This window comes from Aegilops tauschii, chromosome 4, assembly GCF_002575655.3.
Source record: "Aegilops tauschii subsp. strangulata cultivar AL8/78 chromosome 4, Aet v6.0, whole genome shotgun sequence".
Taxonomy (NCBI): Eukaryota; Viridiplantae; Streptophyta; class Magnoliopsida; order Poales; family Poaceae; genus Aegilops; species Aegilops tauschii.
In genome coordinates this window covers 508,351,565-508,423,653 of record NC_053038.3, presented here as the reverse complement: position 1 = coordinate 508,423,653, position 72,089 = coordinate 508,351,565, and the positions used below count along the sequence as shown (strand labels likewise).

General features: G+C 44.3%; 2 protein-coding genes across 2 annotated transcripts; both read left to right on the top strand.

Annotated features, from left to right (window-relative positions):
- Positions 1–24,856: 24,856 nt before the first annotated feature.
- On the top strand, positions 24,857–41,968 carry LOC141022023 (uncharacterized). The gene is made up of 4 exons (XM_073497900.1): positions 24,857–25,222; positions 25,329–25,403; positions 25,524–26,002; positions 41,716–41,968. Exons 1-4 carry the CDS (start codon positions 24,857–24,859, stop codon positions 41,966–41,968), a joined length of 1,173 nt encoding a protein of 390 aa, XP_073354001.1.
- A 4,126-nt stretch (positions 41,969–46,094) lies between these two features.
- On the top strand, positions 46,095–49,019 carry LOC109736591 (transcription factor bHLH57). Its single transcript, XM_020295802.3, has 4 exons — positions 46,095–46,362; positions 46,751–47,152; positions 47,244–47,621; positions 48,497–49,019. The coding sequence occupies exons 1-4, from the start codon at positions 46,321–46,323 to the stop codon at positions 48,584–48,586; spliced, it is 912 nt and encodes a 303-aa protein (XP_020151391.1). The 5' UTR covers positions 46,095–46,320; the 3' UTR covers positions 48,587–49,019.
- The last annotated feature ends 23,070 nt before the right edge of the window (positions 49,020–72,089 follow it).

The window sequence follows — 72,089 nt, the reverse complement described above, 5'->3', positions numbered from 1 at the left end:
TCTTCATAGTCTGAATCTGACGATTCAATGAACCCTTTGTATATGAATTCGTCAAGGTCCATGTTTCCATAGCCATCATTCCAGGATGAATCCATCGATGACCTACAAATGAAAAATAAATAAATAAATAAAACTGCTCAAACATCTCATCGAACACATAGAGCATGGGGTATATATCTGGAGGAGTTGGACGTACCGGGGCGGCGTCTGGTAGTGGCGAGGCCGGCAGCGTTGTGGGGATGACGGCGTAGCAACGATGGCGGGGGAGCTACTACGGTGGCGGCTGAGCGAACCAGGTAGAAAAGAGGAGAGGAACAGGGCAGGTCAAGCAAGGAGGGAACGTCTTCAAGTGATCTTACAGGAGCCCTTGTGGTCAGTCCTACGTGACAAACGCGTCCGGACGTTCCCATATCCGTTCCACATATGTGCTGGGTATGGGGTTGTCGGTAAGCCCAGGCGTTTGGGTTGGATTTGCCCGATCCGGTTTGGTGGCGTTTCTGGTCGGGCCGTCCGGACGTTTGGGCGGCCATTGCAGATGCTCTTACGACTTTCCACCTCCAATTTACAGTTTACCCAGACATCCTTTTGTACGGTGGTTTTACCATATGTCAGATAAGCCAAGCGAGACCTCTGTTACGGTGTCCAGAGTTTTGGAAAATGTTTGTGGTCCGTACATGCCCGACACGGAGCGCGCATCGTTTTGGATGGTTAGCCAACCCGCCAAAAAAACTGGTGTACACGTACTGCTGGGGCTGGGGGTATTCGGTAAAGCCAAATCGCAGAATTGACCACGCTCCAGATTTTTTATTACCACATGGCAAAACAACTTTGGAGGCTACTTGCTGGTAATAAAACGTAAGCTATCCTGCTGCGCATCGCACACGCCTCGGGCAGCACGCGCCTGGCCGGCCGGCCGGCCAATGGTCAAAACCGCACGCCGTGGCGAAACAAATGTACGGCGCCGCAGTGAAAGGACGTTGCTGCTGGAGTATTACGACGACGAGGCACGTGCTGAAAGAGTGAAGTGAAGGGTTGGGCTGTCAACCTCTGGATGGAAGAAGATCCATGCCAGGCAGGCTCATCTCGTAATCACCACAGCAGCGGCAGTACAGTACGTAGTAACGCACTCTCTTGTCCGGAGCCCGGGCGCCGACGAGATTGCCCAGCTGCATCGGGTCACGTCGCCGCGCCCGCCGTATCGCCGCCTGCATGACCTCGGGGCCCCTGGGATCTTGGCCATTACTGCGTCTCGTGTCACGCTGAACGTACGTGCTACGTGACAACATCGTATCTACGTGCGTGTCCGTGCAATGTGGACGATCAGAGAGGATCGAAGAGGCTAGGAGCGGAGAGGAAGAGTGCGGTGCAATGTGGACGGCGCCGGAATCCTGTTTAATAGGGGCGGCTAGTCAAAGGGACGGGAGGCCGGCTTCTATGCGGTGGAGCGGCTAGAGGCCTCGTCCGCTCATCCGGTCGCGTCGGTCTGACGGCATCAATGTCGTGGAATCATGTCCACTCTGAAGGAGCGCTGACCGGCATGAATACGCGGCAACCGCTTCCCGCGGAGAGGAATTTTTGACCGGAGAGGTTTTTGGGTGGGACCGTAGTGTCGGACGCGTACGTGGCTGTTGTCGTCCGAACGCCCACAAAGCCCCAAGTTTGGGGGGAATACGGACAACTAGACCCGTCCGCGGACCGATGGGGTACCGTTTTGGATGACAAACTTAGTCCTGACCGCTTGGTCTGTGCGGCTGCGGGTCGTTTGAGGGTCCGTGTTAGAGATGCCCCAAGGGCCTCTTTGATTTATACGAAAAGTAGAGAAAATTCATAGGCATAGAAAATTTTCCTCCATTTGATTTAAAGGAATGGGCGTTAGGAAAAATGGAGGAATGAATCGCATAATGTTGTTGTTTCTTTCTTCTCGCGGAAGAAATGAAAGGCGGTCGAGCCTTCCAGTGCCGCCCTTCGGCGGGACCCCTCCACTGAAGACTTGGTCGTCGGTGGGGGGGTGGGGGGGGGGTCACTGGATCTAGAGCGTGTGGATCCGTATAGCTGTAGGGTCGGGGCCTTAGTATCCTAGGTTTTTGGCCGAGCGGCATCTTGGCTCCGTCGAGGGCGGCAACAGCGGTGAATAAAACTTATATGGATATTCCTACAACGTGGTGTTCTGCTCTGGGTAGTGATGAGTCCTTATGGTAGTCTGTTCATGCAGGGATGGTGACATCTTTGTGGTGAACTTGTGTCCCGGGGCTCTGTTGTCACTCTGGCGTTTGCTCCGGTGTCAAGGTGTAGGTCGAGAGGTAGTTTAGGTGTGGACGCGAACGGTGGTCTGCGTGACGGCAGCTGGAAGACAGGTGGATCACATGCTGAGTTCGTGGTTTTGCAGTTGCCAGATTGGGTTTCCATCGATTGCATTGTCGCGTGGGGATGACAGGTCTGGAGTCCGATGGCGTGTTCGGGGTGCTGACCCAACCATATTCTTTCAAAGGGAATGGCTTCGCCTTTGATGGGCTATTTTGAAGGTCTGAAAAGCTGTAGATCAGAGATGGAGTCGCGTCGAGCTCGGGTGTAGAGGTGATCCGTATCATTTTCCTCCAATGGCTGGTGTAGTGGTGCCGGAGGTGATTGGCGGGCATTGGCTTCAAGCTCAGAGGATTCTTTGGCCTTGATTATAATTTTTCTTCTTTGCTAGGGGTGCTTGTGCAAAATATATGGTTTTGCTATCTTTCCAGTTATGTTAAGTCAGCGTGTACCTGGTTTGTACATGGATCATTCATATAATTATAATTATATGGATGAGACGTGTATTGCCATGCAAAAAGGAAAAACAGAGGATGCTTTCCTCTCAATTGAGTTTCACAGGAAAACAAAGGAATCTTACAATCGACTCCAGGCTCCTGTTTTATATTCTTATGCACAAAGAACGAGACAAACCATAAGAAAAATAACATCCACCTTATCTGTGCATATTGTTTTTTCAAAACCAGGCGCTTCCTCGTCGATTTTCATTAAAGAAACCACCTCAGCATTACAAACACCCAAAACACAAACAAAAACATGAGATGCCCTCTCACAGCTAAGAGGGTACAACCATGTCCATGCAAGGACATCCACGCAGGGTAGTGTCAGAATACAAGCATACTTAAAACAATGTAGAGCAACATCAAACGGAAGCGGTGTTTGGCTCTTTGGTGGTGAACAGTAAAATCGTTAAGAATGGTAAAAAACATAATTCTTTTTGTGATGCGAGATGCTCATGTGCGTGAAGCCCGTGCCAAATTTGACGTTTGGACATTTCAGTAGCTACCAGTAAAAAAAATACAAATTTCGGGCCTCTCAGAAACTTTTGAAAACAACACTCACTAGTAGAAAACAGGGCTTTGGTTCGGGCCTGGCCAGCCCATTAGTCCCGGTTTTGCATGAACCGGGACCCATGGGGGGCATTCGTCCTGGTTCGTGAGCCCAGGGGGGCGGCGGGGGCATCGTGGGCATTGGTCCCGGTTCGTCTGGACCCATTTGTCCCGGTTCTAGGCACGAACCGGGACCAATAGGCCTCGCTCCTGGCCCACAGCCATTAGTCCCGGTTCGTGGCTCGGGGACAGAAGGGTGGCCTTTAGTCCCGGTTCCAGCCACGAACTAGGACCAATGAGTTGCCTATATATACCCCATGGCCGCGGCAGAGCACTCCACAATGTTCTGTTTTTTGCTGGCCGGCGAGGGGAGGGCATTTGGGTGCTCTAGCTCACCTCCTATGCACATGAGGTGTTCGATGAAATGCCCGAGCCACACTAGTTAAGCTTTCTCCTCTCAAAGCTCGACCTCCGAGCTCCATTTTTCCCGAGATTTGTCTAGGTTTAGCGGTCCGTCACGCCCCGTCCCCGTCTTCACCGCCGTCGATCGCCCGCGCCGATCTCGTCACCGGCAGCACCATGGTGAGCCTCTTGTTCTTATCTTCTTTCTGAAACAAAAAAATTGTTACTTTAGATAGATACTTGTCTAATTTTCTTACTTTTGACACACATAATTATATATAATGCACGCAGATGAACCGGCAATGGATGTACGGTGACAGACACACCTCTGAGTATATTAAGGACGTGCATAATTTTCTCGAAGTGGCTGAGGCAAACAAGTAGAATGGTTTTATGTGTTGTCCATGCCCTAATTGTGGGAATACGAAGTCTTACTCTAACCAGAAAATCCTTCACATCCACCTGCTTTATAAAGGTTTCATGCCACACTATAATGTTTGGACGAAGCACGGAAAAATAGGGGTTATGATGGAAGACAACGAAGAAGAAGAGGACGATGACAACTATGTGCCCCCTGAATACGGTGATGCTGCAACGGGGGAAGCTGCTGAAGATCAAGAGGAACCAGACGATGTGCCCGATGATGATGATCTCCGCCGGGTCATTGTCGATGCAAGGACACAATGCGAAAGTCAAAAGGAGAAGCTGAAGTTCGATCGCATGTTAGAGGATCACAAAAAAGGGTTGTACCCCAATTGCGAAGATGGCAACACAAAGCTCGGTACCGTACTGGAATTGCTGCAGTGGAAGGCAGAGAATGCTATGCCCGACAAAAGATTTGAGAAGCTACTGAAAATATTGAAGAAGAAGCTTCCAAAGGATAACGAATTGCCTGACAGTACGTACGCAGCAAAGAATGTCGTATGCCCTCTAGGATTGGAGGTGCAGAAGATACATGCATGCCCTAATGACTGCATCCTCTACCGCGGTGCGTACGATGATTTAAACGCATGCCCGGTATGCGGTGCATTGCGGTATAAGATCAGACGAGATGACCCTGGTGATGTTGATGGCGAGCCCCGCAGGAAGAGGCTTCCTGCGAAGGTGATGTGGTATGCTCCTATAATACCACAGTTGAAACGACTGTTCAGAAATAAAGAGCATGCCAAGTTGATGTGATGGCACAGTGAGGACCGTAAGAAAGACGGAAAGTTGAGAGCACCCGCTGACGGGTCGCACTGGAGAAGAATCGAGAGAAAGTACTGGGCTGAGTTTGCAGGTGACCCATGGAACGTATGGTTTGGTTTAAGCGCGGATGGCATTAATCCTTTCGGGGAGCAAAGCAGCAATCACAGCACCTGGCCCGTGACTCTATGTATGTATAACCTTCCTCCTTGGATGTGCATGAAGCGGAAGTTCATTATGATGCCAGTTCTCATCCAAGGCCCTAAGCAACCCGGCAACGACATTGATGTGTACCTAAGGCCATTAGTTGAAGAACTTTTACAGCTGTGGAATGGAAACGGTGTACGTGTGTGGGATGAGCACAAACATGAGGAATTTAACCTGCACGCGTTGCTGTTTGTAACCATCAACCATTGACCCGCTCTCAGTAACCTTTCAGGACAGACAAACAAGGGATACCACGCATGCACGCACTGTTTAGCTGACACCGAAAGTATATACTTGGACAAATCCAGGAAGAATATGTACCTGGGCCATCGTCGATTTCTTTCAACCAACCATCAATGTCGAAAGAAAGGCAAGCATTTCAGAGGCGAGGCAGATCACCGGAAGAAGCCCGCCATGCGTACCGGTGATCACGTACTTGATATGGTCAATGATTTACACGTAATCTTCGGAAAGGGTCCTGGCGGACTAGTTGTTTCGAATGACGCTGAGGGACGCGCACCCATGTGGAATAAGAAATCTATATTTTGGGACCTACCCTACTGGAAAGACCTAGAGATCCGCTCTTCAATCCACGTGATGCACGTGACGAAGAACCTTTGCGTGAACCTGCTAGGCTTCTTGGGCGTGTATGGGAAGACAAAAGATACACCTGAGGCATGGGAGGATCTGCAACGTTTCCACGAAAAAGACGGCATGCCTCCAAAGCAGTATGAAGGTCCTGCCAGCTACGCTCTTACCAAAGAAGAAAAGGAAATCTTCTTTGAATGCCTACTCAGTATGAAGGTCCCGACTGGCTTCTCGTCCAATATAAAGGGAATAATAAATATGCCAGAGAAAAAGTTACAGAACCTAAAGTCCCATGATTGCCACGTGAATATGACGCAACTGCTTCCGGTTGCATTGAGAGGGCTTCTACCGGAAAACGTCCGATTAGCCATTGTGAAGCTATGTGCATTCCTCAATGCAATCTCTCCGAAGGTGATCGATCCAGAAATCATACCAAGGCTAATGAGTGATGTGGCGCAATGTCTTGTCAGTTTCGAGCTGGTGTTCCCACCATCCTTCTTCAGTATCATGACGCACGTCCTAGTTCATCTAGTCGACGAGATTGTCGTTCTGGGCCCCGTATTTCTACACAATATGTACCCCTTTGAGAGGTTCATGGGAGTCCTAAAGAAATATGTCTGTAACCGTGCTAGGCCAGAAGGAAGCATCTCCATGGGCCATCAAACAGAGGATGTCATTGGGTTTTGTGTTGACTTCATTCCTGGCCTTAAGAAGATAGGTCTTCCTAAATCGCGGTATGAGGGGAGACTGACTGGAAAAGGCACGCTTGGAGGGGACTCAATAATATGCAGGGATGGGCATTCTTGGTCTGAAGCACACTACACAGTTCTACAGAACTCTACCTCGGTGACCCCGTATGTCGATGAACACAAGAACAGTCTGCGCTCCAAACACCCGGAGCAGTGTGACGACTGGATTACATGTGAACACATGAGGACTTTCAGCAGTTGGTTGGAAACACGTCTCAGAGGTAACAACACTGTTTGTGATGAGCTGTACTCGTTGTCCAGGGGACCATCTTCGACTGTATTGACTTACAAAGGATACGAGATAAATGGGAATACATTTTACACGATCGCCCAAGATCAAAAGAGCACCAACCAAAACAGCGGTGTCCGCTTTGATGCAGCAACCAAGAGGGGAAAGGACACATATTATGATTACATAGTGGACATATGGGAACTTGACTACGGACATGATTTTAAGGTCCCTTTGTTTAAGTGCAAATGGGTCAATCTGTCAGGAGGCGGGGTACAGGTAGACCCACAGTACGGAATGACAACAGTGGATCTGAACAATCTTGGGTACACTGACGAACCGTTCATCCTAGCCAATGATGTGGCACATGTTATCTATGTGAAGGACATGTCTACCAAACCGAGAAAAAGAAAAGATAAGGAAGCGAATACATCATACGATGAGCCAAAGCGCCACATAGTTCTTTCAGGAAAAAGGGACATCGTGGGAGTGGAGGGCAAGACAGACATGTCTGAAGATTATGAAAAGTTTCATGAAATTCCTCGCTTCAAAGTCAAGGCTGACCCAAGCATCCTGATAAATGATGAAGATTATACATGGTTACGACGCAATAAGCAAAGGACACAAGCGAAGAGAAAGTGAAGACTTTCTCTCCACAACTATTATGATGATACCATGCCAACTTTCAACCTTTTCGTAGTTCATTTGAAATGCCTGTTGTAACGGACGAGTTTCCATATGAAACCCTGATATCTCGAAACAGATTGTCCGTTTTGTACACGAAGTGCATCCAGTTTTTGCCGTAACCCTCTCAACTTTTCAGCACATGCTATGTGGGTGAAATGATGATACCATGCCAACTTTCAACCTTTTCATAGTTCATTTGAAATGCTTTTCAATTTCAGGGTCTTTTAGCTAAAAAAATGAGTAAATGCATGAAAAATAACAAATGAAGACAGAAAGGGTTGAAAACTGATGATGTGGCTTTGAATGTTGCATTTTGAACACACAAGAAGTCCGGAGTTGTAATAAGTTATTAAAAATAAAAGAGAGGCGCAATGCTCACCTGCACGTTGCTTAGCTTCAGGCCTTGAGGAAATAGTGTAGACTGCACGGAGCTATGTGTAGTTTTCATCCGAAACCCTGATAGCTCCGTGCAGTCTACACCACTTCCTCAAGGCATGAGGCTAAGCAACGTGCAGGTGAGCATTGCGCCTCTCCTTCATCGTCTATGCACTTAGGGCTTATAAACCGCTATGAGTGCCTCTCGCTTGGCGAGGTGGGACTAAAAAACAGCTGCAGAAAGAATGAACTAAAAAAACTCTTTTACCGGTTCATGTCACGAACCGGTACTAAAGGTGCTCGTGAGGCCCCAGCCTTAGAACCGGTACCAAATGAAATGCCTTTGTAACAGCCTTAGAACTGGTACTAAAGGAATCAACTAAAAAGCTTTTATAAACCTCTAGTATTATTGAAACTAAAATTATATATAATTTATGCAACTAAAATTATCAAAGTATTTTCTGTTCAAAACATTAAAGCAAAAAATAATTTTCATAAAATAAATACAAAAAGCAAAACATAAAATAAATAAGTATAAACAAAATACAATTTTATAAATAAGTAGAACAAAACAAAATAAAATAAATAAGTAGAAACAAAATAAAATAAAATAAAATAAACTTTTATAAAATAAATAAGTAGAAACGAAATAAAACAAAAGAAAATAAACTATAATAAAATAAAATAAATAAACCTTAATAAAATAAATAAAAATAGCAACAGTAAGTATTTTGTTGTAAGTAGAAACAAAAAAAAGCAACAAAGAAAACAAAAAAAGGAAAAAAAATATATGCCACCTACTGGGCCACCACGGCCTGAATACGACGAGAAACCCACCCATGGGCCAGGATTCAGGCCCGTAGAAGGCCCAGTAGGCCCACATGCAGATACAATGTGTTTAGGCCCGTAAGCCTGCATTTGAGAGGAGCTCGAGAGAGTAGCGGGAGTGGGGCTTATAAACCACTCTCGAGTTCCCTCAACTAGCAAGGTAGGACTAAACTTTCGTGCCGCGACGCGGGCAGGACAAGGCCTTTAGTCCCGGTTGGTGCCACCAACCGGGACTAAAGGTGTGCATTAGTACCGGTTCATGGTACCAACCGGAACCAATGCCCACCCTTTAGTCCCTGTTGGCGCCACCAACCGGGACCAAAGGTCTTTGCTTCCCGTCCTTTGGGCTGCTGAAAAGATACCTTTGGTCCTGGTTGGTGGCACCAACCGGAACTAAAGGTGTGCATTGGTCCCGGTTTTTGGCACGAACCGGAACCAATGCTCTGTCTATATAATCAACACTTGTGAAAATTTTCGTTTAGTTCTTCGATCCCGCCACGACGACGCCGCCAGGCTGCCCCTCTACCTCGCCGTCGCCGTTGTCGCCCCTGCCTCTGACGCCGTCCCGCGCCGCCCCGACGCCGTAGCCCCGACGCCGTTGCCGCCCCGCGCCACCCCTGCCCCGACGTGGCCGCCCTCTGCGCCGACCTCGCCGTCGCCGCCCTCTGCCACGCCTCTTCGTACGTCGCCGCCCAGTGAGCCCTCCCTTCCCCCGCGCCGCCGCCCCTGCCTGCTCTGCTTGCCGCGTGCCGCCGCCACCACCCAGGCCTGCTCTGCTTTGCCGCGCGCCGCCGCCGCCCCGGCCTGCTCTCTGGTGCTTTTTTTCATACACTTTTTTGTTCATCATTGATGTATGTATATATGGATGTTGTATGTATATGTATATACATGCGGATGTATGTATGATCCATGGATATGTATGCATTGATGTATGATTTTTTTTGTTCATAGATTTTTTTTGTCAATTTATGTATATGTTCATATATATATATATGTGCATATTTAGAAAAAAAATAGTGTTGCAAAAGTTACATTTAAGGTTAGTTGATTTAGTGCATTTTAGGTTATTAGTTGTACTGTTAGTGCATTTTAGGATAGTAGATTCAAGGTTAGTGGATCGGAGAGGAAAAAGTAAAATAATGAAAAGGAAGAAAAGAGGAAGAAGGGAGAAGGAAGAAGAAGAAAAAGAAGGAGAGGAAAAAGGAAAATAAGAAGATGAAGAAGGAGAAGAAGAAGGAGAAGAAGAGGAGAGGAAGAAGTGGAGAAATAAATAAGAAGAGGAAAAAAGAAGAAGAAAAAACTGAGGAGAACAACAAAGGAATAGAGGAGAAGAAGAAAAAAAAGAGAAGAAGAAAGGAATAGTCCTTTCTTCTTCTCCTCTTTTTTTTCTTCTTTTTTTTTCTTCGATCTTCTCCTCTATTCCTTTCTTCTTCTCCTCTTTTTTTTCTTCTTCTTCCTCTTCTTATTTTTTATCGGATATGTCGTCGTCGATATACCCCCTCCCCGATAACTTTGACATGAGGGGGGGGGGGGGTCGATAAATAATAGAACTAGTTAAACTACTTTATTTTACTATAGAAGTAGTGTATTTTTTGTAAGTACTACTTTATTTTATTTATAGTAAGTGCTTAGTAGTTGAACTAGTTGATTTAATAAAACTACTTTATTTTACTGTAGAAGTAGTGTATTTTTAGTAGCCACTACTTTATTTTATATATAGTAAGTGCTTAGTAGTTGAACTAGTTGATTTAATAAAACTACTTTATTTTACTATAGAAGTACTGTATTTTTAGTAAGTACTACTTTATTTTATTTATACTAAGTGCTTAGTAGTTGAACTAGTTGATTTAATAAAACTACTTTATTTTATTATAGAAGTAGTTTATTTTTAGTATGTACTACTTTATTTTATTTATAGTAAGTGCTTAGTAGTTGAACTAGTTGATTTAATAAAACTACTTTATTTTACTATAGAAGTAGTTTATTTTTAGTAAGTACTACTTTATTTTATTTATAGTAAGTGCTTAGTAGTTGAACTAGTTGATTTAATAAAACTACTTTATTTTACTATAGAAGTAGTTTATTTTTAGTAAGTACTACTTTATTTTATTTATAGTAAGTGCTTAGTAGTTGAACTAGTTGATTTAATAAAATTTACTTTATTTTACTATAGAAGTAGTTTATTTTTAGTAAGTACTACTTTATTTTATTTATAGTAAGTGCTTAGTAGTTGAACTAGTTGATTTAATAAAACTACTTTATTTTACTATAAAAGTAGTTTATTTTTAGTAAGTATGATAACCCACAAGTATAGGGGATCGCAACAGTTTTCGAGGGTAGAGTATTCAACCCAAATTTATTGATTCGACACAAGGGGAGCCAAAGAATATTCTCAAGTATCAGCAGTTGAGTTGTCAATTCAACCACACCTCGATAACTTAATATCTGCAACAAAGTATTTAGTAGCAAAGTAATATGGAATTAATGTTAACGGTAGCAAAAGTAATATTTTTAGGTTTTGTAGTGATTGTAACAGTAGCAACGGAAAAGTAAATAAGCGAAGAACAATATGTGAAAAGCTCGTAGGCATTGGATTCATCATGTAACAGTCATAACATAGGGTGACACAAAACTACCTCTAATTCATCAATGTAATGTAGGCATGTATTCCGAATATAGTCATACGTGCTTATGGAAAAGAACTTGCATGACATCTTTTGTCCTACCCTCCCGTGGCAGCGGGGTCCTAATGGAAACTAAGGGATATTAAGGCCTCCTTTTAATAGAGTACCGGACCAAAGCATTAACACATAGTGGATACATGAACTCCTCAAACTATGGTCATCACCGGGAGTGGTCCCGATTATTGTCACTTCGGGGTTGCCGGACCATAACACATAGTAGGTGACTATAGACTTGCAAGATAGTATCAAGAACTCACATATATTCATGAAAACATAATAGGTTCATCTGAAATCACTGCACTCGGGCCCTAGTGACAAGCATTAAGCATAGCAAAGTCATAGCAACATCAATCTTAGAACATAGTGGATACTAGGGATCAAACCGTAACAAAACTAACTCGATTACATGATAGATCTCATCCAACCCATCACCGTCCAACAAGCCTATGATGGAATTACTCACACACGGCGGTGAGCATCATGAAATTGGTGATGGAGGATGGTTGATGATGATGACGGCGACGGATTCCCCTCTCCGGAGCCCCGAACGGACTCCGGATCAGCCCTCCCGAGAGGTTTTAGGGCTTGGCGGCGGCTCCGTATCGTAAAACGCGATGAATCCTTCTCTTTCATTTTTTTCTCCCCAAAAGTGAATATATGGAGTTGGAGTTGAGGTCGGTGGAGCGTCAGGGGGCCCACGAGGAAGGGGGGCGCGCCCAGGGGGGCAGGCGCGCCCCCCACCCTCGTGGACAGGTGTGGGTCCAGTATTTTTAGTATTTTCCAAAAATATGTTCCGTGGAGTTTCAGGTCATTCCGAGAACCTTTGTTTCTGCACATAAATAACACCATGGCAATTCTGCTGAAAACAGCGTCAGTCCGGGTTAGTTCCATTCAAATCATGCAAGTTAGAGTCCAAAACAAGGGCAAAAGTGTTTGGAAAAGTAGATACGACGGAGACGTATCAACTCCCCCAAGCTTAAACATTTGCTTGTCCTCAAGCAATTTAGTTGATAAACTGAAAGTGATAAAGAAAAACTTTTACAAACTCTGGTTGCTCTTGTTGTTGTAAATATGTAAAGCCAGCATTCAAGTTTTCAGCAAAGATTATGAGTAACCACATTCACAATAACTCTTAGGTCTCATGTTTACTCATATCAATGGCATAATCAACTAGCGAGCAATAGTAATAAATCTTGGATGACAACACTTTCTCAAAACAATCATGATATGATATAACAAGATGGTATCTCGCTAGCCCTTTCTGAGACCGCAAAACATAAATGCCGAGCACCTTTAAAGATCAAGGACTGACTAGACATTGTAATTCATGGTAAAAGAGATCCAGTCATAGTCATACCCAATATAAATTAATAGTAATGAATGCAAATGATAGCAGCGCTCTCCAGCTAGTGCTTTCTAATAAGAGGGTGATGACTCAACATTAAAGTAAATAGATAGGCCCTTCGCAGAGGGAAGCAGGGATTTGTAGAGGTGCCAGAGCTCGATTTTAAAGCAGAGATAAATAATATTTTGAGCGGCATACTTTCATTGTCAACATAACAACCAAGATATGGCAGTATCTTCCATGCTACACACATTATAGGCGGTTCCCAAACAGAATGGTAAAGTTTATACTCCCCCTCCACCAACAAGCATCAATCCATGGCTTGCTCGAAACAACGAGTGCCTCCAACTAGCAACAGCCCCGGGGGAGTTTTGTTTGCAATTATTTTGATTTAGTTTGCATAAAGCATGGGACTGGGCATCCCGGTGACCAGCCATTTTCTCGTGAGTGAGGAGCGGAGTCCACTCCTCTTGAGAATAACCCGCCTAACATGGAAGATAAGGACATCCCGAGTTGATACATGAGCTATTCGAGCATACAAAACAGAATTTCATTTGAAGGTTTAGAGTTTGGCACATACAAATTTACTTGGAACGGCAGGTAGATACCGCATATAGGAAGGTATGGTGGACTCATATGGAATAACTTTGGGGTTTAAGGGATTGGATGCACAAGCAGTATTCCCGCTTAGTACAAGTGAAGGCTAGCAAAAGACTGGGAAGCGACCAACTAGAGAGCGACAACAGTCATGAACATACATTAAAATTAATAGACACTGAGTACGAGCATGAGTAGGATATAATCCACCATGAACATAAATATCGTGAAGGCTATGTTGATTTGTTTCAACTACATGTGTGAACATGTGCCAAGTCGAGTCACTTAAATCATTCAAAGGAGGATACCACCCCACTATACCACATCACAACCATTTTAATAGCATGTTGGCACGCAAGGTAAACCATTATAACTCATAGCTAATCAAGCATGGCATAAGCAACTATGATCTCTAATTGTCATTGCAAACATGTTTATTCATAATAGGCTGAATCAGGAACGATGAACTAATCATATTTACAAAAACAAGAGAGGTCGACTTCATACCAGCTTTTCTCATCTCAATCAGTCCATCATATATCATCATTATTGCCTTTCACTTGCATGACTGAACGATGTGAAAATAATAAGAGTGCACGTGCATTGGACTAAGCTGGAATCTGCAAGCATTCAATAAACAATAATGCATATAAGAGCCACTTCAACAATTTAATTATGGTCTTCTCCTATCGACCCCAAAGAAAAGAAAAGAAATAAAACTATTTACACGGGAAAGCTCCCAACAAGCAAAAGAAGAACAAGAAATCTTTTTGGGTTTTCTTTTTAATTATTACTACTACAGCAAGAAAGTAAACTAGCTAAAAGCTATAACTATTTTTTTTGGTTTTCTTAAGGTTTTTTAACACACAAGAAGAAAGCAAGAAAAAGAAAATAAACTAGCATGGATATTACAGTGAAAGAGTATGAGCACCAACATCTAGCAATGTGTGTGTGTGTGTGAACATAAATGTAATGTCGGTGGGAAATACGTACTCCCCCAAGCTTAGGCTTTTGGCCTAAGTTGGTTTATTGCCACGGATGGCCTGGCGGATATCCATAGTTGTAGCCGGGGCCGTACTGCGATGCAGCAGTTATTGCCTCCTGAGCTGCAGCGTGGCGGCGGGCTGCCTCCGCCCTCCTCTCGTACTCGTCTGCCTCCTCTCTGGTAATAAAATGTCTTCCTTTTGCCTGATAATCAAAGAAGGCAGGAGCAGGGAGAGTAATACGGACAGCACGACGTCTGTCAAAGATTAAGCGATAACGGAGAGGTGATTCATTCCTCTCGACAAACTGGTGGTGAACCATAGCATTAAAGTCTAAATAAGTAGGAGGCAATTCAATATCATCATTACGTATGGTTACACCAAGAAAATCAGCTAAGCGGGTTGCATAAATTCCGCAGAAATCTCCATTAAATCTATTATGATGCAACCTACGTGCAACAATGGCTCCCAAATTATAAGATTTGTCTCCTAACACAGCACTCCTAAGAATACTGAGGTCAGGGACACACATATGACATGCTTCATCTTTACCATTTATGCACCTAACTATGAAGAGAGCAAAATAATGTATAGCAGGAAAATGAATGCTCCCTATTGTAGCTTGTGTTATGTCTCTAGATTCCACCACAGTTATACTAGCAAGAAAATTTCTAAATTCAGATTTGCGAGGTTCACTAGCACTACCCCATTGTGGAAGTTTGCAAGCAGTGGTAAAATCCTCTAAGTCCATCGTATAAGATTTTTCATAAAGATCAAACAGGACAGTGAGAGAATTGCGTGAAGATGAAAATTCAAACCTCCTCACAAAGGAACTAGTGAGATAGTGGTACTGGCGGCACTTTTCCTCCTCGAAGCTCACCAGATCAGCGTTACGCAAATATGCGTTAAATTCTTCCTTGATTCCCGCTCGATCCATAAAGTTTTCTGAAGGCCATTCACAAGGCCGCACTGGAGCGTCCCTTGTTGGCTCATCGTCAGCATCACACATTGCAAGCCTGGGTCCTTGCTTCCTTGAAGAACCACCTTGGTACATTTTCCTAAGCATATTTCTTCCTCTGAAAAATTTCTGAAATTCTTAGTAACTTCAAATAAAAGTGAACCAAGCTCAACAAAATTGATAGCAACTACTCCTACAAGTGCCTAGAGACTATATCAAGCATTAGAACTACTTGGAACCATATAAATTTGACATGCAAGCTCAAGAACATGGTCACCTAGGAAGCAAAAATTTGCAATGAATAAAGCACAAGAACAAAAATTAATTGGACCAATGGAGGAGTCACATACCAAGGAACAATCTCCCCAAGCAGTTTTGTGAGAGGTGCTTTGAGCAAGGAGATCGAAAATCACAGCAAAATGAGCTAGAACTTGTGCTTGAGCTGGATAGTGATTTTTTTTGGGAGGAAGAAGAAGTGTGTGGGTGCAGGAATAAGTGGAGGGGGGCCACCATGGGCCCACGAGGCAGGGGGCACGCCCTGTAGGTGTGGGCCCGCCCTGGACCCTCGTGGCCAGGTGCTTGCTCCCCCTGCTGTGTTCTCAGTGCCAGATATTCTCAAATATTCCAGAAAAAATCATATTCCATTTGCAGGGCATTTGGAGAACTTTTATTTTTGGGGTATTTTTATATTGCACGGATTATTCAGAAAACTGACAGAAAAATACTATTTTTACTTTATTTCAACTAAATAACAGAAAGTAAAAGGAGGGTACAGAAGGTTGTGCTTTCTAACTTCATCCATCTCATGCTCATCAAAAGGAATCCATTAACAAGGTTGATCAAGTCTTCTTAACAAACTCATTCCGAATAACATGGAACCGGAGAAATTTCGAATAACACTATGTTACCTCAACGGGGATATGCACATCCCCAATAATAAGAATATCATATTTCTTCTTGACCGTAGGAAGAGGAAATTCAAAACCTCCAAAAATAATTGATGGAACTTTTCCAATAGAATTTATACTATGAACTTGAGGTTGTTTCCTCGGAAAGTGTACCGTATGCTCATTGCCATTAACATGAAAAGTGGCATTGCCCTTGTTGCAATCAATAACAGCCCCTGCAGTATTAAAAAAGGGTCTTCCAAGAATAATAGACATACTATCGTCCTCGGGAATATCAAGAATAACAAAGTCCGTCAAAATAGTGACGTTTGCAACCATAACAGGCACATCCTCACAAATACCAACAGGTATAGCAGTTGATTTATCAGCCATTTGCAAAGATATTTCAGTAGGTGTCAACTTATTCAAGTCAAATCTATGATATAAAGAAAGAGGCATAACACTAACACCGGCTCCAAGATCACATAAAGCAGTTTTAACATAGTTTCTTTTAATGGAGCATGGTATAGTTAGTACTCCAGGATCTCCAAGTTTCTAAGGTATTCCACCCTTGAAAGTGTAATTAGCAAGCATGGTAGAAATTTCAGCTTCCGGTATCTTTCTTTTATTAGTAACAATTTATTTCATATACTTAGCATAAGGATTCATTTTGAGCATATCAGTTAATCGCATACGCAAAAAGGTAGGTCTAATCATTTGATCAAAGCGCTCAAAATCCTCATCATCCTTTTTCTTGGATGGTTTGGGAGGAAAATGCATGGGTTTCTGAACCCATGGTTCTCTTTCTTTACCATGTTTCCTAGCAACAAAGTCTCTCTTATCATAACGTTGATTCTTTGATTGTGGGTTATGAAGATCAACAACAAGTTCAATTTCTACATCATTATCATTACTAGGTTGAGCATCATCATGAACATCTTCATTAATATTTTCATTAGGTTCATGTTCATTACCAGATTGTGTTTCAGCATCAGAAATAGAAATATCATTTGGATTCTCAGGTGGTTCAGCAATAGGTTCACTAGAAGCATGCAAAGTCCTATCATTTTCTTTTTCTTCTTTTTAGAAGAACTAGGTGCATCTATATTATTTCTCTGAGAATCTTGCTCAATTCTCTTAGGGTGGCCTTCAATATACAAAGGTTGCTGAGTCATTTTACCAGTTCTAGTAGCTACTCTAACAGCATAGTCATTATTCTTACTATTTAATTCATTGAGCAAATCATTTTGAGCTTTAAGTACTTGTTCTACTTGAGTGGTAACCATAGAAGCATGTTTAGTAATGAGTTTAAGTTCACCTTTAACTCTAGACATATAATCACCCAAGTGTTCAATCATATAAGCATTTTCTTTTAACTGTCTACCAAAATAAGCATTGAAATCTTCTTGCTTAACCATAAAGTTATCGAACTCATCTAAACATTGGCTAGCAAACTTAGTAGGAGGGATTTCAGCTTTATCATATCTATAGAGAGAATTACCTTTACTACCTGTGTCGGGTTATCAAGACCATGATTTTCTTCAATAGGTGATGAATTAAGATCGTATGTTTCTTCAACAGGCGATAAATTAAGACCATGTATTTCTTCAATAGGAGGTAAATTCTTAACATCTTCAGCTTTAATACCCTTTTATTTCATAGATTTCTTTGCCTCTTGCATATCTTCAGGACTGAGAAATAGAACACCCCTCTTCTTCGGAGTTGGTTTAGGAATAGACTCAGGAGTTGGCTCAGGAAGTGTCCAATTATTTTCATTTGTCAACATATTATTCAATAGAATTTCAGCTTCATCCGGTGTTCTTTCCCTGAAAACAGAACCAACACAACTATCCAGGTAATCTCTGGAAGCATCGGTTAGTCCATTATAAAAGATATCAAGTATTTCATTTTTCTTAAGAGGATGATCAGGCAAAGCATTAAGTAATTGGAGAAGCCTCCCCCAAGCTTGTGGGAGACTCTCTCCTTCAATTTGCACAAAATTATATATATCCCTTAAAGCAGCTTGTTTCTTATGAGCAGGGAAATATTTAGCAGAGAAGTAATAAATCATATCCTGGGGACTACGCACACAACCAGGATCAAGAGAATTAAACCATATCTTAGCATCACCCTTTAATGAGAACGGAAATATTTGAAGGATATAAAGGTAGCGAGTTCTCTCATCATTAGTGAACAGGGTGGCTATATCATTTAATTTAGTAAGATGTGCCACAACAGTTTCAGATTCATAGCCATAAAAAGGATCAGAGTCAACCAAAGTAATTATACCAGGATCAATAGAGAATTCATAATCCTTATCAGTAACACAGATAGGTGAAGTAGCAAAAGCAGGGTCAGGTTTCATTCTAGCATTAAGAGATCGCTACTTCCATTTAGCTAATAACTTCTTAAGATCACTTCTATCATTGCAAGCAAGAATGGCTCTAGCAGATTCTTCATCCAGAACATAACCCTCAGGCACAACAGGCAATTCATATTTATTAGGGGGAGAGTCTTCATCATCACTATCTTCAATATTATCAGTTTCAATAATTTCATTCTCTCTAACACTAGCAAGTTATTCATCAAGAAATTCACCAACTGGCACAGTAGTATCAAGCATAGAAGTAGTTTCATCATAAGTATCATGCATAGCAGAAGTGGCATCATCAATAACATGCGACATATCAGAATTAATAGCAGAAGCAGGTTTAGGTGTCGCAAGCTTACTCAAAACAGAAGGTGAATCAAGTGCAGAGCTAGATGCAGTTCCTTACCTCTCCTCGTAGTTGAGGGATAAATTTTTGTTTTTGCGTCTTTCAAGTTCTTCATAGTGACCAGAAGATATAAATCCCAAGTGACTCAAAGAATAGAGCTATGCTCCCCGGCAACGGCGCCAGAAAATAGTCTTGATAACCCACAAGTATAGGGGATCGCAACATTTTTCGAGGGTAGAGTATTCAACCCAAATTTATTGATTCGACACAAGGGGAGCCAAAGAATATTCTCAAGCGTTAGCAGTTGAGTTGTCAATTCAACCACACCTGGATAACTTAATATCTGCAGCAAAGTATTTAGTAGCAAAGTAATATGGAAGTAACGGTAACGGTAGCAAAAGTAATATTTTTGGGTTTTGTAGTGATTGTAACAGTAGCAACGGAAAAGTAAATAAGCGAAGAACAATATGTGAAAAGCTCGTAGGCATTGGATTGGTGATGGAGAATTATGCCGGATGTGGTTCATCATGTAACAGTCATAACATAGGGTGACACAGAACTAGCTCCAATTCATCAATGTAATGTAGGCATGTATTCCGAATATAGTCATACGTGCTTATGGAAAAGAACTTGCATGACATCTTTTGTCCTACCCTCCCGTGGCAACGGTTTCCTAATGGAAACTACGGGATATTAAGGCCTCCTTTTAATAGAGTACCGGAACAAAGCATTAACACATAGTGAATACATGAACTCCTCAAACTATGGTCATCACCGGGAGTGGTCCCGATTATTGTCACTTCGGGGTTGCCGGATCATAACACATAGTAGGTGACTACAGACTTGCAAGATAGGATCAAGAACTCACATATATTCATGAAAACATAATAGGTTCAGATCTGAAATCATGGCACTCGGGCCCTAGTGACAAGCATTAAGCATAGCAAAGTCATAGCAACATCAATCTCAGAACATAGTGGATACTAGGGATCAAACCCTAACAAAACTAACTCGATTACATGATAGATCTCGTCCAACCCATCACCGTCCAGCAAGCCTACAATGGAATTACTGACGCACGGCGGTGAGCATCATGAAATTGGTGATGGAGGATGGTTGATGATGACGACGGCGACGGATTCCCCTCTCCGGAGCCCCGAACGGACTCCAGATCAGCCCTCTCGAGAGGTTTTAGGGCTTGGCGGCGGCTCCGTATCGTAAAACGCGATGAATCCTTCTCTCTGATTTTTTTCTCCCTGAAAGTGAATATATGGAGTTGGAGTTGAGGTCGGTGGAGCGTCAGGGGGCCCACGAGGCGGGGGGCGCGCCCAGGGGGGCAGGCGCGCCCCCACCCTCGTGGACAGGGTGTGGGCCCCCTGACGTGGATTCTTCTTCCAGTATTTTTAATATTTTCCAAAAATATCTTCCGTGGAGTTTCAGGTCATTCCGAGAACTTTTGTTTCTGCACATAAATAACACCATGGCAATTCTGCTGAAAACAGCGTCAGTCCGGGTTAGTTCCATTCAAATCATGCAAGTTAGAGTCCAAAACAAGGGCAAAAGTGTTTGGAAAAGTAGATACGACGGAGACGTATCAAAGTACTACTTTATTATATTTATAGTAAGTGCTTAGTAGTTGAACTAGTTGATTTAATAAAAGTACTATATTTTATTATAGAAGTAGTTTATTTTTACTAAGTACTACTTTATTTTATTTATAGTAAGTGCTTAGTAGTTGAACTAGTTGATTTAATAAAACTACTTTATTTTACTATAGAAGTAGTTTATTTTTAGTAAGTACTACTTTATTTTATTTATAGTAAGTGCTTAGTAGTTGAACTAGTTGATTTAATAAAACTACTTTATTTTACTATAGAAGTAGTTTAGTTTTAGCAAGAAAATTAGTAGAACTAGTTTATTTTTTTAGTTCAAGCAATTATTCCCGCATCGACGTCGACTAGCCTATCCCGCATCCTCGTCGTCGACTCGGCGGAGGAGGCCTGCTTGATCAGCGGGGCCATGTCCGGGATTGGGCTCCGCCGGGCTGGTATTGGGAGGTGCTACCTTCCGGGGAGCGTAGGTTGGTGAGGAGCCAGCCCGTCGTTGACCCAATCCTTGTTTGGTGGCGGTCGCGTGGGCCAGTGACGGTGCTGAGGCTTCCGGACACCGCGGAGGTGGTACGTCACCGTGTCAGCGAGGAGGACGAGCATGTCCATCACTACATGGTTGCGTTGGAGGGCAGGTTCGACAATACCTGGCAGGTTCTTCAGGGATCTCACTGGAGCTATGATCCTGTGATGGTTCCTTCTCTTTGGGTATCCACCGCCCGCGCCGATACCCGTCGGGCGCTACGGCTCTAGCTGTATTAGCGATGCTATATGTATGATAGTATTCGAGGTGTATTAGTGATAATATACGACGATGTACGGACGCAAGAGATGATGTAGTTTTGCTTATAATTGAATGCATGCTAATTTGAATGCTACTTTATTTTACGATTTGGTTTTGCTTATTGAATGCTCAAATTGGAAAACTACTCCTACTTTGAATGCTAAAATTGGAGAGCACTATGCAAGGCGTATGCGTTTGATTAGTTGATAGCTTATAGGGTTTTTGTTTTTGCAGAAATCTAGGATCCCCCTCCATCATCCCCGCCGTCGTCCCCGTCACCGAACCCCCTCCGACCTCGAGGTGAGACCAGCCAAATCTCCATGTCAATATGAGTCCTATAAGATATTTTGAAATGTTTTTGCTGATATTTTCAACCATTGAAATGTAATGGCCATCAAGTTTGAATGCTCATATGATGTAGGCAAAAACATGTATATTTCCGTTCTGGCAAATTTCAGGCGCTCGATATGTCCTTTTTTAGAAAGATAATTAAAGGATATTTCGGGTTGACTTTAAGTCTGTCGAGTCTCCACCATATATGAGAGGACGAAGAATCCCGACTGTTGTCGTGGGGTAGCTTCTCCTTCGTTCCCGTGTGCTAGACAATTTGGTGTAATGCACTCGGGAACGAAAGGAGGAGCTACCATCACCGACGGTCGCAAATGTCAGAGAGGAATCAGTGAGGGAGAGTCTCCACCATATATATATGAGAGGACGAAGAATCCCGACTGTTGTCGACTCGACAGACTGATAGTCAACCCGTGATGAATAATAATGATCTAATTTAGGTTTTTTAGTACATATATTTAATTGTACAAATTTAATATTTGAATTATGAACATAGGAAATGTCGTACTCGGACAACGAAAGTCTCCCAGGGGAGTGCGACTGGTGCCACGACGACCGAGGTCTGTGCGACAGGCCTCACCTAGACGAAAATCGGCGCTTCAGCATTAAGCTCGAGGAGACCTTCGATGTTGAAACGGTACTCAACGACGACAAGTGTTTTTTTTTCATAATTAAGCACGACTTCAACTATTTCAACGTGTAATTTTCATCTTTTACAATTCGACTAGCTTATCCCATGCCATGCAAGATGCTATGTCTTGGAGAGGATGGGTTTTGAAGACCACGAAAGTTTCGAAACAAAGAAAATTCACCTAAGGACCCATCATGGTATGGATTTTGAAGTAAATCTGTACAATTCTGAGAGCGTAACCCATTTTGGTTGCAAAAAAATGGGAAGCACTTTGCAAGATGTATGGTTTTCATGAGGATATGCTTGTCACCATGGATCTTGGTGATCCTGAAATCGAGCAAGACAATATGGAAATTTGGGTCCTTGTTGATACGGCTCCAATTCTACCGCTATGTGAGTTTCTCAAACATAGTTATTAACTAATTTATATTGTTTATTTCAAAATAGTCGACAGCTTATTTCCATTGACAGCTTATTTTCATTCTTCAAAGAATGTGCGGAAGATGGTAGACAAAACCCACTACACCGATGGCTCCGAATTAACTTATCAGGAGAAAAATTATCTGATCGCATTTTGTACTGATCTTGAGAATTACAATATCTACAATCAAACTCCTCAACATTATGGTCAATACGTGCCACTAGTGCACGTGTTGAACTACGGTAACTACCATGGAGATATCCTGGTAAGATTTTTTACTATTACGACATCTGTGCATCTTTTGCATACTTCTAAAACTAGTACATCATTGCTAACTATAAAGTTATTACTATGTTTTTCAACAGAGAATCCCAGAGGATTGTGTGCCTCATTTGATGTATCAGAATGGTAGCCTTGATGTTTTGAACATACAGCCAGGTCATCCTACGAATCTCAACTGTCCATACCGGATTTCTAAAAGAAGTGGAGACATGCTAATCAAAGAATGGAAAAAATGTATGGACAATTGTAAGGAGGTTCTTGGAAGCAAAAGGAAGCGAAGCGCAAGAATTGGAGACAGGATGATCTCCATTCTCCATAATGGAGAGTCAGGGTCTATATTGTTTTATGCTATTTTACCTTAAAGAGGGTATTTAGGTCCTACCTAATACTGATGATCATGTGCTAAGAACAATTAAGTAGGGTTGGTTCGATGACTATGAGGATGATGATCGTATCACTTGTTATTAATAACGAGTATAATTTGTATGATGATGATTAGTAGGACTTGTTATTATGATGATGCATGATGCGAGCATGAAGATTTATTATATATCAGTGGGTGAAATGACCATGGATTGGATTGAAGTGAAGGCAACATGCATGTGGTGCATGTCGAAAGTAGTACAATCCAAACTTGATCAAGTTAGGATTAGTATTACTTTCGACATGCACCACATGTTGCCTTCACTTCATACTAAGCCATGTTTAGGCATAGCAGTAGCGTTGGTAAACCAAGCACGGAGATAAGAGAGGACACTTCTCTCTATTAGCTAGCTAACAACCTAAATTAACCCCCAAAACCCCTGAACCACCCCCTTTCAAAAAAAACTCAGCTCCTGCCAGCTGCTGACGCGTGGACGCCTTTTGGTCCCAGTTGGTGCCACCAACCGGGACCAAAGGCCCTCCTGCCTGGGCTCGCCGCAGCGGCCACGTGGAGGCCCATCTGTCCCGGTTTGTGTAAGAACTGGGACTAAAGGCCTAGGGCTTTAGTAACGACCCTTTAGTCCCGGATCCACAACCGGGACAGATGGGCCTTACGAACCGGGACAAATGGCCCTTTTTCTACTAGTGACTGTTCGGAGCTCATTTTGTCTCCTTTACCATGAGCTCCTCAAATCTCATTTAGCCACGAAATTCTGCACGCACCTGACGCACTGAATCATCTTGCATAAAAGAATCCGATTTTTTTTATTTTTTTATTTTACTGTTCACCGGATTTAGATGAGTCCGGACACTGAATTGAATATCTGAGCATCAAACAAGCTATATTATGTAAAAAGAGCCGCACAATCAAACTGAACAAGGAGGCCACCAGTGAATATAAACCAGAACTCCTCAGGGAAAGGCAAGAAAAGATATCAATCTTATCCCATGACAATTCTCCTGTTCAAAAGATTTCACCCGGGACTTCTACCAAATAATTCCTCCATCACCCTCTTGTTGTTCTCCACGCCAAGCTCAGCTCTTCTGTGATCTTGATTTCCTTGTAAAATGCTTCAACTCTTCAGGTAATAGCACAGGTTATATACCATTGTAGCAGGATCGTCAGAAAGCAAGCCTTATTTTTAGTTTTCCATATTGCCCAGCAAATGATGACCCCTCCACACGACAGCATATTTCTTTGATTTGTAGGGAATATGGTCATTGATTACTTCTAGAGGTCTAGGAAAGTGCAAAAGCACAAATCACCACTTGCCAGACCAATTTGGCCAAGCTACAAAAAGGAAAGATGATTAATACTCTATTTATCACCACAAAAAGGAAAGAATGTTTTCTCTTTTGAAACTGCGTGGTTCGAGAGAGAGGATTTCCTTGAGTTGATCTCAAGGGAATGGGCGGCGGAACAAAGGGGAGAGTCAAATATTGATCGGTGGCAGTATAAGATTAGACATCTTAGACAGTTCTTGAGAGGATGGGCTAAGAACAATAGTGGAGTTTACAGAAAAGAGAAAGAAAGATTGTTAAAGGTTATCAATGACCTTGACATAAAAGCTGAAAGCACTGCGCTGGATATGGATGAGCGAGTATCTAAAAGAGAAGTTGAGGTTAGTCTGGCAAAGCTTCTTAGAGAAGAGGAATTGAAGTGGGCACTTAGAGCGAAAGTGCGCCAGGTTGTTCAAGGTGATAACAACACTCAATTTTTTCATATGATTGCCAACGGGAAACATAGGAAAAAGAGAATCATTCAACTTGAACAAGATGAGGGTACGATTGTTGGTCATGAAAATCTTAAAATGTATATTACCAACTATTATAAAAATCTGTTTGGGGCCCCAGCTGAGAATTATGTCGCCCTCGATGAGAGCATGGTGGACGACATTCCTCAACTGAGGGATGAAGAGAACGAAGTGATCACTGCACCTTTTTCTGAGAAGGAGGTGTTTGACACGAAATAATAAGGCACCTGGTCCGGATGGATTCCCAGCTGAGTTCTATAGGAAATGTTGGGGTATTATTAAAGGCGACTTGATGCCCATGTTCCAGGATCTGTTTAATGGCCACCTTCAGCTTTTTAAGCTTAACTTTGGTACTATCACGTTGTTACCAAAGAAGGCGGAAGTGATTCGCATTGAGCAATTCTGGCCGATATGTTTGCTCAATGTGAGCTTCAAGATTTTCACAAAGGTTGGCACAAAACGTCTGACTCAGATTGCCCATTCTGTGGTACAACCAACCCAGACTGCCTTCATGCCAGGTCGACACATTCTCGAGGGAGTGGTCGTTCTTCATGAGACCTTGCACGAAATTCACTCGAAGAAGCTCGATGGAGTGGTCTTCAAAGTGGATTTTGAAAAGGCATACGATAAAGTGAAATGGTCATTCTTACAGCAGGCCTTGCGTATGAAAGGATTCGATGAAGCTTGGAGGAAGCAGGTCGAATCATTTGTACAAGGAGGCAGCGTCGGCATCAAAGTAAATGACGATATTGGTCAGTACTTTCAGACGCTAAAAGGATTGAGACAGGGAGACCCGATGTCTCCGATCCTCTTTAATGTGGTGGTTGACATGTTGGCTGTTCTTGTTAATAGAGCAAAGCAGGACGGTCAAGTAGGTGGTCTTATCCCACATCTGGTTGAGGGTGGGGTGCCCATTCTTCAATATGCCGATGATACTATCATTTTCATGGAACATGATCTTGTTAAGGCCAGAAACATGAAGTTAGTGCTTTGCCTTTTCGAACAGCTATCAGGGTTGAAGATTAATTTTAATAAGAGTGAGCTGTTTTGCTTTCGACGCGCCATAGAAGAACAAGAAACTTACAAGCAGTTGTTTGGGTGTGAAATAGGCACGTTACCCTTCACGTATTTAGGGATTCCGATTCATCACCACAAGCTCACTAATAAAGAATGGAAATGTATCGAGGATCGGTTTGAAAAGAGGCTGAGTTGCTGGAAGGGCAAACTTTTGTCTTATGGAGGAAGATTGGTGCTTATTAATTCTGTACTTACAAGTATGCCCATGTTCCTCCTCTCTTTCTTTGAAGTCCCGGTTGGGGTACGGAAAAGATTGGATTTTTATCGATCTAGATTCTTTTGGCAAATTGATGAGAACAAAAATAAGTATCGATTGGAAAAATGGGATGTAATTTGTAGGCCAAAGGACCAGGGAGGCTTGGGAATTGAAAATTTGGAGGTGAAAAATAGGTGTTTACTCAGCAAATGGTTGTACCGTTTATCGATAGAAAGAGATGGAGTTTAGGCTCAGCTATTGCGTAACAAATATCTCTATGCCAAAACACTAGCCCAGGTTATGGCAAAACCGTCTGACTCACCGTTCTGGAAAGGGGTTATGAGGACGAAAGTAGCCTTCTTCAGCAGGACTAAATTTATCGTCGGGAATGGACGGGATACTAGATTTTGGGAGGATACTTGGTTAGGAGATTCACCGCTGGCCTTGCAGTATCCATCCCTATACAACATTGCACAACGGAAAGAGGTTTCCGTTGCTACAGTGTTGGGTTCCATTCCACTTAATATTCAGTTTAGGCGGTCTGTTATAGGTGAGCGTTGGGATAGATGGTTACATCTTGTGCGTCGGTTAATGGAGGTTAACCTTTCGGATGTACCAGACACTTTGCAATGGAAGCTTTCCAGGTCAGGAGTCTTCTCGGTTAAATCCATGTACACGGATTTGATTAATACCGGGACTATCCCGAGGACGGTACATATTTGGAAAGTTAAGGTGCCCTTGAAGATAAAAGTATTTATGTGGTTTGTGCATAAGGGTGTCATTCTTACTAAAGATAACTTAGCTAAGCGTAAGTGGGAAGGAAGTAAAAGATGTTGCTTTTGTGATCAGGATGAAACAATAGAACATTTATTTATCAAATGTCCGCTTGCTAAACTGCTTTGGAGAACTATTCACGTTACTTTCAACATAACTCCACCTCTCACGATATCACATTTGTTTGATAACTGGTTGGCTGGAGTGGAGCCAAAGTCCACGGCACATATCCGAGTGGGAGCATGTGCATTACTTTGGTCTTTATGGAATTGTCGCAATGGCGTTGCCTTTAACATACAAACCATTACCAACTTTTTGCAGGTCATCTTCAGAGCGTCTACTTGGATCCGTACGTGGTCATTACTCAGCCGTGCAGACCACAAGGAGCATATGGATATTGGGTGCAGCCGATGGGAGATGGTTGCACGGGATACGTACAACCGGTTTGGATGGCGGTCCAATAATAGAATAGGCGTTTAGTCTCCTAGTCTTTATGGCGCCGGTTGTGATTTTTATTTTTGGCCGCTTGTGGCTTTTCTTTGTTTAGTAAGACCTTTTGTTTCATTTTGAGACTTCTTGTTGGAACCTTGGGGAACTTATTTTTAATAAATGGCTGTGTGCATCAAGAGATGCAGAGGCCGGGGTACGCCTCCTTTTCGAGAAAAAAAAAATCATAGATAGCAATGTCTGCCATCTTTTCGTCGCTTCGTCTAGCTCTAGCTCTACGTGGATTCAGGCCTTGCCACGCACTCACAGGATATATAGGTCAAGAAAAACTCGACCACGGCCGTGTTGTTTCTTCTTCCATACGTAGTACCTGCTAGCTGCTTTATTGGGAATGCTGCTGTACCCGTGTATGTATACGTAGTATGTATGCACATGCACGGGTGGTCATCGTCGTCTGTATTTATTTTTGTTTCGTACCCTGACTCCCGAAAGATTGCAGTAGAGGTGGTGGTAGGCCTGCTGGTGGCACGCCATTGACTGGACCTTGGTAAATTTGGACCCGTTGGGGGCGTCGCCGTTGACTGGCGACGAAACATGCGATTTACTTGGTCTGTTTTTAATCCTTCTGGATATGGACATACTACGTATACATGCATGACAGAACTGGACCGAGCACCTACTCTCTCACGGCCTTACGGCTCTCCTCCTGTAACTAATTTACAGCTTCACCAGGCATCATTTTGTGCAGTGGTTTTACTTACCAGATGCCAGTTAAGCCAGGCGAGAGATCTGCTACGGCGTCCAGAGTTTTGGAACATGTTTGTGGTCCGTACATGCCCGACACGGAGCGCCCATCGTTTTGGACGCTTAGCCAGCCCGCCAAAAAAAACTGGTGCGCACGTACTGCTGGGGCTGGGGGCATGCGGTAAAGCCAAATCGCAGAGTTGACCACACCCACAGTTTTTTACACAGGAAAAACTTTGGAAGCTACTCGCTGGTAATAAAACGCAGGTGGTCGTAGGAATGGAAGCACATTGCAACATCGCAGTGCACACGCCTCGGGCAGCACGCGCCCTGGTCAAAACCCCACGCCGTGTGGCGAAACATAAACATATGTACGACGCCGCAGTGAAAAGACGTCGCTGCTGGAGCAGGAGGCAGGTGCTGAACGAGTGAAGGAAAGGGTTGGGCTGTCAACCTCTGGATTGATGAAGATCCATGCATGGGCGGACGACTGGCCCAAAAGTACGTACGCGTTGCCAGCAGGCTCGTCTCGTAATCACCGCGGCAGCGACGCAAGCTCATGCTCCGCTCCGACGCCCCGTCCGGAGCCCGGGTGGCGACGAGATTGCCCAGCTGCACCCGTCATGTCCCCGCGCCCGCCGTATCGCCGCCTGCGTCGGCTCGGGCCCCGGGGATCTTTGCCATTACTGCGCCTCGTGTCACGCTGCGCGTACGTGCCACAGTGCCAACGTCGACGGTACGTGCGTGCGTGTCACGTCCCGCGCGCCCTCTGACCGGCACGCTAGTCCAGCCCCAACTTTCAAGCTCGATCGCACGTTTGAAATGCACGGGAGAGGGTAAGGCCTTTCTACTACCGTCGCAGTCCGGGTCTGGATTTGCTGCCAAATTTTCACTCATCTCATGTCACACAGGATAGCATACAGATAAGCCATGCACGGGCTGATAGGTAGCAGGCCGGAGTAATCGCCTTTGCTCGAACCGGCGTTCATGACAAAGCGGCCACTGGCGAAGAGGATTGACCTGCACCGGAGAGCGCGGCGCGCCACACCCGTCGATCGCTGGTTGCCATTCCGGCGGCGGACACCCGCGTCTTCCGGCCGGGTGCTACTACGTGGACTGCACGCGCACCAGCTGGGTTGCTTGACTTGCGGCTCCATCCGCCGTAGTACTACAGTACGTGCGCCACAAAGTCTTCGCCTTTCCGTTCCCGTGCACCCGCGCTCTCCGGGCCCCGATCAACGCGTACCGCCGCATCCGTGCACAGCCAGGGCTTTGATCATGACCATTCTTAATTGTTTTCCTCCGTCCGGTCAATGTCGATGTCAGATTGATTTCGGCATTTCTGCCCTGCGTCTAGGTTCGCTCGTTCGGACCGCAAGTCCGGCCAACTCTTGTTTTTTTTTTCATGGTAACATGTACCGTACATGGTATAAATACAAGCCCCTTTGTCATATGCAAACTCTGATATACGTATAGAGTATCTGTCGTGTGTGGAGTGTGTGTTGGTAGTCACTAGTCAGGCTGGTCCGTGGTGCCATGTTCTGATGTGCACGCTCATGTGCCTGATGGCAGTTTAGGTGTATTACAAACGTTTTTCACATTGTTTTCCGCTATTTAACCCAGAAATTTCCTTCTGCTTAATTAATAGATTGGGTTTTGTGGACTCTATTTCAATTTGCTCAGTGTGGAATGGATATGTTACTCGCAAAAAAGAAGAATAATGGACTTGTTTCTTTCTTCTTTTTTTGCGAAAAAACAATGGACTTGTTATTTGAGAAAAACTAGATCACATGTGTTACCACCGGAATTGTTGATTTGATTTATAAATATTGTAAATATATAGATTTTGCATCATACTCAAAACAATGTGGGAACTTTACAAGAAACAGAAACAATCTTATCAAGATGTTGAACATATCACAGTTAAATGCGTCATAACAAGAAACAAAAATTATAAAATGTAATAAATGATAATAAATCTCTAGAAAATTTCAAAATAAAAATATGTGTCAATTAAAGATATCAAAAGAACAACAAAGAAATGAAATAACGATGGTAGCTGACGCTATTTGAAATATGGTAAAATAAAGAGAAATGCATACCAGTGAATTCCTTCATGTTTTTTATTTGTTGATGAATATTGAAAATCGGCAGCCCAACCAACCGATGTGACCAAAGTGCAAGATTCCTTAAAAAAATTCTTATCTGAAGATGGCACTCGAAACTTAATCAAACAATCTAGGCACATAAGATATTTTGAACTTACCCTGTAAGCCAATTATTACCCTCTACATACCTACTATTGCTTGCTTTATCTTATTTTCGCTCACAGCTCCATCACAATGGCTTCAATCCATGGCTATCATTAAGTCATCAAGTTCCAAATCTATGCCACAACTCATCGGCATATACGTAGACAGAAGTTTAGTTTCTATGTTATCAGTGCACCCAATACCGTGATAAATTAAATCATCCATGACTTGTTTATTATAATTCCAAATGATTAGACATAAAGACGCCATATTTGTGGAGTATTTGAATGAAGCATTTGTCTATCCCTTAAAAAGTGGTTTACCATCTAGCGCTAGTTTCCAACCATGATTATACATCATACTCATTAGAGACTCCACATTCACAAGCGACAGATCTGATATCTAAATTATGATTGTATTTGTATCTGCAAGATAATGTATCAAATAGTTATGTTTCAAGTATTTTAGTGCGACCAATATCCTCACGACGTCAAAACTCGTCAGGTAAAGTGCGCAACTTTGCTGAGAGACTTCTTCAACCAAGCTGAAGTATATGTACTATTTATACTAAAAATATATACTTACTTAAATTCATTTTATCATAATATATTCCTAATGAGTATAACTTTGGGTTAAGTGGATAACATAGTTAACCACACAATAATATTTCCATATATCAATTACAATGTTCTTTGTTATGCAATTATAGTCTACATAACAAAAAATGCTTTTAGATTTAAATTGTATTTTGTAAAAAATATTTTTATTTTCTATGATTCACAAATTATATGATGTATACATATATAATTCTGTGTATGCGCATGTGTTCATATATATTTAATATTGTCGGATGAGATATCTAAATCTTACTATCCAACAAATATCTTAAGCATATTTATAGAAATTTCTGTAGTATTAATTAAACTATTGGCAAATGTGTGTCAAGTTGCAGCCAATAATAAGTTGGCAACATGTGCATGATTTGTACTTGGTCTTGAAAAAGTATCGCTCATAGTAATCATCGACAATCATAAAAATAATGTCAATTCTACTTTTAGGCACATAAGATTTGATTATTTTATATGCCATCTCAAATGCACTTGGGATCTAGACTATATAACAGATTATGCCATTTTATCAAATAAAAAAGTATCTATGAATATATGCATTGCAAAACACAAATTGTGTCAAGTTAGCAACTTATAGCTTCGCGGAATTTAGGCAATAAGTTAGCACCCGGCCAACAGTTCTATGCATGTCATGCCTTTTCCACTTTTTAATCCAAATACCAACAATCAATGAGCAGGGCTATCTATATAGCTAATATTTTATATATAGACAAACCCCACTACAAGTCAAAAAATATATTTTCCTATGCATGCATTCTTCCACATCATCCAAGTTGTTATAGCCATTGGATTTGCTAGCGTAATCAAGTAAAATCCGTATGATCTTATTATGAGAATTTCTCTACCTTGCAAAATGCATAGTGGATAGCCAGTTAGCCACCACATTTAACTTAGAGAAGTTCAATTTTTTTGTTGCTTTGTTGTGTCTACAGAAATCCTCGCATAATTTAGATCTTAAAGTTGAATTTATATTTTGTGCAATATTTAGAAATTAAATATCTAATTCCACGGCAACGGGTGGGGTATTGTCTAGTTTGAGGAAAAATCTGCTAGATTGACCTTGCCAACTAAAAGAGGGATTCCCAGAGCCTTCCACTGAAGAAGAATACAACTTTAGACTCTCATCCCAGCCAGGGATAGACTACCTCTCACCCATTCCCACCTTCGAATGTAAACAAAGAGTCATGTCTTGGGGAGATCACATGTGTTGCCACCGGAATTGTTGATTTGATTTAAATATTGCAAATATATTGATTTTGCATCATACTCAAAACATGTGAGAACTTTACAGGAAACAAAAATACTCTTATCAAGATGTCAAACATATCACAGTTAAATGCGGTGTGACTTACCCCCTCCCCCCCCCCCCCCCTCAATGTGTTGTGACTTAAAACCCTCGTAGAGCTGCATATTGTAGGGTGACGAGGCTCTCCTCTATGCAAAAAAAGATGTTGTCCTTGTTCATATCAGAAGACTAGTGGTGGACTTAGCTAGCAAATCCAACAGTTACATTACAACAATTCAAATGATACGGCTAATTGTGAAAGCAAAGAAATAGCTATTAACACCTGCTAGAGGGATTTGTAGACATAAAATAGGTAGCTCAGTAGGAAATGCAAAAAGGGCATGTTATCTGATAAACCCTCAAAATATTAAGGAATATTTTTCTTTAGAATGTGGATTACATAAAAATAGATTCTTGAATAATGTAGAAACAAAATACTACAATGAAAATACTGGATGTGCAAACTTAGGAAGAAGATGGAATATTCGAACCGTAGTCACCTACATCGGGTTAGCTACCGCATCACTATATGGTTTCACCACTTGTTATTAGACAAAATGTGATTATTTTTATGAAAGAGACACAAAAAGATTTGCCCCATTCCACTAATAAAAAAGGAATGTCGCGTGAATTAAACGAGAATACCTTGACACAAGGTCGAGGCAAAAAGACATAAGCCTACTCTCCCAACAAAATAAACTTTGAGGACTTGACTTGCTGAGGCCAACTTCATGTGTCTCATTTGATCTTACTAACAAGTATTGATGGCATTGGTGATGTATTGTTCAATAGCTTCACATCCTGCTAAGTCCAAATCTTGGAAGCCACTAGCATAGCAATGGAAAGGGTAGCCTTGTGACGACCATCCTTCTCCGAGGAAATTGATTGCCACCAATCCTTAAACATGTGAAGTTGGTCCCAGGTTGCGATATATGAATCCACCAAACTAGGAAAAAACTAGATTGAACTCCAAATCTGGATGGAATAGCGACACTTGAAGAGCAGGCGCAAGGCCGACTCTCTCTTCCACTTGCAAAGCGGGCAAAGGCCGCAATTTCAGTCAATTTTATAGAGCTCACCAAACTTTGTTTTGAAAGACTAAGAGCATCTACAATACCACCCCCCCCCCCCCCCCCCTCAAATCCTCCTCAAACATCCGCGGACGCTCACGGTTAGTGACCCGAAAGTAGAGAGAGATGGCAAAAATCTGATTCAACTGGACCCCTCATATCCCTATATGTCTGCGTTGTCTGCATACCCTCATATTGTGACCAAATATGAGGAGGATACGAGGGCATGCGGATGCACCCGGACAAGCCCGGTCAGTCCGCCACGTAGGACACGGCCCACCCCGGACCACATTTTCTCTTTCTTTATTCTTTCTTTTCTTTCTCTCTCTTCATCTCCACCAATCACAGGCAAGTAACCGGACATATAAGGGGAAAATGAGGAGCATGGCTACACGGGCGGACAAATAGAGTCTCAAAACGGAAACCCCCGGACACTGACCGGACGCGTCCATGATTGTTTAAGGGTGACAGATTTGCTAAGTCCAAATGCAGATGCTCTAGCCACACAAAGAACCTGCACCTCGGGGTGCCCAGTTTTTCCATATGATTTAACACATGGGGAGGCGGCCAATCCGTCGAATCCATTGCAAATTGGATCCAATAAATAAGCATATTTTTTCAGTAATCATGGATCTTCATGTGTCTTTTCACATCCTATGTGGTGCGGGCTTAATTGGCAGTCATTTGCGACGAAGTTAGCGTCGCTTGCTTAGAGAGAAACGATGACAGTGACGTTAATGTGCAACAATGGAGAGGTTTCCTTCGGAGTGATGTGTGTGATGTATCTGGTGCATGATAAGTGCCACACGTATGGCATGAATACACGACAACTTCAGACGTTTTTTATGGTAAGTTTAGTGACGCGAGAAGGCAACTTTAGTTGTCAAGTATGGCAACTCCTTTTTCGGATGGCGAGTTTTAGTTTATTTTTTGGTTTATTTTTCTTTTCGAATGACAACTTTAATTGTAAAAAACGTCGGGAACACGTGGCACTTATCATTTGGGTTAGTTAATTGATCGAGCTCAAACTTTAGAAGAAGAAAATCAGAAAAAAAAAATCACATTCCATTGCCATTCCGCACGGCCCAAAAAATCAAGAAGCACACGGCACGCAAAGAGGAAGAACGACGTGCGCGGCGCGTCACGTCCATTGCCATTCCGCCCCGGCGATGGAACCAGGACCCATCTCTTCCGTGCATGTGCATGTACCAAAAAGTCTTGGCCTTTCCGTTCCCGTGCACCCGCGCTCTCTCCGGCCCTCCATCCACGCGCTGGTCAGCCCATGCATGCACAACGGCGGAACCTGTGCTTATATTTTTTGGCCGTTCGCCCGGTTGGTACGCGCGTATGCATGCATGTGCTCCTAGCTAAGCTCAGGTTAACGTCGCACATCGCGCTCCACGGGGCCTACGTACTGCTGGTACGGCTCACTTCATGTACGACGACCATGGATGGAGTCGTTCGATGTTGATGCTCCGGCGCCAGATCAGATGTGTTGACTCCTGGACACGGCGATGGAGGTTGTGTCGGTCCACAGTGCTAAATCGGGGAGCAGAGACAAGAGGGATTTAATTCGTGTGTGGCAAATTTCGTGATTCTTCCGTACATATATATGTACGTACGTACATTACATACATACATACATACACTCGATCGCACCGAGCGTATGGCCAGGGCAATAAACCTCTTCTTTTTCCGCGTTGATGATCAACTGAAACCTGGACGAAACGTAATGATGAATGCAAAAATACGACGAGTAAAATGGATCCATCTTGATGTACATGTACCGTGACATTACGCATCTGCCTAGCTATATAGAGGGGTACTAGCTAAGCAAGTACGTACTGATATGATGATACTGTAAGTTACATCATGCGTCTGGAGTTTACCGGCTGGCATGCATATACTAGTTAGAAGCTAAAACAAACCTATATGTAGTACGTACAGGTAGGGGTAGCCACATGAGGGCAGTGCATGCAGCCATCGACCGATCGGATCGGGCTTCCTCAGAGAATACAAGACGCAAGTGGTCCGATTCATCCGTCGATGTCCATCCATCATGCGTTCGCTGTATGTATGTGCGATCGCCCACATGCCTCTGCCGTGTATATGGACCGTGCAGATGCTACGTACTTTGGCAGCACTCCAAACTAGTACAGTACATTATATACGTACGTACAAGAGCGTGGAGACCGATAATCAATCTCACTCCTTTAATTAAAGCGTACGTGTATACACTAGAGGGAGGGAGGAAGAGGAGGGCATCCTTCCGGTCTTTAGCACTGTAGCGCAGTGCTATCCCGAGGCCTAAGAACATTTACAATTGGACTCCTCGAACCCTCGTACGGTCGGGCCACTAGTATGTTAAGAAAACTCGACTCAGACGGACGTCTCATGCCGGCCCCAAACGCACCTCATATCCAGCTCAAATCAAGGGTGGATATGGGGAGGTTCGGGTGCGTCCGTCACATCGAATCCGGCCCACGCTTGCTCATCCCATTCCATCCCACCATCCGCTCCTCGGATCAAACCCTACCCATTCCATTCCACCCCACTCCACCCCAAGCTCCCTTCCAGCGGTCTCCGGCCCTCTCCGGCATGGCAGGCAGCGGATCTGACTCAGACCACTCCGGGACTGTTGAATGGGGTGTCGTCTCCTGAGGGATGGAGGAGGATATGGCAGTCCGCATTGCCCTCCGCCATTCCGGAAGGAGTGCACCCGACCGACGTCGGGATCTGTCCGGCATGAATTCATTGTGTCGGCTAGGCCAAGCAGCGGTCTGTTTCAATGCTTGAGCCGAAGTGGATTTCTCGGCCGCCGTGCATGTTTAATGCTGGTAGGACGAGAGATGGGCAGACGGCTTCAGTGCGGTACAAAGCAGTCATGTCGCTCCAGCATTGAACTTGTGCGGAGATCGAGCAGATGCATCGCAGGCGGCGCGCTGCTTCGATGCCGGCTCCAGTACCCGGTCACGTCTGCTCTGGGCCAGGATGCATCCACTCTCAGCTCCTTTGGCGATGTTACTGGCTTAGTCACCAACTGCAGCAAAAGCCTTGTGGCGTCCATTCGATGTGCCAACATCGATCTTGATGACATCCTCTAGGCCTTCCCTACAGTCAGGACCTCCTTTCCAATGTGATATCTTGGCCTTCCACTGTCAATTAAGAGACTCAAGTGAATTCATTTTAAGTTCTTGGAGCATAAGGTGGCTGCCAAACTACCCCCTGGTCGGCCATGCACGTGGCAACACCAGTGCACATTGTCTTGGTCAAAGCAGTCCTCACGGCCATTGCTATATACCACCTCACACCACTTGACCTCCCGGTTGAAGTTAGCAAAAAGATTGATAGTCTGAGGCGCGCCTATTTATGGGCGGGTTGCGATACGGTGACGGGAGGCAAATGTAAAGTTAACTGGAACCTCATGTGCAAGCCCAAGATCTATGGGGGGTTGGGTGTGTTAGACCTGGAAAATTTGGCTTCTGCTCTACGTCTTTGTTGGCTTTGGTTCGAATGAGCTGATCCGCCAAAACATGGTCTGGGATGGGTACGCCATGTACTGACAGTGATAAGGATCTTTTTGCGGCGGCCACAACGATGTTCATCGGTGATGGTAAGACAACTGAATTTTGGGAATCCTCTTGGCTTGATGGTCTTAGGCCCAGAGACATCACACCTAAGATTTTCGAGATATCAAAAAGGAAGGCATGTGTGGTTAGTAAGGCTCTGGACAATAACTCTTGGATTCACCAGATTAACACCCAGCAAGGGCTAAACTTTGGGAGATGATTGACACATACACAACAGTTTGCTAAACTTCGGGAGATGATTGCTGATGTTACTCTCAGAAATGATAGGCAGGACACTATATCATGTAAATTCACTACAAATGGGGGAGTACTCGACGTCAACGGCATACTTGGCGCATTTTGCGGGCCTAACATATAGCCCCAACAATGCCACGATCTGGAAGATGTGAGCCCCTCCGCAGTGCAAATTATTTGCTTGGTTAGTTCTTCAGAACCGAGTTTGGACAGCAGATCGACTGACACGAAGCGGATGGCCTAACCGTGGCCTTTTCCCCCTCCGCAAACAAGTGCAAGAGTTTGCAGCCCACCTGTTATTTCAGTGTCGATTCTCAGTTCGAGTCTGGAACGAGATCACCGTCTGGCTTGGCATACACGACTACACGCCACTGACTTGGCGAACGAGGATTCGGTTAGAGCTTGCACGATCAAGGCTGTTGGCGCGGGACACCAACACAGTAAGGCCCTTGCTTCGATTATGATGCTGGTCTCATGGGAAATTTGGAAGGAACGAAATGCAAGAATTTTTTGCAACACAGCCGCTCCAACAGCGATCATCGTCAGCAGAATCAAGGAGGAAGCCCACCTCTGGGCGCTTGCTGGAGCCAAGCATTTGAGCCTACTTATGTCGTGAGAGTAGAACTTTATTTTCCCATTTTGCGGCTTATGTCTAAACCTTCTTCTTAATTAATGAAAATGGCAAATCTTTGGCCTTGTTTCAAAAAAAATGTGGCACAGGGAGTGGAGGTGTGGTCGCACAAAAGAGGGCGCGAGCATGCGAGATGTTATTGGGTGGGACCACATTTGCGGACGCGTATGTGGCGGTGGCCCGAACCCTGCAAACCCCCCCTAGTTTGCGGCCGGTTTGTAGGAATTCAGGCATACGAACGAGTCCGCAGACAAATTGGGGCCCACATTGGATGGCAAGCTACTTTTGGACAGCTCGGTCTTGACGTATGCAGGTGTTTTGAGGGACGACATTGGGATGCCCTAAGGTGAGATCACTCAAACAGTTATCTCCATAAAAATTTCAGGAGTTAAGACTCAAACTTTGCCCCTCTCATTCAAATTTGAGCAACCAACTTCACTTCTTAGAAAAATTTCTCCTCCGCCTCCCCTCCTCTTTCCTCGCGTGGTGTGTCTCTTTTTGTCGGCTCCACCGTCATAGCCACCGTACACCCAGATTGCGGCGGGAATGGAACCGTCGGCCTGCTACAATTGGAGACACCATAATAAAAAAAATTATATAAACTCTTGAGACCGAAAATTTGTTTTGGTACTCGAGGTACATGGAGCTCGTTTTTTTAACATACAAAACTAGTGTTGCAGTGCTTCAAAAATTCTGAAAAAAATCCACAGTATCATACGGATGTACACTGCATGTTTGCAAAAATTCATGACGAAATATACTGACATGCGGGCTACACAAAAAGGCAAATCTTTTTTCCCAAAAAAAAAGGCAAATCTTTGACATTGGAAACAATGAACAGTATGTGCACTCGATCTTCACTATATAAAACCAATGATTTTCACTTTTTTGTGAAGCTCACGAATCAATGTATTTTTTGATGAAACGTTATACATCTGTACACATTCATATGTCAATATTGATTTTTTTCAGAATTTTTAAAAACTTTAAAACGTGATTTTTGAATGTTTCAAAAAAAGGCGCCATGTAGCCCGAGCACCAAAACACTATCCTTTCCCCTCTGTTGGTGTTCTTGGGGACTATCTTCGGAGAACACCACGGTGGATTCCCTCGAAGTAATGGGTGCAATTGGTGGAAGATCTACCGTAAAAAAGGTGCTACAAGATAAGACTTGTCCTGCTCCTGGGTGGTTAAATGCGAAATATAGCTACAAAAATTCCGGATTTAATTTGTGACAAGCATTGGCGAATGTTTTACATGTGTGCAGAGTTTCATGATGGAATGACATTCGTAGAGGTTTCAAGAAAAAACAAATAGTGCTTCTAAATGCTTTAAAATAGCAATTTGCATCATCAATTTTATTTTTTCTGCCCGGAGTATTAGTAATGTTTTTACTTTACGAAACTTTGCATGCAAGGGAAGCATTCAACAATGTTTGCCATATAAAAACTAAACATTTTTTTGAACATTTTACATTTCACTGTTCATTCAGGTGGATATACTAACTCAAGGCAAAATGGACAAATTTGACCTAAGAGCGAAACTAACTCACAAACTAAACCGTCGGTGAAACTAAGTCACCCAACTGACCCTTTTGTGCAGCGCCTTACTGACAGGCGTGGCATGCCTGGCCAGTGTGGCACCCCGGGTCCAGGCCCGGCCCCACCCTGGTCGTGCAGCGGCTAGCCGACAGGCGCCACACTACCATGAGCAGCGCCTAGATGAAAGGCGTCACACTTGTCAAGTGCAATGCCTATGCGTTAGGCGCTGCACATTCACTTACCTAGCTAGGTGCGGCCCACCTAGCCACCCCCCACACGCACCCCCACCCCAACCCCACAACAGATTGTGCTCTCCCCCCGATTTCCTCTCTCCCCCCTCTCAAATCCTTCCCCATCCTTGGAATCTGAAGGTTTTGTCCGTGGATTTGGACCCCAGTCCCTCCCTCAAGGAAATCTTCTCCGATCCCCTCGTTTTCCTCCGAAAAATGCTCACATTGCTCAATTCTTGCTAGGGTTAGGAAAACCCTAGTTCTTCATGGATTTTTAAATTTGAATGGAAATGTGAGATGATTGTTTGCCATTTTGCTTGGGTTAGGCTTCCTATTATGTTAGGGTTAGGGCTATAGTTCTTGTCATGAAGGGGTTTGGGTTAGGGTTTTTAGTATGTTAGGGTTAGGGTTATGGTTCTTGCTAAGTTGGGGTTAGGGTTATTGTTTGCTATCTATGTTAGGGCTTTGGACTTCGTGTTAACCTTCAGAGGTAAAAGCTTCCGCAAACAAGCAAGTCCGACTGTTAAGGCGTGTCTATTTGAAATAAACACATACTACAAAATACCAACTAGTACGATTATTACCTCCTTCTTCATCGACATCCTATAGGCCCGGTGTTCAACGCCATAGTAATCGTCAAGAAACCACACCATCCTCCATATTTCAAACAATAAACATATATTCGAAAACTAAAACACTTACTATTATTATTTTACATGCGAGAATTATTTCATATATAAAGACAAATTCCTACGGAAGCATCATTTCCAATAGGTACTAAAAGAAATTTAAATACTTATCTAGTACTCAACATTAATAAACAACAATCAGACATATGTAATAAAAAGGAATATTCATCTAAACAAAACTAGAGTTCTATGTGACTTTCTAAAACACTTCCTATGTGACTTCTTTTCCATATATACTCAAGAATAAAATATGAGCAAACTAGGATTAAATATTATTCTAATACTCAACAACCAAATATGACTTCCTATGTGACTTCTTTTCCATAAATACATACAAATTACTATGGAACCAAGATTGACAATACAAATCAACAACATTAGGATTCCATTGCAAATCATCTAGAAATCCTAAATCACACTACACTATTTCAATTTAACATATAAATTTTGAATCCAAGCAAATCAAGGGTTTCACCCAAACTTGCACAAATATGAAAAACGTGAACAATTTTACGGATAAAAGGAAGGGGATTGGACGAGTTTACCTTGTAGGAGGAACTAGGGAAGAAATCCACGGCCGAAAACTTTAGATAAGAAGGATTTTGGAGAGGGGATTGAGGGGGAGAGCAGATAGCTGCCGCCGCGCTGCTCTCTAGTACTGGAACGAACGAATGGGTGGGTCGAATGGGGAGGGCAAGGCCGCGGCGACTTAATTCATTGTGCAACGCCCTTCGTCTAGGCGCTGCAGATGGTAGTATGGCTCCCGTCGGTTAGGTGCCGCACGACCAGGGGTAGGGTCGGGCCTGAACCCGGGGTGCCTTGCTAGCTAGGCATGCAGCGCCTGTCAGTAAGGCGTCGCTCTGTAGAGTGCAGCGCCTTATTATCGGACGCTGCACAAAAAGGTCAGCTGGTGAATTAGTTTCACCGACGGTTCAATTTGTGAAATAGTTTCGCTCTTAGGTCAAATTTATCCATTTTGCCCTAACTCAACGTCCCCTGGAAACACCACTTCATATCGGGATGAAACACATGCGATCTGGCCTTCCTAAATAAAAGCCGCGTGTTACAACTTCCAACAGAACAACGCGATTTTACTTTCTTCATAAAAAAACCCTATTTTTAGAAATATAAGGGCATTTAGAGCAACTCTAGCGCGGCGACCCATTTCGTCCTTGCGTGTCCGTTTGAGTTGGCGCGGACAAAATGGTCGACCCAACGCGCCGACCCAAACGAACGCGCATCAGTTTTTGTTCGCCTGCCAACCTATTCCCGGCCCTATTTTGAGCCTTATTTGTGTCGGCGCAGACACGAAACGGACGTGTGCGACGCCCGCCTACTCCCACCTGGCCCGCTAGTCGGTGGCACATTGGCCATCCTCTCCCATTCCAACAGCAAACCCTCGCCCGCCTCCTTCGTCGTCGCCGCCGTCGCCCATTTTCCGGTGGCTCTGCCAGCTGCCGGTGCCGCAACATCCCCCTACAACGCCGCCACCTCCCACGACGCCGCCACCGCCGTCCCACCGTCGGGGATCCGAAAGCTGCCCATCCCCACTCCCTGACACAGCCGCGACCAAGAAGCCGCCTCGCCGCCCCGCGAACTTCTTCGTCCTGACACCGGCATGCTCGTCGGACGCCGCCAGGGCAGCCAGCTGGTCCGAGGGCGGCGCGACTCCCTTCACCGGCCGGCACCTTCATCGACGCCCGCAAGCTGTTCGAAAGTTTGCCAACGTAGAAAATGGACTCCGCCGACGAGTTCTTTTTCCACAATTTCCTTTGCGACTCCAACGATTCCTCATCCGATGAAGAGGAGGAGATCTTGGCTGCCGTGTTGGTCCATAACCACCTCAATAGCCAGCGGCCGTTGTTCCGTGGCTCCATTCCGGGGCACCTTCCGTTGAATCACAACCGAGAGAGCGGGCATTTCCTTCTTTGGAAGTACTACTTTGACACAACAAACCCGTTGTTCAAACATCATAAATTCCACCGCCGTTTCCGTATGAGTAGGCATCTTTCCGACCGTATTTGAGAGTGGGTGGTCGGCTACGCTGACTATTTCAAGTGCAAAGATGATGCCCTTGGAAAGATTGGCTTCTCCTCTTATCAGAAATGCACTGCAGCCGTCCAGATGCTTGCATACGGAGTGCCCGGTGATCTCATTGATGAGTACGTCTATATGAGCGAGTCTACATGCCTAGACTCCATGTACAAGTTCTGCAACGTTGTGATTGCTGTGTTTGGCCCTGAGTACTTGAGAAAGCTAACTCCTCAAGATACAGCCCGCTTGTTGGCGGTGAATGCCAGCAGGGGCTTCACAGGGATGCTTGGCAGCATAGACCGCTGATGTCTACTACGCAACCTTCTTCTTGTAGACGTTGTTGGGCCTCCAAGTGCAGAGGTTTGTAGGACAGTAGCAAATTTCCCTCAAGTGGATGACCTAAGGTTTATCAGTCCGTGGGAGGCGTAGGATGAAGATGGTCTCTCTCAAGCAACCCTGCAACCAAATAACAAAGAGTCTCTTGTGTCCCCAACACACCCAATACAATGGTAAGTTGTATAGGTGCACTAGTTCGGCGAAGAGATAGTGATACGAGTGCAATATGGATGGTAGATATGGGTTTTTGTAATCTGAAAATATAAAAACAGCAAGGTAACTAATGATAAAAGTGAGCACAAACGGTATTGCAATGCTAGGAAACAAGGCCTAGGGTTCATACTTTTACTAGTGCAAGTTCTCTCAACAATAATAACATAATTGGATCATATAACTATCCCTCAACATGCAACAAAGAGTCACTCCAAAGTCACTAATGGCGGAGAACAAACGAAGAGATTATTGTAGGGTACGAAACCACCTCAAAGTTATTCTTTCTGATTAATGTATTCAAGAGTCCGTAGTAAAATAACATGAAGCTATTCTTTCCGTTCGATCTATCATAGAGTTCGTACTAGAATAACACCTTAAGATACAAATCAACCAAAACCCTAATGTCACCTAGATACTCCAATGTCACCTCAAGTATCTGTGGGTATGATTATATGATATGCATCACACAATCTCAGATTCATCTATTCAACCAACACAAAGAACTTCAAAGAGTGCCCCAAAGTTTCTACCGGAGAGTCAAGATGAAAACGTGTGCCAACCCCTATGCATAAGTTCACAAGGTCACAGAACCCGCAAGTTGATCACCAAAACAGACATCAAGTGGATCATGTGAATATCCCATTGTCACCACAGATAAGCACGTCAAGACATACATCAAGTGTTCTCAAATCCTTAAAGACTCAATCCAATAAGATAACTTCAAAGGGAAAACTCAATCCATTACAAGAGAGTAGAGGGGGAGAAACATCATAAGATCCAACTATATATAATAGCAAAGCTCGCGATACATCAAGATCGTGCCGAATCAAGAACACGAGAGATAGATCAAACACATAGCTACTGGTACATACCCTCAGCCCCGAGGGTGAACTACTCCCTCCTCGTCATGGAGAGTGCCGGGATGATGAAGATGGACACCGGTGAGGGATCCCCCCTCCGGAAGGGTGCCGGAACAAGGTCCCGACTGATTTTTGGTGGCTACAGAGGCTTGCGGCGGCGGAACTCCCGGTCTAGGTTATTTTCTGGAGGTTTCTGTATTTATAGGAATTTTTGGCGTAGGTCTCACGTCAGGGGGGGGGTCTCCAAGTCGTCCACGAGATAGGGGGACGTGCCCAGGGGGGTAGGGCGCGGCCCCCACCCTCGTGGATGGCTCGAGACTCTTCTGGCCCAACTCTTTTACTCCGGGGGCTTCTTTTGGTCCATAAAAATCATCAAAAATTGGCACGTCATTGGACTTCTTTTGGTATTCCTTTTCTGTAAAACTCAAAAAGAAGGAAAAACAGAAACTGGCACTGGGCTCTAGGTTAATAGGTTAGTCCCAAAAATCATATAAAATAGCATATAAAACATCCTAGATGGATAATATAATAGCATGGAACAATAAAAAATTATATATACGTTGGAGACGTATCAACTGCATGCACTCGGAGTGGAAGAACTGCCCTTCTGCTTGGCAAGGGCAGTATAAGGGTCATGTCAGGGCTTGCACTGTCATACTTGAGGCCGTGGCATCTCAAGATCTCTGGATCTGGCACTCTTTCTTCGACATGGCCGGATCACACAATGATATCAACGTGCTTCAATGCTCGCCGGTGTTTGAAAGGCTTGTCGAAGGCAACAGCCCACCGGTGAATGTTACCATCAACGGCCACAACTACGATAAAGGATACTACCTAGGTGACGGTATCTATCCTCAGTGGACCACTATTGTGAAGACAATCCCCAACCCTGTTGGAGAGAAGAGGAAAAGCTTCGCTCAAGAGCAAGAGAGTGCTAGGAAGGACGTCGAGCGTGCCTTTGGTGTTTTGCAATCTCGATGGGGCATCGTTCGGTATCCTGCTGGGACTTAGAACACGAAGAAGTTGTGGGAGGTGATGACTGGTTGTGTGATCATGCACAATATGATCGTAGAAGATGTGCGTTCGAAACGTATCAACGATTAAGGGTTTCAGTTTCAGGGTGAGAATGTTGTGCCTGAGCATGAAGGAGCGGCAACGTTTGAACAGTTCACCCAATTACATCATGAAATGCATGATTGGGAAACTCACATGCAGCTGCAAAATGATTTGGTCGAGAATATGTGGGCTCAGGTTGGCAACCAATAGATGTATCATTTTTATTTGGCTTCTAAAACTATGTGAGAACAATTTAATTTATATTCAGGCTTGTAAAACTGTGATTTATATTTGGTTGTGAGAACTATGGTTCCTTGTGAAACTATATACTCCCTCCATTCCTAAATATAAGTCTTTTTAGACATTTCAAATGGACTACAATATACAGATGTATGTAGACATATTTTAGAGTGTAGATTCACTCATTTTGCTTCGTATGTAGTCACTTGTTGGAATTTCTAGAAAGACTTATATTTAGGAACGGAGGGAGTATTTGCTTGTGAAATATGCAAAGTGTTTATTGAAAATGGAGGTCAGCCGGTCACACCGGCAAATATGGATCGACGCGTTGGGTGCACTGCTGACGTTCGTTTGGGTCGGACACCGAACGGGTGGCCAATCCAAACGAACAAAAAACGGACAAATGCGTCGTTCGTTTGGGTCGGCGCGTTCCCGTTTCAACTTTGCTTCTTGTAAGCTTCGGTATAAATAGCTCGCTTGCGGGATCTAATCTCATTCTATGGGATCAGCTTTCATTTCTATCTTTTGGCTTACTTTAGTGATCTAAACGCTAGTATTATATTTCTTACGGAGCGAGTAGAAGCTATGGCAAAGAGAGACCTGGACGGCGGCCAAGCCAGGGGCGCAAAGCGGGCGGAGCTGCCGGCCCCCACCCGTCGCCTGCCGCTGTCCTCGGGCCGGACAAAGCCCCCGCGCCAATCCCCGGTCCATACCCTCTTCCTCCTCAGTCCCCTGCCGCTGCCTGCACCGTCAATAACTCATTACCTTGTTACACTGATCAATCGCTTCAAATTAATCCCTCCTGCCATTGCCATGGCCTACCAGCTTCATCCATCCATCTCTCTCTCCCTCTCACCCCCACACATGCAACAAGAGACAACTCCTCCGTCCCCTATCTTAGGTTGTTGCCCTCCCTTGCCTTTGCCTTGCCACTGCTGCTACAAGTAGCACCAGCTGTAGAGTGGAGAGGGAGGGAGGGAGGGGAGCCCATATTTATTGCAACAGTAGAGCTGCTCCACTTACACTGGAGAAGAAGGAAGAGAAGAGGAGCAGCAAGAGAGGAGAAGGAGCTGTTGCTTGCTCGCTCGCTCGCTGCCCCAGGGGCTCATTACTCATTAGCGCAGTTATTGCCACCCCTGTTCGGTGTGGAGACACGCTCCATCTAACAGTAATGGAGAGGATGCAGCTGCAAGGCCCCATCATCACCTCCCTGGTAAGCCCCGCACCTCCGTCCTCCCCTTCAATTCGCCTCAGTAATTGAGCGTGCGTGCGCGCGCGCGCGCCCAGCTTCCATTCCAGGTCTCTGGTATGGAGCGAGCGTCGTCTTAACTGCCACTGCTCGCTCGGCATGACAGCTTCCCTTCCCTTCCCTTCCCCTGCGTGCGTTTACTCTAGTTTAGTGCTGCTCCAATGGCCCGGCCTGGTGATGGCTAGCCTAACTAGCCCTGTCCGCGCACGCTCGCGCCATTCAATGCCTCGTCGTAGCGTCTCTTTTATGGCGTTGCCGGGGTTGCTTCTTCTTGCTAACGTGTTGCTTTCCTCCCTGTGCTGTTGCCGGTTCTTCTTCTCGGCTCATGGTGGTGGTGGTGGTCATGGATCAGTGCTGGGCGGACCAGGCGGCGGCGAGCGCCAGCGCCGCGCAGGTGCCTTTCTTGGCGCTGCTCCAGGGCGCCGCCATGGGGGACGGCGGACCAGGGGTGAAGCGGGAGTCCTACGGAGCCGCCGCTGGCTTCGCGTGCCGGCCGGCTGCGTCCGACGTCGACCTGCTCGAGAGCTGCGTCACGCAGCTGCCGGCGCCCCCGGTGGTCGAGGCGCTGGCCGCGAAGCGGAGGAAGCGGCCGCGGACGCGCCCGCGCGCGCCCCCGCCGGAGAAGCGCAAGAAGCCGGAGGAGGCCGAGTGCCAGCGGATGACGCACATCGCCGTCGAGCGCAACCGCCGCCGCCTCATGAACGACCACCTCGCCTCCCTCCGCACCCTCATCCCCTCCGATTACATCCCACGGGTAAGCCATGGCGCACTCATCAAATGAGATTAATTTGTCGCCGCAAGAACCCTCCCCGGTCTTACGTACTTTTGCAATGAATGCGCCCTAGGGTGACCAAGCGACGGTGGTGGGGGGAGCCATCGACTACGTGAAGCAGCTGGAGCAGCAGCTGGTGGCGCTGCAGGCGTTGGCGGCGGCGCATCGCGGCGAGGGGCCCGTGGGGACGGCGGCCACGGCGGCGTCGGACGGCGTGTTCGTGTCGCCGCAGTACACGAGCTTCTCCCAGGCCGGCGGCGTCGGCGGAGGCGTGGACGTGGAGGCGATGGCCGCGGTGGGGGGCCACGTGCGGGTGCGCGTCGCGGGGAGGCGGTGGCCGGGGCGGTTCGTGCGCGCCGTGGCCGCCATGGAGAACCTCCGCATGGCCGTGCTGCACCTCGCCGTCACCTCCGTGGGCCACGACGCCGTGGTCTACTGCTTCAACCTTAAGGTAGTCATCTCAAAGCTACACCAGTTAACGTCCCGTCTTGACTGTACTCAACTTTAACCGGCCGCCCGTTGCTTTCCTGCTCCAGCGTTTTCGTTCTTCACTGCATTTCACTGCCGCAAATGAATAGTCGCCATTTTGTTCTCATTACAGACGATAGTTGCCTTAACCATTTGATTACTAGGAAACAAGGCTACCTATTTTTGGTCCATAGCTTGATCAACAGTTGAACACACGCCCTTAGAAATTTGAACGAGGTTTGAGAAAAACTAGCTAATTCAAAAATAGACCGAATTTCGTTGCTGCTTCTACTGAGTACAGTCAAATGAGTCTTGGTTTTCGTTGGATAAAAAGCTAGAATCAAAATTGACAAAACTGATTGCTACACTTGTGTCTGGGTTCCATGATGCATGATGCGTGTCATCGTGTGTGGTACCTGCCTGCGGAAAGCGAAGTCGCCGTTTTTGCGGATGGACTGGAGCGTGGCGTGGGATTTCGAGCGAGATCGGCAGTGGCCATTCGTACGTACGTACGTACACTTTTCCGTTAGAGATGGTGTAGGTTGGAGTATGTAGCTGGAGCGTCTGGGATACGATGGACGCCGCCGGGTAGACCGTACAGACAGCTCTGCTTAATCGACAACTACGTGGTTACAAGCCCCAGCTTTCGTCCCGTGTCTTTTTCTTCTTGTCATGGATCAAACGAACAAAACAACCTAAATACACTGAGTCAGTGACTACATGCATGAATGCATGCCAGACCTAACAATCTTTGTACGTATCCCCAGTGGCCAGTGCCATGTTTCCCCGACGTGTAGGGTGGTTTTCTACGGTAATTTGTGATTGCTTCTAATGCCGTGTGTGCCTGTGACCGCGCAGATGGAGGACGGGTGCGAGGTGTCGACGGCGGACGAGGTGGCCACGGTGGTGCACCAGATCTTCGCCTACGCCGCTGGCTCATGCTGCTAGCCGAGGCGCGCACCGGCCGGACGGCGAGTGGGCGACGACGACGTCGACGCCGAAGCTAACGTACTACCCCGTAGTTCAAGGAGCCTGAGCGAGCAGATGGGCACGCAACACGTAGTAGGCGACGATAAGTCAAAGTGGCAGAGCAGATGAGCACGGAGACGGAGGAGGCCGCGACGGCCATGGCGTCAGAGCACGGCGGGCCCGCGGCCACGGCTGCATGCTAGCTCTACTGCCGCTAGCTAGCCTGTAGTAACATGCACGGCCGCTGCTCACCCGGCCGGCCGCGGCAGGGGAGAAGAGCAAGCAACAGTGCGTCTTTTTTCCTTTTTTCCTCTTCTTCTTCCTCGGCCCTCGAGCCTCGCTTTGCGCTCCGGTCGCCGTGTGGTTACATCCATCCATTCTCTATCGTACGTGGTACGTACTACGATTCTGATATCGCTGTTCCATTCCGTGCGGCGCATGCATGCGGCTTTCTGCCCTGGCCTGCCCGCGCGCGCGTCCTGTGCTGTCGCTGCAGCCAGCCGGGCTCTGCCTCTGCCCTGCCTCTCTCCGGGAGGAGGGGCAGGCTTTGTCTCATCGGGCGCTGTTGCCGTGTACTCTAGCGCTGGCCCTTGCCTTTGGGAGGGGGCTATCGGCAACAGGCTAGCTGTGCCTGTGCCTGTGCGTAGCCCTACGCGACACGCTCGGCGGGGCACGGCAGCGCTGGCGGGTCAATGCCTGCCTGCCCTGCCCTGTGCTGTGCTGTTCCATCATTGCGGGTGACGCGAGAGCTTTTGGTTTACTTTCGCCATAGCCGATTCGATTCTGTTTCTCTTCTGATCCCGCGCGCCTCCGGTTTCAGCCTCGATCGTTATCGGCGTGCGCTTGCCCTGCCCGGCTGTACCGTGCCGTGCCGTGTCGCCCCGTGCGTGTGGGGCCCCGGCTGCGCATCTATAGACTGACTAGCTACAGCTATAGGTACTGCACTGCAACGTTGGTACGTTGACTAGCTACACCTAAATTTGGGACAAATATGAGGAGGCCCGGGCACCCTTCTTCCGCGTTCTAGTCGTCGCCATCATCCACCCTTGCTCCCCCATCGGCACCGTCACCTCCACTCGCCACCATAGATGTCATCGTCGGGTACCCCGCCCCCCACGGCTCCCATGGATGTTGCCTCGGTGTCGTTTATGGGGCTCTCGCGCATGGCAACGAGCTGCAAGCCGTAGAACATTGACTGGATGGAGCGGCGAAGGAAGCAACAAGAGAGAGAGAGAGAGAGAGAGAGCGGGGGGGCAGCTCAGAGAGTTCCAACCAAGGATGTTGTGGACCTCGAGGACGATGTGATCCCTCCGCTGCGCCCAGTTACCCCGCATCTCTCCATCCTACCATCGACAATGAATTCCATACAGATTTACGGAAACGCGGGTGCCAGACGACGACGTGTGCAGCTAGCCGCAACTCCAACGGGCATGGACAAGCACGGCCAGCGTCGGAGCGCCTGGTCTGCCCAGCTCCTATTCCGCAGAATGTCCCAGCAGGAGACAATAGAAATTTTGCTCCATTTTGTATCCCTTTGTTCGTTACATGGATCAATTAGTTGCATATGCCATTGAATGAATTCATTGCATATTCCGTTAGCTTATTTAGAATCATGATCATTTTATGACAATTACACGGCTGAGATGATTTCAGAGGGTCAAGAGCCTACAGACGGTATCGAATATGAGTTGGGGACCGAAATTGTCCTGCGTTTGATGTTGGGGAAACATTACGTACTAAGAAGAAGAAAAAAGGCAAAGACACCCAAGGCAAAAGGTCCGGCATTCACAACATTTAAGATATTTTTGTTGGTCAAAGCTTGTTTGGCCACAAGCATGGACCCTATATGTGGGCAGGAAAATATCTGGTACGCCCACCACTAGGGTGCTTCCGGTGCTCCAAACTTGATACCACATTTTAAAATGTTCGAAAAATTATGAAAAAAATCCAGCACATTGGCACAACATCAATGTATGTTGTTAAAAAAATCAAATCAAAATTCAAAATATTGCACGAGATGCAAAAATGACAAAATGGACATCAATGTGATAATGGGCCTAATCTAAAGCCCAACTTATGTTGTGTATTTACTATCGAATTTGTCTTTTATGTTTCTCAAGCTATGTTTCGAATTTTGATTTCATATATTTTGACAACATACTTTGATGTTGTGTCAATGTGCTGGATTTTTTTTTTCAGAATTTTCTGAAAATTAAAAAATGTGCTACCGAGTTTTGGAGCACCAGGAGCACCCTAGGAGTGGGAGTACCAGATATTTCCCCCTGTATGTGGCAGAGCAAAATGACAACAAGTATTGTGAGAAGATCCATTGGCACTATAATGAACACAACGAATATGTGGAGCCGCATCCACTCATTATCACCCGCAATGTGGCCTCTCTCCAACATAGATGGTCCATCATCTAAGAATATGTGAACAAGTTGTCGGCCACTGTGCTTCCGTGCTTGGCCGGAATCAGAGTGGATTGGAGTCCATAGTCACGTAAATTGAATTGCAAAGTTGGTCATAATTTGCATTGCTAGTTTTTAATGTTGGATTCTCATGATTGCTTTATTGTTTGATAGATGGTGTTGGCCGTCGCTTTGTTTCAACAAGTCGAGAAGAAGCAATTCGGTTTTAGCCATTGTTGGATCAAATTGAATGGCGAACCAAAGTGGGATCAACTTGTGGAAGACCTCAAGAAAGGCAACGAGAGGTTGAAGACGAATGATGGCTCAAGCTTCCACCAATACATTGGAGTGGATGACCAAGAGGAAGAAGTTGTAGGGGAGAATGGAAGAGCCATCGTGCCAAAGAATAACCGACAAGTGATGGGAAAAAGTGGAAGAAGGGAGGGCCGCCCATGACGCCGCGGCCACAAAATTGTCCACATATGGATGGGCATTTTGTCCACAAGGGAAAAAACGGGAGGTACAAGCTTATGTTAGATGCGCAAAAGAAATGATGGATTGGGACCGAGAGAGGGTGATCAAAAACTGTGAATTCAGAGCAACAAGTTGGAAATTGAGAGGGAGAAGATAGAGTTGGAGAAGAGAGAGTTGTGTCTGAAATGGGAGCTCGAGAAGTGTTGGGCTTTTGGATCAATAGAGCTTGAGAAGAAGAGGTTGCAACTCGGTCGAGATACGGAGGATTCAAGGATTATGTTGCCGGACGCAAGAGTCTTGGATGAGCAAGCAAGGAAGTGGCCTGAGGGAAAGAGGAATGAGATCTACCAGTGTAGGGAGTATGCTGCGTGAGAGCGTCAATGGCAGCAGCGGACGCGACAGCCTCGATAGGGCAAGCGGCATGGATGGCAACCAGTGAGTGATCCATCACGTCGGTCGGACGTGGCCCGGACTTGAATTTTATTTTGGCAGGTCCGGATTGTTGAACTGTGATTTATCTTGCTTTGTTGGATTGTTGAATTGTTAAAATATGATGAATTTGTGCTATATGATCCATGTGCATGGATTTCATGGATATGAGGGTTTAGATTTGAGGAGTGTGGCTGTCTGGAATGATATATGAGTAGCCGTTCGATGCTGTCCGGGGTCACGCCCGGGTGTTTCCACGGACGTGTGGGGGGGGGGGGGGGGGGGGGGATTGGCCTAGTCCAGCTATACGTACTCTAATAGGTGTTCTCAAACTTTGTTTCAATGAGGCGGCACATTATGGGGCTCGCCCAAAGAGACTACGGGCTCTCTGCGACACGTCACATGCGTTGATTGTAGATTGGACGGCCACACATCACGAATGGCATACATTTCATCATCACCAAGTGACTCTAGTGTTAGTTTTTTTCTCTCCAAGAAACACACATTAAATACTAGATTGCGACACATACACATCATGACACACATGCATCGGGTACAAGGACATGAATACTAGTATCAAAGTTCCAAGATTAACAGAGTCAAACTATAATTAAAATAATGACCCACACTAACAATACGTAATAACACCAAACGTATAGTCCAATACTCCCTACATGAGGAATCTAGGATCGGCTAAAACTACGAGACGAATGTGCGTGGAGGCGAAGAATTTAAACGCACCAACAAGATTGCAAGGTATGTCATGTCGTTATCCTGAATAAATCTTCACAGTCAAGTAATCCTCAACCTCCAGTTTGTCTGCCGTCTAGGATGATACGCGAGGAGCGCGAAGTGGATGGACACAATTAGGGCTTGTTTGGCACAGGGGGTTTGGCCAAGGGGTTTGCAAACAAAATTAAGTGTAATATTTGTAGGTAACATTTGGCGTTCAATTTGATTTTATTTCACGGGTCAAAATGCTTAAGCTTTTCACCTATATATTTGCAAGTACCATTTAGGCGTGACAAAGAACACATCTAATTTTTGTTTCGTAAATTTTTTTGGCATTTGCAGAAAAACATTTTGGCGGGCAGGAGCAGAAGCTCCCAAGAGCCGAATTGGATTTCTACGTTATAGCGTTGCTACAACAGAGACATATACATTTATTTAAATCCAAATTTAATTAACAATTTCGTTGATTTGTCTGAGACAGATTTTGAAATTTCGATGGTTTTGAGGGCAGCGAAATATTCTTGCCGTCGAAATACGAAACCTTGGTCTGGAGTCGTTTTTCGTTTAACCTTGTTCGAGTCTAGCTGGTACTCCAAGTCTCTAACTGGTGCAGTGGTATAGATACTGAGGCATGATGTTTCAGCTTCGCTAGGTTGGATCCTTCTATCATGCTTGTTGACGTCATTCAGTTGAGCAATTTGGATAGCAAAGAAAGTTGAGGACCCGGCCGGCATTCCGCGTTTGGGAAGGATCAAGCCGGCCTCGTCAAAATGGATGTTGCCATCGATCTCCGGCGTGCAAGATCGATCATAGTCATAGCAGGCAGGGACGCGCCACCTCACCTCACCTATGAAGTCCTCTTGACCTATGGCAGTGGCTGACTGGCACATGATGCCGGCAGCGCAGGTCATGCTGCCAGCAGCGTGACGAGCGCCCGCCACAAAGTCAAAACACCACACACGAGCCGGGGTCTGCATCAGCCGATGCCCGCCCGATGGCACCGGTGCTCGCACGGAGATGGGCCGGTTTGCTCGCTCGATCGGCCTCAGCCCATGCCCGCGCTCGCCGCATGCCGCTGGGCTCCATGCATGGCAGTATGGCACTGTCGCGATACACTGTCGCATTGCTGTAGGAGTGGCTGGGCCTGCGTGCACCGGCGCGAGCGGGGCGGGATTTTGCCGCGGCCGAGGCGCATGGCCGGGGCCCGGGAGCAGCATGTGAGCGATTTGTGCAGCGGAACGGCAGGCGCCGCCCCAATCATCACCTACGTGCGTGCCCGCCTACCCATAGGTCGTGGTGGTACGCCACAGTGGTACGCGCGGTACGGCCCTATCCAGGCGCTGTTTGCGTCGTGTCTCGAGCTCCTCCGTTGCCTGCGACGTGAGGCCAACTCCACCACATGACCCATCCGTGACTCATCCGGACGTCCGCATTTGTCCGTTTGAGGTGTGATTTGGCAGAGGCCCGGAGGCGGACAGACGTATGGGGCATCTGCACCCAACGCGCAGAAGGCCTCTGGGACCCCAAACTGTCCGTCCCGCTTCGCCCCGAGCTCGCCATGCCGCGCCGCGCACACCCCGGAGCCCCGCCGCGAGCTCGCCATGCCACCCCGCGCGAATCCCCGCCTCGCCGCGAGCTCGCCGCCGCCCTGCCTCGCCGCCGCCGCCCCAGCCTCGCCCTCGCCGCGGCCTGCAGGCCAGCGCGCGCCGCGCCACCGCTCCGCGCCCGCGCTCGTCCAGCCTCGGCCGCGCCCTCGCCGCGGCGCCGCCCCTCCTGCGCACGCGCCCCAGCCTCTCGGTCTCACTGATTTGTGGGCCAGAGGGAAGGAACGGGCGGACAGGAGCGGACGAGAGGGGCGGGGAGAGTGTCCGTTTTCTGCCCGTTCGGAAGCATTCTTGGACCAAGTTTGCTCCAGGTTTGGGGTTGCGCGGGACAAAAAAAAGTGTCCAAAAGACAACTCTGTCCGTTTGGGTATTACCGTTGGGTTGTATTTTACCCCAAACGAATAAATTCGGACCGGATGGGTCACGGATGGGTCACGCGGTGAAGTTAACCTGAGGCTGTGGCTGACTGCCCCTCTGTGTGTTTGTCTCGGTGCATGCACGCACACATCGTACGTACGTACACACGAGACGAGGGCGTAAACAGATGCAAATTTGTATCTTTGTGCACGCTCGCTAGAGTCTGAGCACGCGGGATATGAGGCTGAACGAAATGGGACCTGTCACTTGTGTGATACTACTAGGTCTCCAGCGCTTGCACAGTAACGCTGAGGCTACCTGAACATGACAATGGCCAGCGTGGCATTCGACGGGGTTCACTGTTTCACCCCCCACCTAATAATCCATTTTTGTCTAGGTCATAAAAAACATTGACCGTCGTCAGAGGAGTACGGTATAGAGTACTAGGAGTACGTTACAACGACCCTACTTCATCAATCATCATGTTTGCAACATTTTTTTTTAGGTCATTTTGGCAACCGCATAGTCATTTGGGCATTCGCGGATGGCGTGGGCCTGTCCGGGCCGGAAAACGTCAGCCCCGTGCGATTCGGCCTACGAGGGACGATCGGTCGATCCGTCCATCCATGTGCTCACTCGCTTCTTTTATGCCAGCCGCCATTTAAGACGAGATGACGCCGTGGAGATTTACGCTACGTATGTGAGAGACAGGTACAGGCACCAATCACCAACTCGCCATCATGTGACTCACTGCAACGAACTGCTCTTTTTTTTCTTCTGATGAGACAAACTGCGGGTGCTCCTATAGCGCAGAACACTTAAATTCCACGAAAAAGTTGATGCGCTTGAGAGGGATTGAACACTGGACCTTATGAGCATGTCGAATGCACACAACAGCCAGAAACATTAAAAGAACTAAATGCCAGCGGCAGATCCACACAATTTTCTGAATTTTCAACCGCAAACATTTTTTTGAAAACACTGATTTTTAAACACGAATACTTTTAGAATTTGTAAATAATTTTTCGAAACCCCTGAACAAAAACTTGGAAACCATGAACATTTTTTGGAAACAGATTTTATTTTGAAACTCCCAAAAAACTCAAAACACGAATAATTTTCAAAAGCGAACATGTTTTAATATGTCGTATTTTCGTAAAACAGGCAGAGTTTTTGAAACTCCCAAAAAACATTCTAAAATTTAAACAATATATGAAAATATAGACATTAACAAAATTCTAAATACAATTTTTTTTGTAAAATAAAGATTTTATGAACAAAATTATTGGGTTTTTTTTTCAAAAACGCAGTTTTTTTTGTAGATTCGTAACATTTTTTAAATGGAAATAAACTTGAAAAAACAAAAAGGATAAAAAAGGAAAAGTAAAATAGAAAATGTTCAGGAACCTTCTAGAAGGTTCTGAAACCGGAATGTGGAAGCTGTACGTACACATAAGCAAAGGCCAACCTAAAAATCTGTCACTCGTACGTGCAATTCGTCGCGCGTCTCCTATTTACCTGGTAGGTCGACAGTTGGGAGTTTCCTATTCGCTCCTCTTTAAATCGATTTGTCCACACTACGCACACAGGGCGGCGAGTGAGCGTTCTCGACTGGCCCTCTTTGTGTTCAATCGATCCCAGTTTGGGGGACCTTCTAGAAGGTTCCCGAACCATTTTTTTCATTTAACTGGTTTTTACATGTTTTTCTCCCTTGTTCTTAAGTTTATTATTGTCTGTTTCCTTATCGCTTTCCTTTTTATTTCTTTCTTTTCCGAGTTTTTTTCTTCTTTTTCAAAAATATTCATCTTAAAATTTTGTTTGGAGTTTTTTTTAAAAAATTGTGTATTCAAATAATGTTTGGTTAAGAAAAATATGATTTCCAAAAAATGTTTCAGTTTTCCTAATTTTCTCTTAAATTTAAAGAAGATCATGTTTTCAAAAAAAATCTCCAATTTGAGAAAAAATGCTTTTCAAAAACTTTTTCGAATTTAAAACATGCTCTCGCTTTTTAGAATTTGCTCAAAAGTTATAACATTTGAGAATATAGAAATGTTCATGTTTTTTCGAAAAAAATCAGAACTATAGAAATGTTTCTCTTTTTCAAATTTTGTTTGTGAATTCAAGAAATGCTCGCATTTTCAAGAAATGTTCTAGAGTTTAAAATAATTCCATAATATGATCCATTTTTTGAAAAATCATTATTTATTAATTTGTCCGATTTTTTTCACAAAAGTCAATTTAAAAAAAATATATGTTTGAATGATTGTTCTTTTTCCAAAAAAAGTATTTGAATTTCCAATTTTGTTTGTGTTTTTGAAAAACTATTTAGGAATTCGAATTGTTTTCACTCTTTTTTCCAAAAAATGGTTTGTATTTTCCAAAAAGTTTTGAATAATTCAAAGATCTTTATGGTACAATAAATATCGTGCTACAGCTAATATCCCGCTATGCATAGTTCTTAAGAAATACAAGATGCCATTGGTCGCAAGCCGTCATTAGCTCTAGTGGCTATCAGCATGTAGTAGAGTCCTGCGATGTTGTGATTTTTTATTTTTGGCATTTTTGCGCTATATAAAAACACTTCTCGTCATTAGCACGCTATTGCATGCAATGAGCGTCCGATAGGTGTTCCTCCATAGTTGTCGACCAATCGTGCAACCCCCGTGCTCAGTACATGATTGGGGCCAAAGTAGCGCATGATCACTCTTCCGGTTTTGGGAAGGTTCTAGAACCTTCCCAAAAAAACAATCATGTTTTCGTTAGGTTTTTGTGTTCTTATTTGATTGGCTTTTCTTTATCTTTTACATTTCATATTTGTTTTCTTGTTTATTTATTTATTTGTTTTTTGTTTTTATGTCATGAACATTTTTAAGAAATCGTTAATATCTTTTTCTTCATCAAATTTAGTATTATTTTCATCGAATTCAAAAGGTTTTATCAAGTTATAAACGTTCTTGAATTCAATATTTGTTCATCAAACTCAAAATTACTTCATAAAATGAAAAAATGTTCATCATATATTAAAAAATATTTATGTATTTCAAAAAATGTTCATAGAGTTCAAAAAATGTCATCTAAGTCGAAATTTGTTTACAAAATTTTAAAAATTTCATCGAATTCATAATTTGTTTATCAAATAAAAAAAGGTCATTTTTAGAAATTTGTAAACGTTTTCTTTGAATCTGCGAACATTGCATGAAATTTTTGAACATTGTTTTTTGATTTCATGGACATTCGTTCCAAATTAGTGAACTTTATTTTACAATTTGGAACATTGTTTTTAAAATTTGTATATATTTTTTATTTTAGGAATTTTTTAATATTTATGATTTTTTTTCCAAAGTCATGAACATTTCCTGAAATCTGGAATATGATTTGAAGAAGTAAAAGAAATAGGAAAAATATGAAAAGGGTAAAAAAAGGAAAGGCAAAAACGAAAAATAGGGTGGCCTGCCTTTCAGATGGGTGATATGTCTCCAACGTATCTATAATTTCTGAAGTATTCATGCCATGTGTACAATAATTTTATATGATTTTGGTATGATTTGAGCGGACATAATCCGGACTGACGCAGTTTTCTGCAGAACTGCCATGGTGTTGTTTTTGTGCAGTAATAAAAGTTCTACAAATGCAGCAAAACTTTGTGACCATTTTTTTGGAACAAAAGAGACACTAAAAACTTTGTGGGAGGACCAGAAGAGCCACGAGGGCCCCACAAGCCACTAGGGCATGCCCGGGGGTGGCCGCGCCCTGGTGCCTCGTGGGCCCCTCATAGCCCATCTTGACGTGAGACCGACGCCAAAAAATCCTATAAATAGAGAAACCCCCAGAAATAACTCTAGAACTTTGACTCCGTCGCTGCAAGCCTGTGTACCTTAGAGATACCATCTGGAGCCCTATTCCGGCACCCTGCCGGAGGGGGAAATCTGTTGGGAAACGTTGCATGAAAAACAAAAAAATTATACGCTCACGTATGATCTATCAAGGAGATGCATAGCAATGAGAGTGGAGAGTATGTCTACGTACCCTCGTAGACCGTAAGCGGAAGCGTTTAGTAACGCGGTTGATGTACTTGATCTTCTTCGCGATCCAACCGATCGAGTACCGAACGTACGGCACCTCCGCGTTCAGCACACGTTCAGCTCGGTGACGTCGTCGCCTTCTTGATCCAGCAAGACGGCGAAGTAGTGGATGAGTTCCGGTAGCACGACGGCGTGGTGACAGTGATGGTGCAGTTATCTCCGCAGGGCTTCGCCTAAGCACTACAAAAATATTACCGAGGGTGTAAACGGTGGAGGGGGGCGCCGCACACGGCTAAACTATTGTCGTGGTTGTACTAGGCGCCCCCTCCCACATATATATAGGTGGGGGGAGAGGGGAGAGGCCAAGGGGCGCCCCAAGTAGGGCCGAATCCTACTTGGGAACTTCCCCAAGCCACCCCCCTCCATATATGGGTGCGGGAGGAAGGCAAGAGGAGGAGCCCCCCCTTTCCTTTCTCTCACGAGGAGGGAAAGGCAGGAGGGGCCACCCCTCCCCTTTCCTTCCCCTAGGGCCGGCCGGCCATGTAGACGGGCGCACCAACCCCCTAGTGGGCTGGTTTGTCCCCTCCTTTGGCCCATTAAGCCCATACACTTACCGGGGGGGTGTCCGGGACCCCTTCTGGTGACTCGATGACTACCCGGTGCACTCTGAAACTATACCGGTGTCCGAATACCATCGTCCTATATATCAATCTTTACCTCTCGACCATTTGAGACTCCTCATCATGTCCGTGATCTCATCCAGGACTCTGAACAACATTCGGTCACCAAATTCATATAACTCATATAACACTATATCATCAACGAACGTTAAGCGTGCGGACCCTACAGGTTCGAGAACTATGTAGACATGACCGAGACACCTCTCCGGTCAATAACCAATAGTGGAACCTGGATCCCCATGAAGGAAATATGCCCTAGAGGCAATAATAAAGTTGTTATTTATATTTCCTTATATCATGATAAATGTTTATTATTCATGCTAGAATTGTATTAACCGGAAACTTAGTACATGTGTGAATACATAGACAAACAGAGTGTCACTAGTATGCCTCTACTCGATTAGCTCGTTGAATCAAAGATGGTTAAGTTTCCTAGCCATAGACATGAGTTGTCATTTGATTAACGGGGTCACATCATTAGAGAATGATGTGATTGACTTGACCCATTCCGTTAGCTTAGCACTTGATCATTTAGTATGTTGCTATTGCTTTCTTCATGACTTATACATGTTCCTATGACTATGAGATTATGCAACTCCCGAATACCGGAGGAACACCTTGTGTGCTATGAAATGTCACAACGTAACTGGGTGATTATAAAGATGCTCTACAGGTGTCTCCGATGGTACTTGTTGAGTTGGCATAGATCGAGATTAGGATTTGTCACTCCGATTGTCGGAGAGGTATCTTTGGGCCCTCTCGGTAATGCACATCACTATAAGCCTTGCAAGCAATGTGACTAATGAGTTAGTTGCGGGATGATGCATTACGGAACGACTAAAGAGACTTGACGGTAACGAGATTGAGCTAGATATTGAGATACCGACGATCGAATCTCGGGCAAGTAACATACCGATGACAAAGGGAACAACGTATGTTGTTATGCGGTTTGACCGATAAAGATCTTCGTAGAATATGTAGGAGCCAATATGAGCATCTAGGTTCCGCTATTGGTTATTGACCGGAGACGTGTCTCGATCATGTCTACATAGTTCTCGAACCCTTAGGGTCCGCACGTTTAACGTTCGGTGACGATTTGTATTATGAGTTTATGTGATTTGATGACCGAAGGTAGTTCAGAGTCCCGGATGAGATCGGGGAGATGACGAGGAGTCTCGAAATGGTCGAGACGTAAAGATTGATATATTGGACGACTATATTTGGACATCGGAAAGGTTCCAAGTGATTCGGGTATTTTTCGGAGTACCGGAGAGTTACGAGAATTCGTATTGGGCCTTAATGGGCCATACGGGAAAGGAGAGAAAGGCCTCAAAGGGTGGCTGCACCCCTCCCCATGGACTGGTCCGAATTGGACTAGGGAGGGGGGGGCCTTCCTTCCTTCTCCTTCTCCCTTCCCTTTTTCCTATTCCATGTGGGAGGTGGAATCCTACTAGGACTAGGGAGTCCTAGTAGGACTTCACACTTGGGCGCGCCCTATGAAGGCCGGCCTCCTCCTCCCTCCATCCTTTATATACGTGGCCAGGGGCACCCCATAAACACACAAGTTGATCATTGATCTTTTAGCCGTGTGCGGTGCCCCCCTCCACCATAATCCACCTCGGTCATATCGTAGCGGTGCTTAGGCGAAGCCCTGCGTCGGTAGCAACATCATCACCGTCATCCCCGTCGTGTTGACAGAACTCTCCCGCGAAGCTCTGCTGGATCGGAAGTCGTGGGACGTAACCGAGCTGAACGTGTGCTGAACTCGGAGGTGCCGTGCGTTCGGTACTTGGATCGGTCGGATCGTGAAGACGTACGACTACATCAACCGCGTTCTCATAACGCTTCCGCTTACGGTCTACGAGGGTACGTGGACGACACTCTCCCCTCTCGTTGCTATGCATCACCATGATCTTGCGTGTGCGTAGGATTTTTTTTGAAATTACTACGTTCCCCAACAGCCCATATTGGCTCCTACATATTCTACGAAGATCTTTATCGGTCAAACCTTATGACAACATACGTAATTCCCTTTGTCCATCGGTATGTTACTTGCCCGAGATTCGACCGTCGGTATCTTCATACCTAGTTCAATCTCGTTACTGGCAAGTCTGTTTACTCGTTCTGTAATACATCATCTTGCAACTAACTCCTTAGTCACTTTGCTTGCAAGGCTTCTTATGATGTGTATTACCGAGAGGGCCCAGAGATACCTCTCGGATACTCGGAGTGACAAATCCTAATATCGATCTATGCCAACTCAACAAACACCTTCGGAGATACTTGTAGAGCATGTTTGATAGCACACAAGGTATTCCTTTGGTATCCGGGAGTTGCATAATCTCATAGTCGAAGGAACATGTATTTGAGATTCAAGAAAGCAGTAGCAATAAACTGAACGGTCATATGCTAAGCTAACGGATGGGTCTTGTCCATCACATCATTCTCCTAATGATGTGATCCCGTTATCAAATGACAACACATGTCTATGGTTAGGAAACCTTAACCATCTTTGATCAACGAGCTAGTCTAGTAGAGGCTTACTAGGGACACGGTATTTGTTTATGTATTCACACATGTATTTAAGTTTCCGATCAATACAATTCTAGGATGAATAATAAACCTTTATCATGAATAAGGAAATATAAAATAACAATTTTATTATTGCCTCTAGGGCATATTTCCTTCAGTCTCCCACTTTCACTAGAGTCAATAATCTAGATTACATTATAATGAATCTAACACCCATGGAGTCTTGGTGCTGATCATGTTTTGCTCGCGGAAGAGGCTTAGTCAACGGGTCTGCTACATTTAGATCCGTATGTATTTTGGAAATCTCTATATCTCCATCCTTGACCTTTTCACATATGGAGTTGAAGCGTATCTTGATGTGTTTGGTTCTCTTGTGAAACCTGAATTCCTTCGCCAAGGCAATTGCTCCAGTGTTGTCACAAAAGATTTTCATTGGACCCGATGCACTGGGTATTACACCCAGATCGTATATGAACTCCTTCATCCAGACTCCTTCATGCGCTGCTTCCGAAGCAGCTATGTACTCCGCTTCACACGTAGATCCCGCCACGACGCTCTGCTTGGAACTGCACCAACTGACAGCTCCACCATTCAATATAAATACGTATCCGGTTTGTGACTTAGAGTCATCCGGATCAGTGTCGAAGCTAGCATCGACGTAACCATTTACGATGAGCTCTTCGTCACCTCCATAAACGAGAAACATATCCTTGGTCCTTTTCAGGTACTTTAGGATGTTCTTGACTGATGTCCAGTGATCCACTCCTGGATTACTTTGGTACCTCCCTGTCAGACTTATGTCAAGGCACACATCAGGTCTGGTACACAGCATAGCATATATGATAGAACCTATGGCTGAGGCATAGGGAATGACTTACATTTTCTCTCTATCTTCTACAGTGGTCGGGCTTTGAGTCTGACTCAACTTCACACCTTGTAACACAGGCAAGAACCCTTTCTTTGACTGATCCATTTTGAACTTCTTCAAAACTTTATCAAGGTATGTGCTTTGTGAAAGTCCTATTAAGCATCTCGATCTATCTCTATAGATCTTGATGCCCAATATATAAGCAGCTTCACCGAGGTATTTCATTGAAAAAGTCTTATTCAAGTATCCTTTTATGCTATCCAGAAATTCTATATCATTTTCAATTAGCAATATGTCATCCACATATAATATTAGAAATGCTACAGAGCTCCCACTCACTTTCTTGTAAATACAGGCTTCACTGTAAGTCTGTATAAAACCATATGCTTTGATCACCTCATCAAAGCGTATATTCCAACTCCGAGATGCTTGCACCAGTCCATAGATGGATCGCTGGAGCTTGCACACTTTGTTAGCACCTTTAGGATCGACAAAACCTTCCGGTTGCATCATATACAACTCGTCTTTAAGAAATCCATTAAGGAATGCAGTTTTGACGTCCATTTGCCAGATTTCATAGTTATAAAATGTGGCAATTGCTAACATGATCCAGACTGACTTAAGCATCGCTACGAGTGAGAAGGTCTCATCATAGTCAACCCCTTGAAATTGTCGAAAACCTTTTGCGACAAGTCAAGCTTTATAGATGGTGACATTACCATCAGCGTCTGTCTTCTTCTTGAAGATCCATTTATTCTCAATGGCTTGCCGATCATCGGGCAAGTCCACAAAAGTCCATACTTTGTTATCATACATGGATCCTATCTTAGATTTCATGGCCTCAAGCCATTTATCGGAATCTGGGCTCATCATAGCTTCTTCATAGTTCGTAGGTTCGCCATGGTCTAGTAACATGACTTCCAGGACCAGATTACCGTACCACTCTGGTGCGGAACATGCTCTGTTTGACCTACGAGGTCCAATAGTAACTTGATCTAAAGTTTCATGATCATCATCATTAACTTCCTCTCTAGTTGGTGTAGGCATCACGGGAACGGTTTTCTATGATGTGCTACTTTCTAATTCGAGAGAAGGTACAATTACCTCATCAAGTTCTACTTTCGTCCAACTCACTTCTTTCGAGACAAACTCCTTCTCTAGAAAGGATCCATTCTTGGCAACAAAGATCTTGCCTTCGGATCTATGGTAGAAGGTGTACCCAATTGTTTCCTTAGGGTATCCTATGAAGACGCACTTCTCCGATTTGGTTTCGAGCTTATCAGGTCGAAGCCTTTTGACATAAGTGTCGCAACCCCAAACTTTAAGAAACGACAACTTAGGTTTCTTGCCAAACCACAGTTCATACGGTGTCGTCTCAACGGATTTAGATGGTGCCCTATTTAACGTGAATTCAGCTGTCTCTAATGCAGAACCCCAAAACGATAGTGGTAAATCGGTAAGAGACATCTTAGAACGCACCATATCCAATAAAGTACGGTTACGATGTTCGGACACACCATTACGCTGTGGTGTTCCAAGCGGCGTGAGTTGTGAAACAATTCCACATTGTTTTAAATGAAGGCCAAACTCTTAACTCAAATATTCGCCTCCGCGATCAGATCGTAGAAACTTTATTTTCTTGTTACGATGATTCTCCACTTCACTCTGAAATTCTTTGAACTTTTCAAATGTTTCAGACTTGTGTTTCATCAAATAGATATACCCATACCTACTCAAATCATCTGTGAAGGTCAGAAAATAACGATACTCGCTGCGTGCCTGAATAATCATCGGACCGCATACATCAGTATGTATTATTTCCAATAAGTCATTAGCTCGCTCCATTGTTCCGGAGAACGGAGTTTTTTTTCATCTTGCCCATGAGGCATGGCTAGCAAGTATCAAATGAGTCATAATCAATGTTGGGGAACATAGTAATTTCAAAAAAATTCCTACGCACACGCAAGATCATGGTGATGCATAGCAACGAGAGGGAAGAGTATCGTCCATGTACCCTCGTAGACCATAAGCAGAAGCGTTATGACAACGCGGTTGATGTAGTCGTACGTCTTCACGATCGACCGATCCTAGTACCGAACGTACGGCACCTCCGCGATCAACACACGTTCTGCTCGGTGACGTCGCACGAACTCACGATCCAGTAGAGCTTCGAGGGAGAGTTTCGTCAGCACGACGGCGTGATGACAGTGATGATGAAGTTACCGATGCAGGGCTTTTCCTAAGCACCGCTACGATATGACCGAGGTGGATTATGGTGGAGGGGGCACCGCACACGGCTAAGAGATCAGTGACCAACTTGTGTGTCTATGGGGTGCCCCCCTCCCCCGTATATAAAGGAGTGGAGGAGGGGGAGGGCCGACCCTCTACTATGGCGCGCCCTGGGGAGTCCTACTCCCGCCGGGAGTAGGATTCCCCCCTTTCCAAGTAGTAGGAGTAGGAGAGAAGGAAGGGGAAGAGAGAAGAGAAAGAAGGAGGGGGCGCCGCCCCTCCGCCTAGTCCAATTCGGACTAGGCCTTGGGGGGCGCGCGGCCTGCCCTAGGAAGCCCCTATCTCTCTCCCCTAAAGCCCAATAAGGCCCATATACTCCCCGGCGAATTCCCGTAACTCTCCGGTACTCCGATAAATACCCGAACCACTCAGAACCTTTCCGATGTCCGAATATAGCCTTCCAATATATCGATCTTTACGTATCGAGCATTTCGAGACTCCTTGTCATGTCCCCGATCTCACTCCGTAAAAACTTCGGTCATCAAATCACATAACTCATAATACAAATCGTCACAGAACATGAAGCGTGCGGACCCTACGGGTTCGAGAACTATGTATACATGACCGAGACACGCCTCCGGTCAATAACCAATAGCGGAACCTGGATGCTCATGTTGGCTCCTACATATTCTAGAAGATCTTTATCGGTCAAACCGCATAACAACATACGTTGTTCCCTTTGTCATCGGTATGTTACTTGCCCGAGATTCGATCGTCGGTATTGATTTCTACTACACAACCTTCTTCTTATAGACGTTGTTGGGCCTCTAAGTGCAGAGGTTTGTAGGACAGTAGCAAATTTCCCTAAAGTGGATGACCTAAGGTTTATCAATCCGTGGGAGGCGTAGGATGAAGATGGTCTCTCTCAAGCAACCCTGCAACCAAATAACAAAGAGTCTCTTATGTCCCCAACACACCCAATACAATGGTAAGTTGTATAGGTGCACTAGTTCGGCGAAGAGATGGTGATACGAGTGCAATATGGATGGTAGATATGGGTTTTTGTAATATGAAAATATAAAAACAGCAAGGTAACTAATGATAAAAGTGAGCACAAACGGTATTGCAATGCTAGGAAACAAGGCCTAGGGTTCATACTTTCACTAGTGCAAGTTCTCTCAACAATAATAACATAATTGGATCATATAACTATCCCTCAACATGCAACAAAGAGTCACTCCAAAGTCACTAATAGAGGAGAACAAACGAAGAGATTATGGTAGGGTACGAAACCACCTCAAAGTTATTCTTTCTGATCGATCTATTCAAGAGTCCGTAGTAAAATAACACGAAGCTATTCTTTCCGTTCGATCTATCATAGAGTTCGTACTAGAATAACACCTTAAGACACAAATCAACCAAAACCCTAATGCCACCTAGATACTCCAATGTCACCACAAGTATCCATGGGTATGATTATACGATATGCATCACACAATCTCAGATTCATCTATTCAAACCAACACAAAGTACTTCAAAGAGTGCCCCAAAGTTTCTATCGGAGAGTCAAGACGAAAACGTGTGCCAACCCCTATGCATAAGTTCATGAGGTCACGGAACCCGCAAGTTGATCACCAAAACATACATCAAGTAGATCACGTGATATCCCATTGTCACCATAGATAAGCACATGCAAGACATACATCAAGTGTTCTCAAATCCTTAAAGACTCAATCCGATAAGATCACTTCAAAGGGAAAACTCAATCCATTACAAGAGATTAGAGGGGGAGAAACATCATAAGATCCAACTATAATAGCAAAGCTCACGATACATCAAGATCGTGCCACCTCAAGAACACGAGAGAGAGAGAGATCAAACACATAGCTACTGGTACATACCCTCAGCCCCGAGGGTGAACTACTCCCTCCTCGTCATGGAGAGCGCCGGGATGATGAAGATGGCCACCGGTGAGGGATCCCCCCTCCGACAGGGTGCCGGAACAGGGCCCCGATTGGTTTTTGGTGGCTACAGAGGCTTGCGGCGGCGGAACTCCCGATCTATTCTGTTCCCCGATGTTTTTAGGGTATATGGATATATATAGGCGAAAGAAGTCGGTCAGGAGAGCCACGAGGGGCCCATGAGGGTGGGGGGCGCGCCCAGGGGGGTAGGGCGTGCCTCCCTGCCTCGTGGCTTCCTCGAAGCTTCCCTGCCGTCTAATCCAAGTCTCTTGGATTGCTTCCGTTCCAAAAATAACTCTCCCGAAGGTTTCATTCCATTTGGACTCCGTTTGATATTCCTTTTCTTCGAAACACTGAAATAGGCAAGAAAACAGCAATTTGGGCTGGGCCTCCGGTTAATAGGTTAGTCCCAAAAATAATATAAAAGTGTTTAGTATAGCCCATAAATATCCAAAATAGATAATATAATAGCATGAAAACTTCATAAATTATAGATACGTTGGAGACGTATCAGCATCCCCAAGCTTAATTCCTGCTCGTTCTCGAGTAGGTAAATGATAAAAGAAATAATTTATGAAGTGTGAATGCTAGCAGGTGCACAAATTTGATCAATGATAATTTCAATCACCTTTTCTAGCATCATTATATGTCATAACAGTAGCTCATATCATAAAGCTTCTCATGATCAAGTAACAAGCTATTCACATGTTAAAGTATAGATCATAAACTTTCTTGAAAACTAACAAACAGTTCTCAGTCATCAAACAATTGCAATTCATCTTATTTTCAGGAAGGGTCTATGTAAGAGCTTTGATTTAGCAAATCCCACATACTCAACTATCATATAGTCTTCCATGATTGCTACCACTCAACGCATATTTTTAGAACAAATAGCATCCATCGAACACAGAGAAAGATAGGGGCTTAATGTTTCGCCTCCCAACTTATTTATCATATAGATAATTGTCAACAATAATAGTTCATGATCAAATATATTTGAATGGCCATATATGCTTAGATCTTTATCCACCACATGATGCTTGCCAACTAAAAAGTAGGTTGGAATAAGAAGGAATACTACTGACTCTTGCATAAAAGTAAAAGATAGGCCCTTCGCAGAGGGAAGCAGGGATTTGCAGAGGTGCCAGAGCTCGAAGCTAAAACAGAGATGAAAATAATTTTGAGAGGTATGCTTTCATTGTCAACATAACGACCAAGAGTTCCCAATATCTTCCATACTAGATACATTATAGGCAGTTCCCAAACAGAAAGGTAAAGATTTTACTCCCCCTCCACCAACAATCACACTGCACGGCTTGTCCGAAACAACGGGTGCCGTCCAACTATCAACAATCCTGGGGGAGTTTGTTTAAATTATTTGCGAATTTGTTTTTGATCTTTTGATCATAGGACTAGGCATCCCAGTTACCAGCCATTTTCTCGTGAATGATGAGCAGAGTCCACTCATCGTGAGAATAACCCACCTAGCATGGAAGATACTGACAGCCCCTAGTCGCTACATGAGCGATTCGGGCATACAAAACAGATTATTATTTGAAGGTTTAGAGTTTGGCACATGCAAATTTACTTGGAACGGCAGGTAAATACCACATATAGGTAGATATGGTGGACACTCATGGAAGAAACTTGGTTCAAGGAATTTGGATGCACAAGCAGTATTCCCGCTTAGTACAGATATTTTGGCTAGCAAAGGATTCTAAATAGCAAGCACCACATGTTAGAGGATCCATAACAATATAACTTCTATACAAATATACCCAAGCATAACTCATTATGTTGTCTTCCTTGTCCAACTTCAGCCTTTTAGCATGTCATATTTTAATGAGTGCTCACAATTACAAAAGATGTCCAAGATAGTATATTTATATGTGAAATCTCTCTTCCCTCAATATTCTTTCATGAATTTCTCAAGTGACCAATACAATGTTTGCTAACCTTCAATAAATTTACCACCTCTACTTCTTATATGTGAAGTCATTACTCCCCATGGGATAAGCATATAAAACATACATAATTTCAGATTTATGACATTCAAATCATTCAACCATTTACTCATAGGATATAAGTGAAGCACACGAGTAAATGACAAACTACTCCAAAAAGATATAAGTGAAGATCAATGAGTAGTTAAATAATTATGTAGCTTTGTGAAGACTCTATCTCATTTAAGAATTTCAGATCTTGGGATATTATTCAAACAGCGAGCAAAACAAAATAAAACGACATTTCAAGGATAGCACTCATCATGTGAAGAAGCAAAAACTTAGGCTCAATCGATACTAACCGATAATTGTTGAAGAAGATAGGTGGGATGCCTACCGGGGCATCCCCAAGCTTAGATGCTTGAGACTTCTTGAAATATTATCTTGGGGTGCCTTGGGCATCCCCAAGCTTAAGCTTTTGTGTCTCCTTAATTCCTCTCATATCACGGTTTCCCTAAATCTCAAAAACTTCATCCACACAAAACTCAACAAGAACTCGTGAGATAAGTTAGTATAAACCAATGCAAAAACCTTATCATTCTCTACTGTAACAATTCACTAAAATTATTATTCAACATTGCATACTAAATTTCTCTGCATATTTAATACTCATATCGTCAAATAGAATCATTAAACAAGCAAACATATGCAAACAATGCAAACATAACAGCAATCTGCCAAAACAGTACAGTATGTAAAGAATGCAAGAGTATCAATACTTCCCTAACTCCAAACATTATGAAATTCTACCACACTGTAGAAAATTTATTAGAGCTCAGTATGCAAAAAGTTTTAACATTTTATCATATTCTGGCTTTTCTAGGGAATTTTTGCAACAACGATAAACTTTCTGTTTTGAAACAGCAACATGTATACTTGCAAAATAAGCATGGTAAAGGCTATCCTTGACATTTTTATTGAAAATAGGGATGCAAAACATTATTCTCAATAACAGCAAGAAAATACTAACAAAATAAAATGACGCTCCAAGCAAAACACATATCATGTGGTGAATAAAAATATAGCTCCAAGTAAAGTTACTGATGAACGAAGACGAAAGAGGGGATGCCATCCGGGGCATCCCCAAGCTTAGGCTCTTGGTTGTCCGTGAATATTACCTTGGGGTGCCTTGGGCATCCCCAAGCTTAGGCTCTTGCCACTCCTTATTCCATAGTCCATCGAATCTTTACCCAAAACTTGAAAACTTCACAACACAAAACTTAACAGAAAACTCGTAAGCTCCGTTAGTGAAAGAAAACAAACCACCACTTAAAGGTACTGTAATGAACTCATTCTTTATTTATATTGGTGTTAAAACTACTGTATTACAACTTCTCTATGGTTCATACCCTCCGATACTAGCCATAGATTCATCAAAATAAGCAAACAACACGCGAAAAACAGAATCTGTCAAAAACAGAACAGTCTGTAGTAATCTGTATCTAACGCAAACTTTCTGTAAATCAAAAATTCTACCAAAATATGAAGGCATAGATAATTTCTTTATTGATCTACTGCAATTGGAATCAGTATTTTATCACTTTATTTTGATTTTTAACAATTGTTTTCGTGAGCAGAAAGTTTCTGTCTTTTTCAGCAAGATCAAATAATTATCATCCAAGAAGATCCTATAGGTCTTACTTGGCACAAACACTAATTAAAACAGAAAACCACATCTAACCAGAGGCTAGATGATTTATTTATTACTAAACAGGAGCAAAAATCAAAGGAAAAAAAATAAAAATTGGTTTGCCTCCCAACAAGCGCTAACGTTTAACGCCCCTAGCTAGGCATTATGATTTCAATGATGCTCACATAAAAGATAAGAATTGAAACATAAAGAGAGCATCATGAAGAATACGACTAGCACATTTAAGTCTAACCCACTTACTATGCATAGGGATTTTGTGAGCAAACAACTTATTGGAGCAAGAATCATCTAGCATAGGAAGGAAAAACAAGCATAGCTTCAAGATTTTCAACACATACAGAGGAAACATGATATTATTGCAATATGTAGAAGCATATGATCCTATCTCATAATAATTTTCAGTAGCATCATGAATTAATTCAACCATATAACCAGCACATAAAGCATTCTTTTCATGATCTACATGCATAGAAATTTTACTACTCTCCACATAAGCAAATCTATTCTCATCAATAGTAGTGGGAGCAAACTCAACAAAATAACTATCATGTGAGGCATAATCCAATTGGAAACTAAAATCATGATGACAAGTTTCATGGTTATAATTATTCTTTATAGCATACATGTCATCACAATAATCATCATAGATAGCAACTTTATTCTCATAATCAATTGAAATCTCTTCCGAAATAGTGGATTCATCACTATATAAAGTCATGACCTCGCCAAATCCACTTTCATCAATATAATAATCATAAATAGGAGGCATGCTTTCATCATAATAAATTTGCTCATCAAAACTTGGGGGACTAAACATATCATCTTCATCAAACATATCATCCCCAAGCTTGTGGCTTTGCATATCATTAGCATCATGGGTATTCAAAGAATTCATACTAACAACATTGCAATCATGCTCATCATTCACATATTTTATGCCAAGCATTTTATGTAATTCTTCTTCTAGTACTCGAGCACAATTTTCCATCCCATCATTTTCACGAAAGACATTAAAAAGATGAAGCGTATGAGGCACCCTTAATTCCATTTTTTTGTAGTTTTCTTTTATAAACTAAACTAGTGATAAAACAAGAAACTAAAAGATTCGATTGCAAGATCTAAAGATATACCTTCAAGCACTCACCTCCCCGGCAACGGCGCCAGAAACTGCTTGATGTCTACTACACAACCTTCTTCTTGTAGACGTTGTTGGGCCTCCAATTGCAGAGGTTTGTAGGATAGTAGCAAATTTCCCTCAAGTGGATGACCTAAGGTTTATCAATCTGTGGGAGGTGGTATCTCTCAAGCAACCCTGCAACCAAATAACAAAGAGTCTCTTGTGTCCCCAACACACCCAACACACCCAATACAATGGTAAGTTGTATAGGTGCACTAGTTCGGCGAAGAGATGGTGATACGAGTGCAATATGGATGGTAGATATGGGTTTTTGTAATCTGAAAATATAAAAACAACAAGGTAACTAATGATAAAAGTGAGCACAAACGGTATTGCAATGCTAGGAAACAAG

What these genes read in the sequence shown, in the direction of transcription:
- LOC141022023 (XM_073497900.1), top strand. Translation starts at nt 24,857, where the DNA reads ATGGATGAGCGAGTATCTAAAAGAGAAGTTGAGGTTAGTCTGGCAAAG. An exon ending in CACCTTTTTCTGAGAAGGAG is followed by an intron (nt 25,223 to 25,328) that starts GTGTTTGACACG and finishes CCCATGTTCCAG; the next exon opens with GATCTGTTTAATGGCCACCT. An exon ending in TGTTACCAAAGAAGGCGGAA is followed by an intron (nt 25,404 to 25,523) that starts GTGATTCGCATT and finishes CAACCAACCCAG; the next exon opens with ACTGCCTTCATGCCAGGTCG.
- LOC109736591 (XM_020295802.3), top strand. Translation starts at nt 46,321, where the DNA reads ATGGAGAGGATGCAGCTGCAAGGCCCCATCATCACCTCCCTG. An exon ending in GCCCCATCATCACCTCCCTG is followed by an intron (nt 46,363 to 46,750) that starts GTAAGCCCCGCA and finishes GTCATGGATCAG; the next exon opens with TGCTGGGCGGACCAGGCGGC. An exon ending in TCTACTGCTTCAACCTTAAG is followed by an intron (nt 47,622 to 48,496) that starts GTAGTCATCTCA and finishes GTGACCGCGCAG; the next exon opens with ATGGAGGACGGGTGCGAGGT.